We start from the raw sequence: 72,089 nt of genomic DNA on the forward strand, positions 1-72,089 counted from the left end.
CAATAAGGGTATACCTAAGGCAAATATCGCTAGATGGCATTAGTGTCGTGAGGTCCGTTTGACGTTAGAGCATTGACATCTATGTACAGTCGCCATCATATTTTTCGGAGCGGCTATGGTAGTCAAAAATATCGGAGCATGCACTGTATTCGCAACGCATTAAAGTTCATGCTCCAATATTTTTGATCACCTTGGCTGCTCCGAAATATCTGATGGCGACTGTACCTTACGGCACTAGACTGGCTGTTTGGAACAAAACGCGCGACGCTTCAATCATCCATATTACTTTGACACAACCCCTGTCATGGACGTCAACAAACTATAGTGAAAGGTTCACAAATTCCCGCTGTGAACAAATTTTGTGCGCCATTTTGGTGTAAGAAACATGCAGTCTATACATAGATGTCGATGCGTTAGAGTCTTACTTGCGATTGGCTCATTTAGTTATGTAACTAATCACAAACGTGATACAAATGGCAAAGTTGACAAATGGCCATCACGTTAATTTAAAAAAAATACATCGATAAAGTCGTTTTCAACTTATAGCGTGATCAAGAGAATTTGCGATTAATTTTTTCATACACATACGCTAGCATGATGGCTTAAAATCTTTCTTTTCTGAGACTTGAATTTAAATAAGTATAACATTTCTTTTATTTCAAGTGTTAAAAGTAAAAATAGGTTGCGTAGAAATTAAATTTTTAACAAAACCATTTTTGCCGACTAGCGATACTTATTATTGACTAGATGCGTTGTCATCCCATTTACATATCGATACCTACCAAACAAGTCAATGTAACTAATGAACATTTGAACCACGCGAATGCACATACTAAATATAAGCTTGTGAAGACAACTTACTTGAAAAATAAATGAATGAAAACTTCAAAATAAACAACTCCACGAATATAAACTCAAAGTCCGACTATTACATAGCGCGAGGTTTGTCAGAGGCTCTCCGAATAAGATGTCAGGTCTATACTTGGCAAGCCAATATCGAAATATGCTGACGGCGGTACCACCGTGCCAAGGGTTTTATTCTTGTTTCAACCTGCATCTTCTATTATGTAGCGGAAGGCTGCGTTCATTTGGAACAATTATTTTATGCAACGCGGCGTTTGGAATTTCATTTTATAGCATTTCCTTCTATTTTTGCTGCGTCAGAAAGGTAAAGAATGATGCATACTGAGGTTTTAGCGTCAGATACTTATGTAGTCGTGGTGGCTTAATAATAATAATAAACCATTTATTTCAGGCAACACTGCCCATACAATAAATACCTTAAAAACATAAAAAAACACAATATTTAAAACTAGTTAATTAATTAGGCCTATCAGTCTCACAAGGGGCCGGTAACGCACCTGTGATACCCCTCGTGTTGACAGGTGTCTATGGGCGGCGATGATTGCTTCCCATCAGGTGACCCGCATGCTCGTTTTCCCCTCTTATATAAAAAAAATTAGGTGACAAAACGGCGTGACCTCGTTGAGTCACCATCCCTAATGGTTTTATCTATGGCTTCTCAAGCAGAGGATAGTGGGTTCAAGTCCGGGCTCGCGCTTAAGAGTTTTTTGAAATTTAGCAGTAGGACGTAGGCAAGCCAAGATAATGATGGTGATAACTAATGTAAAAAACTAGCTTGCCCTCGTGACTTCGCCCGCGGTAAGACCTTCCTGAGGGAATTTTGTAAAATCCATCCTTATTTTTTTGTCATAAATGAAGAATTCACTCCATGCAAAATTTCAGTGTTCTAGATCCCAAAGTTTAGACTGGTTATTGATGAGTCAGACTGCCAAGATTTTTTTTATACAAAGTATTCACATAATAATTACGATAGGTAGGTATAATCAACAAAGCTTACACTAAAATATTTAATTAAGAGTAGCTAACTTATTTGTACTCGTTCTTACTTAACTTTAGAGTATTTTATCTGGAGTAAATAACTAGTAGAATAAATCACACGAGCTTAATAAGATAAGATGGACTTCAAGTAATTCTCAAACGGAAATTTCAATTTGTTCAGTCGTTGCGATAACGTGTCTTTCGCACAGCCTGCGTGACCGGCCATTAGATAGCATATTCCCCTCAACTCAATCACTAACCGCAAAAAAAGCAGTTATTCCGTAACAAATAAAGGCAGAACCATTAACAGTTGCCTCCTACATGACGGTGCGCAATAAAAACAGCTTTCTATCAATTCAAAATAAACCTCAATTTGCGATTTCCGTCTTCACAGCGATTCCCGTCAACTATCAACAAGTTCAATAAGCAATCAACATCGCACCGCGTGCCGCCATGTAATGAATAGCTGAACTAATTCTACGTTATGGACCTGAAAAGGCGGCGTAGTTATAGCACCGATACTTCTTGAGCTTCCCCGCCTCCCGCACCCTTTCTTTCCCTTGGTCTTCAAGGGGGGACGGTTTAAGCACCGCAGGTCGGAGTATAAAGGCTGCACGCACAGCTCACACTTTCATATGGACATCGTAAATCAAAACGTTCCGAAATTAAAACCAGGGTAGCATGGTCGTCTATTAGTTTGAAGTGCAGCCGGGCCAGCCGCGCCGGACAGGGACAGATTTCGCGGTCTTGTAAAGCTCGGAATTGAGACGCAGTTGGTAACACCTGTATATTGCTGCTGGCCTAGTCTTTGTTCGCGAAATTGTATATTTTAGCAGTAAAATACGAGCGACTAGTTGGAATGTATGTGCTCTCCAAGTTTTACTATTTCGACCAAAGTCATTTATTTATTAAACGAGAACCAATAGCTTATTCAAGAATTTACGAATATGGATAAAGTGACACAGAGCCATTTACAGGACCTCGCAGATAGTCACAGGAGGTCACAAAGGACAAGTTTAAGCCTAACTTAAACGAGCTGATTGATACGCACTGTATCACACACTAGGTACTCAAAAACATAATTTTTCAAATGACATTCTCACTCTATTTTAACAACAGTTCGAATTCATTTGAATCCTGTTATTTTACACTGTCTTGCACTATTTAGGATTCCAAAGAAGTATTCGTAAATAATTTAATTTTCATACATAATGAAACTACTGCATTGTACAAACACTGAGAATCGAGTTACAATTCGCAAATGCACGACACAGAGTGGTCCTATTCCTCAAAATGGATGGCTTTATTCAGTAGTCCACAGGTGCCCGATAAGCGCCCCCGAGATCACTCCTTCCACTCGCTTGATGGAATTACCGTCTTGGTTGCACGCTGCATAATATCCATTCGAGGGGTTTCGTATTCTAGATTCTGCTTGTGGAGAATAACTTACCTACAATGTAAATTGTAAATAAAATATGGATCATTTAATTTTTTTTTTAATTTTATTTAATATCTAACTGGGCAGATTGTAGCGTTGAATTATTTGCGCTAAATTAAAGCAGCAATGTTGTTCATTTTCTGTTCCATTTCACTTACGGCTCAATTAAAAAGTTTGAAGCGCCAATGGAAGATCAAATGGACACGGAACACGGGCTTCGGACTGCTAATTTAATTTCCACAGACTGTCAACATTCACTGAACTACACTACGTACTGAATAGCATCGTAAAATTAAGCTAAAAGTATTCACGTAAATACTGAACATTTGACTTTAAAATGCAAAAAAATATACAAAAATAAAATAAATATCTCCGGACAATTATAACACCATTTTACCTAGTCCTAAAGGAAGCAAAATTAGTGTTAAATTATAGCCAAGGGATAAGGGAAGCTTTAATAGATAGATACATACTTAGCAGTGGCGTAGCGTCAGATATTTCCGTGGTAAAGCCGAAGTAAAGATCGCCCACATCCTTCATAAATAATTTGCGTCCTGTTGTCGTATTTTGTCAATATTGGGCAAGCCGGTAGGAATGGGGTTCTATGGACGCTTCGCGACTGATACTTAGATACACCGAAGCTCCGAGAACAAACATTCGTATTTTTCATACAAATATCTATCCCGATCGGTGACTGAACACGAGACCTCAGCAGGGCTATACGAAATTCGAAGTTCGTATCGTACCGTCCCTCTCACTCTCGTATTAAATAATATAAGCGTCGGCGGGACAGTCCGATACGAACTTCGATTTTTTCTGCGAAAGCAAGCGGCAACGGACTTGCGCTAAGCACCCACCGACAGCCAAAGAGGACGAAAATTAAAAAAAAAACTCAATCCAAAATACCTACTTGCACATTATTTCCCGCCCAAAACCAAGCCAAGCGTCAGCCACTATTCAAAATACTTACACAAAAGGTTTGTGAACATGTTTGTCACTTAATCAATTACTTATATTTTATATGTCTTTATTAAATACACAATCAAAATAACATAAATTAGAAAAAAAGAACAGTCCGTTAGGGGTTTAAGTTATTAAAAGTAAAAAAAATTCAATCAGATGTTAATTAAGTAATTGTTAATGTTAATACAGAAAAAAAACTTACTTATTACTTATTAAAAGTATAATTTTATGGGGTACAAATCCACTAAAAGTTAGGAGTTGTGACCGTTTTAAGATTAATTTAAAAATATCTATTGCAATCTGAAATAATTAATGACAGATAGCTCTATTAATAATTTCTCAAACTTACAACATATTTACCTAACTTCAATAAAATTATATAGTGGAACAGCTTTAGCTAAATTAGATTGACCCCATGTCGACCATTTGATTAACAATAATAAAACGGCCCTTCGTGCCCTGGCTGACAACGTGATAGCAACAATCATGCAAGCAAAACGTAATTATTAAGACTGATACGAGGGTTCAATTATGAAACAAACTCTATCATACGTCATTAATAGTTAATAACAGATTTAACGAGCCATGCTGACTGTAACTGATATTATAAATGCGAAAGTTTGTGATTGTTTGTGATTGCGTGTGTGTGTGTGTGTGTGTGTGTGTGTGTGTGTTTGTGTGTATGTGTGTTTTATTTATTTACACTAAAACGGCTAGAACGATTTAAATGAGATTTGGTGCGTAGAACCTCTGGAGTTCTACTAACACATTGGCTATTTTTATTTCGATATTTCCACGGGAGGTCAAATAAATATAGAGCAATGAAAGTAGACATGGGTGTTGCAACGTTAATGAAGACCGGCCATTCTTTTTAAGTTTTTGGGAATCCTGGAGGGAATTTATGCGATATCCCAGATTTTTTTATTTAAAATACACGAGCTCATAATTAACACGAGTAAAGTCGCGTCGCGAGCAAAGGCTAATTAAACATAATTATTTGCTATGGGAACCGTAGTTTTCTTTCAAGAGCTCTTAATATTTTTATGCAGTCGCATGTATCATGATGGGCAGCTCATTCAATAAAGGTCTCTACCCATTATACCGTACCTACGCGTATGACCTACTATTTTTTGTATTGAAAAGTATGAGACTATGCCCACTACGTTTCCTAGCCAAACGTCGCCGTCGCGTGTCATGTATTCGCTTGACATTCAGTTCCTGACACGTTCCTATTACGGTCATGGCATGATACGGTGTAGTAGGTAGAGACCTTAATATTAATCACGGTCTACATACCGCAGCTAATATGTCTAATTATTAGCAATAGTGACATTATTTTAGCTTTTTTACACACACACGCCTGTATTCCCACATGGGGTAGGCAGACGTTACCGTTTTGGAGCCAATTTTAGCAATTTTAGGTTTTAAGTTTGACAAAAACGGTACAAAAAGTGACAGGTTGCTAGCCTGTCGCCTACGGTATACCTTAACCTATATCCTCAGTCGCCTCTTACGACATCCACGGAAGAAATGGAGAGGTGTTATTCGACACCACACGGCACGACATGACCTTATTTTTTTAAAAGAAACTGACCCCTATCTCACCTTCGGATATACCCAAAGGCATGGGTCAGGTCTGGTCAGGTCTGGTCAGGTAACAGTCTCTTCACTCCCCAAGTTTTCCTCCTTATAATCTATAAAAAAAAATCGGAATTCTAAAGGTCAAGTTTAATTATATTTGTCCCAGAATATCTAATTGATGCTTGAAAGTAAAAGCGAAGTTGTAGATTAATAGGAACAAAGGCGTCAATGTTAAGTGTTTTCATTTTTATCTACGACGAGTAAGTAAGTATTCTTTGCCAACTGTATTCTAAAGCCAACTGTAAGAGATCTCTTTACAAGACAAGGTTGCCTTTGCACATCAGTTTTGCCATTTAATATGTTAAATTACTGTGTTTATACATATCTTATAAAAAAATGACAGTGATTAAAAACGAATTAAAATCAATTCCTTTGCTAAATTCAAAGTAATTGTTTAACGAAGTATTCCACGAACTAAATCACTGAAATCCAATACACTGTTTGTTTTTCAACTTGTTCGACTATGGAATGGAATAAGTGGAAGAGCCGCTAAATAGTCTCGCTGGATTGGATTTCAAACATCGCGCTGTTTTTTTTATTATACACCGTTATCGGGAGTAACGTTTGGATGAATTGCAAATTTTAGAAAATGTGAACTCTTTCATTGGGATATCATGATGCGTAGTAACGTCTCCTGTGCCATGTTTCACGTTTATGTCGCATGTTGCGACGTACGCCTTTTGTAGGATAACGGTATATATTGCTTTTAGGGGCTGTTTCACCATCCATTGATTAGCGTTAACTGGCGGTTAAATGTGATGCAGTCTCTGTCTATTCGAACAAAACAAATAGAGACGGCATCACACCTAACCGCCAGTTAACACTAATCAATGGATGGTGAAACAGCCCCTTAAAATAATAAAGGGTCATTAGAATTCTTCTTCAGGCCAGAGAAACAGCAACACATAGAGACATAGCAAATGCAAATAAAATATTTAATTTCACTTCAACACAATTGAAGGGTGACTGTTTGGTTTGAAAGTGCAAATAAAGAGGATTAACAGGTAGGTAATATTCGACTTTGAGAAGTTTATTAGTTCATTTTCGTAAACGTTGTTTTACTTTACGGAACGGAAGACGTAGGCCTTCTATTTCCACTAGGTGGATCGACGATATCGCGAGACTGTGGCGGACACCAGGTAAGTACTGTTGGAAGTTACACACATCAATCATTGTCAGATAGGTAAGTGATGACCATTTTGTCATCATCATCATCCCAGCCTATATACGCCCCACTATGTTAGGCACAGGCCTCTTCTCATGATGAGGACTTAGGCCGGGACCATTTCGTATTTAGCTATAATTATAAGACAACTTAAAAACTTGTTTAATATTTCCTTTATGATATCTGAATATATAATAAACATAGAGACCTCTTGTCTATATTTTTTTAGGTATCTATTAGTATTCAGTATTAGAAGAGCCCTGCTCCTCAGTAAAATGTAAGCAGTAAGGGGCCATCTTACATTGGAAATGAGTTAGACGTAAAAAATTATATGAAAATACCAAAAAAAAATTGCGCAATAAATAATTTGCATACCTACATACGATACTTTTCGTAGGTTTTCCTGCAATCTATCCTGGTAAGACCCACGTCAAATATTGATCATTACAATTTAAAACTTAATGTCAGTTTAGAAAAGCTGATATTTGATTTGTGTATATTTTTGAGACTCCTACAGTACAGTAAAATATAGTGCTTGTTACAGCCTTAATTGAATAAAAATATTTTGACTTGACTTAGGTTAAACGGTAGATGGCGCTCTAATAGCAATATCGACACGTAATAGCACCCAGCACCTATGATTAATACCGGTCGAGCGGGTGACTCGTGCTCAATCGCCATCTGCCCTTATTAATTGCCCTGTCAACTGTAATCGTGTGTCCTTCAGTAGCGTCCCGTTCAGGGTATGTGCTTCGAGGGTACATCCTGCTGATAATTGGTATAACTAAATTTATGGTAAAGGTCAATATAAATGTATTGTCACTTATTATAAATCCGAAAGTTTGTGAGAATGTGTGTTTATGATTGATACTCCTTAACGCTAAAGCAGCTGGTAAGATTTGAGTGGAATTTAGAAATTATGTAGATATATGGACGTGTTCAATACACATAGCCAATTTACTTATAATACTACTACTATACTACACTTATTTATTTATACTAATACTATACTTATTTACTTTTAATGTGTATAATATAACATTGTAAATTTTCTATTAATAAATATATAGATATTTACTTATTGTTTATTTATTTAGTTATTATTAGTGTAACCTCAATGAAAACCACGATGTAATTCTTGCATTTTTGATTTTTTTTGTTTAGTAGTCTTGACCTATTAGGTACTTACTATTCGAGCACAGTGACCCGAAGTGAGTCTTGGCCTCCAACACCATACTACGCCATGCTTTACGGTCTTGAGCCAGCTCTTGCCTTTGACCCCGAGATGTATGCCAGGATATTGTTGAGTAGAATGCTCGGCCAGCTTCTGCGTTCCCTGATCGCTGCAATTTGTCCGTCTTTAAATCTAAGCTTCGTTTACCACCAGGCGTGATTGTGATCAAACGCAAGCCAAGCAAAAAATGTCTTTCCGTACCTCGGCCCTCCAGCCTTCCACCGGTACCTGGGACCACCAACCGGTCTACGTCCACGTTCCAAATAACTTTGAACTAAATGCTCCAAATTAATTGTGCTATAGCTAAACGCTCTATTTTGACTAATGCCTGTACAGAACAATCAACAGATGACAAGCAATTAATCGAATTAATTACCACCGTCGGCTGGGCCCGACGCAAATGGCCGAACCTCTAGTGAATCCTTATCACGCCCCAGTCTCCAGTGCATTCCACTAGACGGCATTTTGTTGCATTACTAGCATTTACCCGTCTCTTTGCCTCTTATCGAACATTAACACCCTGTTCATGTTCATATTTATATTCATTTAATGCGATCATGTTCATTACAACAATTACTGTAGACCTTAAAGCACTGCAATTTTCTTACATTCTAAATTGTTTATTAAATTTAAATTCTGTTTGACCATCCATTGATTAATTTTATTTGACGGATAAATGTGATGCCGTCTCTGTTTGTTTTGTTTGAATAGACGGAGATGGCATCACATTTATCCGTCAAAACGTTCAACTGAAATTCCAATAATTTACTAAATTCTCATGTGAATCCGCAATAATTAACAACGTGGTATTGAATGTAAGGACCCCGTGCAAAATATCACGTGTTTATACTTAGAGGTAAATATTTTGGGATAAGTATATTAAATAAATAAATAAATAAATATCACGGGACAATTCACACCAATTGACCAAGTCCCAAAGTAAGCTTAGCAAAACTTGTGTTATGGGTACTAAGCAACGGATAAATGTAATTATATAGATAGATACATACATAAATACATAAATTAAACACCCAAGACCCGGGAACAAAATACATTCGTATTTTTCATACAAATATCTGCCCCGACACGGGAATCGAACCCGGGACCTCAAGCTTCGTAGTCAGGTTCTCTAATCCACTAGGCCATCCGGTCGTCTAAATATTACCTGTGTGAATCCCGATTTCCCCAAAATACCACATAAACACCCTCACAATTTTCCCCTTCGATAATGTTACTAGAATTCTGCGGGAAACTAGCAACTGAACAGTGGTGATATTTAAATAGATGAACGCTGAAAAAAATTCTATGCATAAGTCAAGCAACATGTTTTATTCTTATTGTTTTAGATTTAACTAGAAAATATAAAGCTGCAGAGCCTAGACTGGCCTAAATCAGAAGGGAAAATTGTCTTAAATCTAATAAAGACCCTATATTCAAATGCACTCTAAAAATGGACGGATTTGCCTAACCACTGGAAAAGAAAAAAATTTAGTGAACTTCCGGCGTTAAGTGTGATAGAATATATCAGAAAACACGTTTCCCACCTTCTTTGTCGGGGGTAAAAATCGAAATCTTTACTTTTTAAGTAGGCCACTCGCTTTTAGACGTCTAATAATAGCCACGGAAAGACATCTGCTGAATAGAACTGCCGCAGGGTAATTCACAAAAAATTCTTACTTGAAGCAGAATACGGTATTCTATACTCTATCCAAGGAAAACGGCCGAGTCATTGATATTACATAATATGTTTGTAAGTTTACTTTGTAATCCATTCATCATTAATTTAGTTTTTAATTGTAAGTGCCATATAGGTAATCTCGAAGTACGGTCAAGGACTTTAATTCATGAGCCCCCATGGATCCTTTTTTTCGAATGGATGGCAAACGAGCAAGTGGGTCTACTGATGGTAAGAGATCACCACCGCCCATAAACACCTGCAACGCCAGGGGTATTGCAGATGCGCTGCCGACCTAGAGGCATAAGATGGGATACCTCAAGTGCCAGTAATTTCACCGGCTGTCTTACTCTCCACGCCGAAACACAACAGTGCAAGCACTGCTGCTTCACGGCAGGATTAGCGAACAAGATGGTGGTAGCAATCCGGGTGGACCTTGCACAAGGTCCTACCACCTGCTTTCACAGTAAACTTCATAGTGACATCGCATTAATTAAAAAGGAAAATCGTAATGACTTTCAGCCTTATTCATAAAAAGTTAGAGCCTCCTTGAAGGCTCCTTGAAGGCCCGATGCTAAAAAACATGATTCATAAACGTCTGTTAGCGCTAATCAGTCGATCAAGGCTCTGCTAAAGTTAGAGGACCGTAGACCCTCCTTTATCTCCCTGCTAAGTCACAAAATGGCCGCCACAACTTTGAACAGCTGACTTTGACAAGAGCAAAAAACCATACCGAAGACATTTATAGTGAAGGCAGGGCTACGCAAAGATTTAAAAAAAAAACTGGAAAAAATATTTTCAGGAATTTGTATTTAAAAATCCTCTAAATTAGCAACAATAAATTAACAATAAATATGAAAAAAAATTAGGATGATTAACATAATTATGGCTTTTTGCACAACGTAAACATGCGGATCGGAAATGGCGGGAAAACAAACATCACGCTTTTTGTTTTTTTCCTGCTAATTTGCTGTCACTGCTGTCATTTTTTTTTTTAATTATCGATTAGGCCATTTTTTGTTTTTGATTTGTCAAGGTGGCCAACATAACGCGTCTAATCCGTCTATCAGCAGCTCAACAACTAGCAGACTGCTAGCAAGCGTTTATGAATCGTACTTCTTGACAACCGTCTATTAAGCTTAATCAGTCTGCTAAGTAACAGACCGATCAAACCTCAATTAAGGTTTTTTTATGAATAAGGCTGTTTTACTTTGAAAGGTTCCATGGTGGCTCATGAGTCTTGATCGAACAAACTAAAAGCCGCGAACAAACGATACAAATGGCGACATTCACTGTAATAAGTTTGTGGTAAAAAAAAAATTTAATACAAGCTTTTTTTTCGCTGGCTGTACTTTTTAATTTTAAGTCAATCCAACTACTGGAAGTTTGTCTTGAAGATTTGATTACAGACAGCCAGAAAGACAACGGGACAGGTGAAGCTAAATAAAAGATTGTAAAAAGCGAAGTATTGCCAGATATTCACGTTAGTTCCATTTTTTGCCACGCTCATTAAGATCTTTGCCGCACTGTGCTGACGAATAAAACACAAACTTCAGTCTAGAGCGTGTGACAAAGCAAGTTTATAATACACCTACAATCTGCGATTCAAATCAACTTTATCATCCTCGAAGGCAACAAAGCGTGTGTACGAGAGTCCAAGTTTTCAGGCCCGCGCCACACCTGTGACTTCCCACAAATTGTAACCGGTTCCAACTCTCAAGTCGCCCGTCGCCAACTTGGTCTTCCACTTCATAATTAATTCTTTATTCGGAACTTAGACTTGCCCAGAACCGGGTCGCGTAAGCACTTAAATAGTCCAAATTGTGTCGAAGAAGCGCTCGTTTTAATGACGATGCTCATTTTTAATTAGTTCAGAAGAACTCTTTAATTGTTAATGGCCGCATTTTGAAGTTTGATTAGTTGTTGAAGTAAGCGGGGGCACATTTTGTTGCAAATAAAACATGGCAGAAGTTAGCCTGCGAGTTATAATGCTAAATCACTGTTTCTGAAGGACGAGTTTTTAACAACGGGTTCGCGATGTCGTTCATTATATATACATGTGACGTAACGTCCAATCCCTGCCATAATTATTTTACGTAATATGAGATTACTTTCAAATGGTAAGACATGTAACGCGACTTGATATTTAAAAATGAATCTGAAGATAGATCATTAATTTCTTATGTAGACAATAAACAAGCATGTGGGTTACGTGAAAATCATTTTTGCCGCACATGAGCACTCGCAACTCCGTGGGAATCACTGATACCTATATTCCCGATTTTTTCGACACAAATAATAAAGGTAAGTACTTATACATTTCGAGGGTACAGATAATATAATCCTAGCTGTACGTCGATCGTAAATAAAGTAGTTTAATTTACTCACACGGATCGAGCGCAATTGGATGTGGCAATAGGTACTATGTCAGTAACCCCCGACGCAAAAAGAGGGGTGTGAGTCTGCGTGTCTGTGTGTCCGTCTGTGGCACCGTAGCTCTTAAACGGGTGGACTGATTTGAATGCGGCTTTTTTATTTGAAAGCAGGGTTTCTAGCGATGTTTCTTAGATTTTATATGCTTAGAAATTACTATAGCAGTTCACAAATCGTGACTCGTTCTTACTCACCTCATTGAGTACTTTTTCAAAATGGTATAAGTAGACCACATGTATTTTCTTAGAAAAAGACAGTTAAGGAATTTCTATGACGTATTCATTTAGATTTCCATGTGTAGGTACTGTACAATATTAAAACTTTATGAAAGAAATATTTCCAACCGTAGTCTTCCGAAAACAATAAAATACTAACCGGCGCAGCGCCTAATCAAGCTTACCTAGAACAATTCCAACCGCAATACAGAAATATCCATCCAACCAAAAAACAATCCTGAAATTGCAGCGCGCGTTGCGGTATCGCCAGTTAGCGTATCCATACGCGTTTAAATTCAAAACGTAAACTATTTAGTCAACTCATGCAATATGCATTTGCCGAAATTCTGTCTCTGCCAGTCCATCAGCCAGAGTCCTTATCGACGACGGCTTATCATCAACAGGTCCACCGGCTCGTGCGCTGTTATCTCTCGCTACAAATACTCACTAACTTGCCAGGCTAAAAAGCTTCTAACACCATTACTAACACGAACTAACAGCAACCTAGAAGCTCCGCCATATAGCTCAAATTCCGAAACAGCTTCATAGCAGTCATATAAGCCCGGTTATGCCGCTATTGCGAATGTGTGACAGGGCCAGCTGCCTAATGCGCTCAATTCACGACAACGTAGACAGGTCTTTAGTGAATTAGAACGAAGTTTCATTGATAAAGTCATAAAGCAATCATAAAGTGTGTTGACTTATGTAAATGACTTGTTTTGAACATGAAAGGCCGTTTTACTGAAGTCAATTAAGGACAATACATAATTATATTAGCCTTACAGTAATTTTATCATCGAAATTTAATAGAAAATTTTGATGAACTTGATGCACGCGCTTTCGAAGTGTGGCTTTTAGCTTGATAATATACTTTTAGAGCATACATTTTCTTATGCGCTATCTACAAGTTTAAATTAATATCTATGTCCGCTAATTGATTTTAAGTATATTAACCGAGACATAGTGCTTACATACAATGTAAAATGTCCACCTTGTTACTGGTTTATGCTCATTTAATTGCCGTGCAGCATGGGACGTTCATTACAGCCAGTTTACGAGAGTGCTATTTGACAAATGGCTTCGCAATATTGCCTATATATTACACGAATACCAATAACATTCGATTATATTATAATGGTTTCTGATGTTCAATTTGACTTGGCTCTAAATCACGCCGCGCCTTGGACCAAACTATAACTTTTTCTAACAGCGGAGCTGAGCGTTCGATTGCATTAGATTTGAATTTATGAAACTAACCTGAACTGAGAGTACAATAATAATTTTATATGTCACTTGTACTTTGATAACTTTTTGTATCTATAGGTATTCGGAACATCTTTACGGCTAAACTTCTTCTAGTTCAACTATACCCTCTTTACAACCTTCTACTTAAATAATTTGTCGTGTTAGTTTGTGTCGTATCTCGGAAGTCAAATTTATTCTACTACCGGTGGTCGGATTAACTAGAAACTTGGTTTAGATAATATAGTTTACAAAAAGTAGGCACAGTTAATAAATCGCTTGTAGGTACCTATTAAAAATTTAATTTTGATAAAAACTTATTTTATCTGGTCCCTGATTTAATAAACATGCCATCCAGTTACTCGTACATCAGAAAAGTGTTTCAGGAAAACTTGAAATACTATTGTAAATGGGGCCACTTAATATCTTTGCACACCATAATTTAAGTGATATTAATGTCATACAATTGCAGCTCAAGATAACTGGCCATAACTCCGTCCACTTACCTGACAATGTAGGGGAATTGAGTAGTGGGGCGTTTCCAGAGATCGCTTTTAATTACGTCGTGCTCGTGTAGAAACTGCAACATAGCGGCTATGGTTGATTAAGAGCCGAACTGGGTAAAAAAAACTACGTCTTTATTACTAGAAGATTCTAAAGCCTATAGTAAAAAATTGTCGAATCGATAGAGTGGCGTGTACAGGAGTAAATACTGTTGATCCGTTTTTTGCGATATTTGTTTGTAATTATAATTTAATATTTGGACAGTCTTCGGAAAACGATTAGAACTTAGAGATCTATTATGCCTGTAAAAGAGTAAAGTGACTGACTACGACACCACAACGCACAGCCGATATTTGGCAGACATTCCTCGAGAACCATGAAGGTGCCCTAAGGAGAGATTTTTTTTAGAATAGAGCCGAAGCCGTGCTGGTTTGTTATAAGAACGAAAAGTAATTACTTAAATACAAAAATGAACAATTTGTACTATTTTTGTGGTATCAATTTTAGAATTTTTACGAAGTCTAATTTTTATTTGAGAGCCCAAGTGATAGTGGTTCTGTCGGATCAAACTCGAGGTCGATTCGAAACAAGGATCCCTTTAATAGTGGGATGGTTAATGATGCGTGCCTTCAAAGTAACCTTTCTTAGTCACTGTGTTTATAAGCCGCGATTATAAATAGGATTTCCTCCAGTCTATATCGAGCAGTATCAGTTGTCGCGTGCCTTTGAACCCGTGTCCTGGCTCACTAATCGACCTACTGTCAAACGCACTTGCTCCTTCCGACCGATCGTCCAAAATATCCCAACCCAACACAACCTTTCAACGACCATTGCCCACCTTATCACGAGGAAGTAGAATCCAACTAAGCCGCAATTCTATCCTTGCATCAGAAGTCAAGTCTTTTACGGGTTGTTTTATCGAATATAGACTTACTAACTTACGGTATAAGATTTAGTGGAGTATTTGGTAAGTTGGTCATGGGTCTCAAAATGAATGTAATGTCCACTACATTGCGTATCGATTTCAGTATCAAAGACGGTGGCTGTTGTAAAAGAATGTTACTAATTTTATTTTACTTTTGAGATCGGATTTTTAAAGGTATAAAGAATAGGCCCGTTTATTTGCAGAGAATATTAGACTTAAGATACTTACATATATGTAGCAGAGATGTAGCGTGAACGTTTTCATTTGGCAACCATGGTTTGTATGAATCCTTATTATACAATGGATAATATATAAATGAGTGTGTATAATAAGGGTTCCTCTTGAGGTTTTTCGTTTTGAGGTACGGAACCCTAAAAACACAATAGAGTTCTTATAGCACCATGTCACTGATAGGTATGAAGGTAACAAATAATTTATTAGCAAATAGTTAATTTTAGAATAATTAGTGAAAACTACCACTAAGTTTCTTGGCAGCAAGATGTTAAATTTACGCTTAAAAGCTAATAGTCACGCTTTATTTTAATAATGTACTTTACTGATTGTATAACCGGAAATGGATTTGACATTAATGTCGGACAGTAGGCAGTTTAATGACGTCATTCAGATATCAACAACAACTGATCACGACGTCCATCACTACCTTCGGAAATGGAATGCAATACATAGCATATACCTAGCATATACGTATGAGGTATTGCTCCCCGGTATATCATATTTTATTATAAGTACGAATATAGTAGGAACGCAAGGTGAGCAATAAATATAGCAAAGAGCGCGTAGGATACAATAAAAGTGAATTATTTCCGCAAAACATAAGCGCATTCTCATTTTTTTGCGGTGCAAATTTTACCTTCCTTCCTTTTGTGGACTTACATTTTGGGGGGCTCGAAACAGAGTATAAGTGCAATCCTAAATCCTGAATAATTTGGACAACATGTTTATCAAATGTAAAAAATAACATTTTCTTACTGCTAAAATGATGTAAGAATCTAAGTAGGTATAATTAATTATTAGCACTCAGGTGTTAGAATTGTCTTGTCTGCGATGTTTCCGCCACAATATAGCAGCCGTGGTCGTCAGTAGTGTTCGTTAGTTTAAGCCGCGCAAGTTTATCATCGAATTACTGCATTCGAAAAACTTAATTGACAATGATGAAAACATGCAAAATAAAAAGTATAATTCAAATAGTACCATGTAATTAATTTAATTTACAGTTTACCAATAGACTTTTTTTTTCGACCAATTTTTCATCATACTTTCCTCCAATTATTTTCCGTCTCTCTGAAACGCATTAGTTTAGCAAGGGTGTTACGAGACAGAAACTATTACAGACGCTATAGTTTCTTGTGACTGCACCTTAGGTATCCCACGGAACTTTGCTATTCTCGTCCCGGAGTATCGATTTTAGTACTGACTTGACGATCGTGTTAAGAAAGAATAAAAGAAAGATTTTCATTTTTTTTTTCATTCTCAAATGTCTCCGGCTCGGAGCTGAATAATATTTTACAGGAGTAGGAATAACGTGCGTATAGTGATAAGTATAAAATTTACTTAGGCTTTTATAAATTAACCTGTAGTTGCCCACTAAAACTTAGTATTGTGTACGGAACGGAACCCTGCACTGCTCGTGACCCGACACGCACTTGGCCGATTTTTACATTTCCACGCGCATTCAGGTGGCATCAGTAACTAGATCAAGAACAACGTCTCCGGAGAGCCAACTGCCATCAACGAGATTGGACGAGATGCTCTCGCGGGCTTTACAATAAGCTTTATACGTCTAAAAGTCGGTGTGTCATTTTAATAATCGCTGTTATACCCCCTTTGGGGATATACTGTTCTTGTGGCTTTATTAAACTTTGATTACTTCTATTATCTCTGTTCGTGTTTGTCTAGTCAACTTAATTGCTTGAATGCCATTTGGAAGATTCCTTGGAGTAAAAAGTTCGCTTCAATGTGTTTCGTTATAATCACTTTAGTCTCGTGCTGGAGAACCGCTGCACCGCACAGTAAAAAAAGTAACTTTTAAAGTTTTGACTACTAACAACGAGGTTTAAAATTAATATAACTTCATTAGTCTATAATCATTTTTTTAATATTTTTATAGTTAGTATTAAAGTTATTCAGGCATATTTGTATTGTATAATTGTATTGTATAATATTTCTACCACTGTTTCCATTTGCTTTATCTAAAGGGCTTGTTGTAGTCTGAATTGTGAAGATTTACAGAATAAAGTAGGTACAATTTGGACCGTCTAAGTCATAGTTTTCAAACCAATGAAGGTCATTCCTTATTTTTTATATCATAAAAACTTGATTTAGTATAAAATTGAATTACATTTGACTAGTTATTACTCGCGGCTTTGTCTGCGAATAACTTCTTTATCTTATCACATGTCCGCGGGAACTAACTATAACTTTCTGGGATAAAAACCATTCTATGTAAGTAATTTTCACGGTCTCACATTATTACCACACTAAATTTTATCACGATCGGTTGAGTATTTTAAGTGTCAAAGGGTAACAAACAAACATACTCACTTTTGCATTTAGTTATAATATTTATAACAATTTTAACACATTTTTTTTTTAATTTTTGACATATAAATTCTTTAGGGTCCAGTGTGATGAATACAACTTACAATACAATACAATAAAAATATTTTTTATTGCACACCACAAATCTGTACAAAAAATGTATCAAAATCAGGGTAGATAATAAGCGGTCCTTAAAAGCGATCTCTTCCAGACAACCATTTGGGCACACCCCGCCTATCATTATGTCACAAGTAGGTGGCGGAAACAGAAACAAAAAACAATAACAAACAAAAATCATTAACATTTAAATACTCGTACCTACTGACTGTACACAAAGTCCGTTTTATTTTTTACTAAATTTTTCACACTAATCTTACTGTTGATAGTATTTGCACTGTCTTCCCAATGTAATCTTTTGCAATGTAAATACATTCTGTACCAAATTTCAAATCAATCCGATCACTAGATGTGTATTAAATTAGACTTGCCAGATTTGAAGATAACTTAAGCACGTTTACACTCGCATGAAAAATGGTGCAAGTTGTATTACATTGGTAGGTCGTAAAAGAAACGACTTAGAAGTGGTCAATGTGTGGTCAATCGAGCGCAGCAATGTAATCCAACTTGCACGATTTTTCTCCCAGGGCTAAACTGGGATTGCAAGTTACACAAAAACATGTAAAACATTTCTATGGCGATTAAGAGTGTCTCGACCGTGTTGGTTGCAGCAGCTCAAAATTACACGCAATATCCTTTAGAATACATTAACATTCCTAGAATATCGTTTGAAGCGTTCACAGTGTATTGACTCGTGACAAACGGTCCAAGTTTGCACATTTATTTATAATTATTACTCTATGGTATTCGGCGACAATGCTCCGGCAATATTCATTAATATCACGAGATTTTGTATCGGCGTACCTTCAACATTAATTACGCTAAATATTATTTGAAAACGAAATTTATGACGTCACAATGAATGGTTATATTAATTGCGTGGCATGAAAATATTTCACTGAGAGTTATATGGGTATCTAAAAGGGTTATTTCCTGGCCATACTAGGTGCGTGGATATATGGCTTCTAGCACGGTGTGTGATTTTTGCTCTGAGTGTAATCGAGTCGCATAGAAGCACTTAAAGTGCTGACTGTGTGAGCTGGTGAAAAACATTTAAAAACAATAGAATGGTGTTGCTGGGTAATTTTACATTTTGCTATAAAATAATATACCTACCTACATTTTAAAAAATAGTAGTTTATATGACTGTTACATGATGAGAAGCATTAAAATACGAGCGTGAGTTTATGAAACGAGCCGACAGGGTTTTTCAAAGCGTAAGTTTGTACGCTGCTAAATCTTTACGCGTATTATTGTATTGTATTATAAACTATTTTTTGTACATAAAAAAACACATGAAATTAACAAATAATAAGGTGTACAAAGGCGAATGATTATCTCACTATTATTGTAAATGCGAAAGTTTGTAAGTCTGGTTCTTTGTTTGTCACCTCAACACGTCTAAACCGCTGAACCGATTTAAATGAAATTCGGTACACAGGATAGTTTGAGTCCCGGGGAAATTACATATTTTTATCCCGGAAAATTACATAGTTCCCGCGGGATAGCGATAAAAGAATTCTACGCAGACAGAGTTGCGGGCAACAACTGCAACAAGCATGAAAATATTTTGTGTCTTTCATTCCATTCTATAAAGATTCATAATGTTGGTACTGTTTCTGTTATGACAAAGCTTCACACGTTAGTCAATTACCATAATAATATCCAAAGACACACATATATGGCGTTCTGTAGCTTCGTTTTGATAACATGAAACTCAGGATAAGAGACAACAACATGATACAGTAACCAGTCAAGGAAAATAACGCTCTATTTGTAATCCTAAAATAGAGAGTTAGGTATGTCAATCACAGGTTTAGGCCCGGTTTCCACCGTGAGAGCAGCAGACTCATTAATGACTTATTTTAACGTACAACTATCGACTGTATGAAAGCACTTACACCGGACCTCTTTGAAGTTGGTCGATGTAAGTTAATCTAAGTCATTAATGAGTCCGGTCCGCTCGCAGTGTAAATTGGGCTATAAGAGTGGAGGATTTTGCGTATCGTAGTCAATAAGGAACTTACATGATGCGACCGATTTTTCCTAATCATATCTTCTTTGTGTCTCAAAAGGGTTAAAGGGTTCTGTACCTCTGAAAGCAGAAAGGTACCCTTATAGGATAGTTTAATTGTCCTTCTATCTGTGAATCTTCAGGCTCCAGGAATGCGTATCAAGTTGAAATTAAAATAACTTATGTCAAATACTCGCAGGTCTGCAATTTCTTGGAGTTGACAAATAATTAAGTTTTTAACTTCACGAGATCAAAAGAAACCTTTAAAAAGTATATACAGCGTGTATTTTTGATATTACATCAAACTGTAACTAGACAAAGATTTAAGTGCTGTGAACCGATATCAAAACAAATTTTTAATTTTGAATTAACTACCAGACAGTAATTATTTTTTGAAATATTTTCGAGCAGCAATGTAATGCGTACAATAATTTGATACGAGAGAGAAGCGTTCTGTGACAGCTGTCACGTCAACAAGTGCGATGTTTTGAACAAAAACAAAGTAGTATCACGTAGTAATACATTGCGTGCTAATTAATTTTATAAGGAAAATAATAAGTCCATTTTTTTTACTAAAATATAATAAAATTTGATAATTAGGGCCTTCACTAACTACCCTTAAAGTTTGAGGTAATATCAAAAATACATGCTGTATGTAATAAATGTTTGATTTTTTTTACGAAATCTTCAGTTGCAAGTCTGACTTACACCTGTCCCTTAATTTTTATAATGAGTGCTGCACAATTAAAGAAACGTTAATGGACTACTGATTTTAAAGTTACTTAGCTTAGGTCTCTATCAAAGAACCACAACAACCTTTACTTTTTAATTATAGTTCACAATGGAAATAATGTTTTGTTATTACGAAAAACGAATAAGACTGTTGCATTAAAAATATCTTGACGGAAAGAAAATACGTAGGTACTTATTTATGTCATCCAGTTGGAGCAGATTTAGCTACAGTAATGTTTTCTAACTATGCCATAACATGACGTTCACATAATAAACCACTTTAGTTTAAACACCATATAAGCACAGCACCTGTGTTGTGTATTGTGAGATAACGACTGACTACCTTCGAAAGCCCTTATCTCACCTTTGATCTTGCCACAAATACCAACTTTATTGCACACTACGCAAAGTTGTTATTAGATCTTTACGGCAGTTTTAAGATACGAGTTTGAGTAACTAAGTCGTTGATATTGCGATCAAAGTTTACATTATTGGTGCGTTGTAAACAACATCTGGATCTATTCGTATTGCTCAACTATTTAAAGGGAGCCTGTTTCTGGCGTTGAAATTAATTGAAACAGCTATTTGAGTTTGACTCGAGGATATCTATGTAGATTTTGGACTACCATGAAGCTTTCGCCATTTTGACCACTGTTTTCACATTGGTACGTATTGGTCAAGACAAAAGGAACAGACATTCATAAATAAAACTAGTATTAAAGTGTAGATAGCGTAAAAAAAATCATTTTCTTCTTCCACTGAAGCTATATTACTACGTAGTATGAAAAATTGCTAAGGCCATTTTATTGAGTTGAGCCTTTATTTCTTCAACCTATTAAGTCTCTTTAAATTTCCTCCATATCGTGTTACTTTTTGTCATTTTAAACCAAAATTTTATACGACTGTATATTTTGTTGATTATACTTGCATTATTATCAAAACTATATTACCGTACCATTTTAAGTTAACCTGATCTTCAAAAACGGTCGAATTTCGACTGGAATGATTTGAAATGAGACGATTTTTTTCCATAATTACATATGACATCGTAAGTTAAATTCAGTTTTGTAACAATTTTCTTAGTGCGAATATAGGTAAACTTATCGTCGCAACTTACTCTTAACGCTAGCGCCTATCACAATTCACAACTAACAAAATACAATTACAGATTACTCATTAACAAATAGGTATATCAAGTTAATGGGCACATAAACAGCAGCCTGTAGGGGTGCGACGACCATTTATCAACAAAAAGTGGTAATTTTGTCGAACACATTTCTCGCCCTGCCTGTTACGACTACCGCATTCGACTTGCTTTATAAATTTTACGACAAACCTAATGTTAAGTTGTTTGGTCGGCAGTTATGTAACATTACATTATCGTGATGGAAACTTTCATTTACGATGGTTAATTGTGTGATGTCGCGTAATGTATTAATACAAGTTTCTTCGGTTTAACGTCGTTGGGAAGTGCTGCTTCTGACTAACCATTCGACTTGACGAAGAAGTTATTACTATAACGTTTTAAGCTTTCGTGATTTTCACTCATAGTCAAAATACCACCAACGGGCCGTTTTAGGTAAGTATTCCATCAAGGTAGTGTACACGCCTTTGTCCAAAGTCGCGAGGCATATTATGACACCCAAGGATGTTGTTCCCTTCCAAACACCGGGTGTTTATAAGGTTGATTGTAGTTGTGGTAGTTCCTATATCGGATAGACTAAAAAAACAATAGCTGAGAGAGTCAAGGAACATATTGCAGCTGTTAAAAATCACCATGTAAATAAGTCAGCCATAGCCGAGCATTTGTTGGAGTCAGGAACAAACCACTGGATCGAGCTTCACAATCCCAAAATTCTGTCCACGGAACGTCATTTTTACTTGAATCAAGAATGGTACGTGAAGCAGTTGAAATAAAAAAGCATAAAAATTTCAACCGGGACGATGGATATAAGCTTTCGTCATCGTGGAATCCTGTTATTAATAAGTGTCGGTGTCGGGATGAATGTTCGGAGGGACGATCGGACGTTGTTAGTGTTGTGTCGGTGTGATGGGATGACAAATAAAAACTGGCCAAGAGCGTGTCGGACACGCCCAAAATAGGGTTGCGTAGCCATTACGAAAAAAAAAGTAATATTTTTCTAAGGATTTCGTATTTTATACGGAATCTTCCAAGTTCAGGTATATTTTATACCTAGGCTGTTATTTACTCTTAAACTACTAATAATTCTCAAGCAAACTTAGCCGTTATAGTTTTCCTTGAAAGTTTGATATAAGTAATTACTACCATTCTACATTTTTTCAAATTTTTCCTCCCACCGGCTTAGATTTTAGAGAGGGGGGGGCTCGATTTTAATGAAAATTTTCACTTTAAAGTTGAATATTTTGCAAACAAATCACTGAATCGAAAAATCGTTTTAGCAACCCCCTAATAATTTTAAAAGACCTATCCAACAATACCCTACATTACAAGGTTGGATGAGAAAATAAAAATCACCCCCACTTTACGTCTTACACTAAAAAAAAAAAAAATTTTGGAATTTTTACTGTACCATTTGGTCGGCATACTTTACATACATATTCGTGCAAAATTACAGCTTTCTAGCATTGATAGTCCCTGAGCAAAGCCGCGTACGGACAGACAGACGACATGGCGAAACTATAGGGGTTCCGTTTTTGCCACTTTGGCTCCGGAACCCTAAAAACCAACGATTCCACACTATGAGATCTAATAAAACCAAAACAAGTTCGTGTCGGGTAGGTGTCGGGCCAGATGTGTAGGGAACCCATGCGGCAAAAATTAAACGTAAAGGTTTGATTGACTATTTATTACTCGTTATATAACTAAATACTCCTCTCACCCACTCAAAGGTTAATCCCACATATATCATAAATGTAAATGTTTGTATGTAAGTATGTATGTATGTAAACTCTTTATTGCATAAAAAAATAAATATACAAATACACAGAGAAGAGAACAAAGGAGGAGTATGTGTGTTTGTTTGTTACCTTATGTCTAAACCGCTGAACCGAGATGAAATTCGGTATACAGATACTTTGAGTCCCGGGAAAGGACATAGCATAGTTTTAATCCCAGAAAATTGCATCGTTACCACGGGATAGCGATAAACGTATTCTACGCGGACGGAGTCCCGGGCAACAGCTAGTTGGTCTCTATATCTTTAAAATTCCCTTTCTTCAAGTACCTCAACGTTTGGCAATTGTTTATTTCTTTATTTTAGTACTAAAAGGGTTTACGTACATATAGGTACTTTAAGTCTCGCTTAAAGACTCCGCTGCCAATTAATATCTTTAAAGTCAATAATTTAGGGCGAGTAGAGTGCGACATGGAAGGAAACAATGCGCATATTAATCAGACAATCTCAATGGCGGTTCTAATTAGGTCTGACAGTGACAGAGCTGAACGAACGGGGAACAGTGTTTGCGTGTTGCAGGCCGCATTCATTGTTTTCACGGCATTGTCCCGGCTGCTTTGTCCTCTGTACACACTGTTTATTACTATTGACTATCTAGTTGAATATTTAATTTAAAACACGTTTATTTCAAGAACGTTCTGGAAGTTTTCGTCCAACTTCATTGGGTAGTACTGGAAAAAAATCCCTTCCCCAATTCCCCATCACCATCATCATCTATACATAGCTCACTGGCATATTCTCAGTTTCGGAATGAGGGCTTGGACTGTATGTCTCACATGGATCCAAAGCGGATTGAACATCACATTCACAATCGAATTGCTTGGCACTGTGCAGGCTTCAAATGTGAAGTCAAACTAAGCCAACCACCTGCTGAAATATTCTAGATTTTTTAAACTCCTTGTAAGTATATCTGTTTAAATTAGTTGTACCTATTTAATACAAAATTAAAAAGAGAAATGTCAAAATAGTGTACGTAATGCCCGTTAATACGACTACTTTAACAAAGGTGCGTATACGCAATAAACTTTTGAAGATGATCTGTTGTATGTTAGTAGTAACGTGTCCGTACAGATAAGTCGACGTTCGAAAAATAACTTAAGTCCCATATCAATTCTGTGCACTACTACACATACAATGGTCATCTTCTTAAGTTTTTAGGGTTCTGTACCCAAAGGGTGCCAACGGAACCCTATTACTCAGACTCCGCTGTCTGTCTGTCTGTTTGTCTCCTTCACAGGGCTCTATCTCTTGAGCCGTAATAGTTAGGACACTTGAAATTTTCACAAATTATGTATTATATAACTGTGGCCGCTATAACAACAAATACTAAATATTTACAACAAACTACATTATTTTGCCGTTTTTTCTGCTAATGTCTAATGTTGTGTAGACAATGGTACGGACCCCTTCGTGCACGAGTCCGACTCGCACTTGGCCGTTTTTTTACGTATACCTAATAGAATAGAGAAAAACCAACCAAAATGAAAGCAAAGTCGAATGCAACTATAATCTACAAACATGGTACTGAATACCCCGTAGGTTTATATTCGAGCTGATTCTGATCCGAATCAGCAATGTAACTGATAGGGACAATGCGCTTTTGACGTCACGCCTAACTTCCACAGTGGGCGACCAAATCCATCACCTGTTTGCCGCAGACGCGAATAAAACTGGTGTTAGGCACATTTCTGTAGAGTGATATTAATTATAGCTTTTATGTTTTGGTTCAGGTTCGGTGACTATTTGACACGGTATGAAGTTATACTACTTTATCATTAGATTTTTTTACGGTTTCATACCTCAATCGACAAAAACGGAACCCTTATGAAGGTAGATGTTTTGTAACAGTTGATTTTTTTTATTATGGAATGTTTTTTTTTATTTGTATGTTTCTCAAAACAAATGACCCTACCTACTCAAATTTGTCATTTTGCCGGGCTTTTTTTGTTGCGTGTCTCTCAGCTAAATGATTATTTTTGGATATGTAAAAAAATAAGTCATAATAATACAACTAATTAAAAAAAATCTAAAGCTATCTAGGGTTTATAAAGCATAAAAGTATTCACCTTTATATTTCCTGAAATCCGTTTAGAATTCGTGTTAAAATGCTACTTCACTGCATGCCATTTCACACTTCGGATAAAGAAAAAACTAAAGTTCACATCTTTTTTTCGTTCGACGTGCTAATGGACGGAATAGACGAAACTTCGTACAGATATAAAATCAATCCTAGGGCTGGTTGAAACTTTTAAAAATAAGCAATCAATAAATACAAGCTTTTCGCTAACTGCACTTACAGTCATCATCATCCTATCTGTAAGTACTTATATTTACATTTTCACGCAAACATACGTATGTTTGATTTAACAATCACAAGCAGCTAAATTATAGCGTCATTGTCACATTAATAGTATTATTTATTGCGTCAATAGATCGTATTTCTTTCGCTTATCAGCGAATCAACAGCTAGCGCGATATGACACATAATCACCCCGTATACATAATTCACGGAGCATCCACAATAGACCTTCGGCATAGACTACAGCATTACGCATATTAATCAGCCTATTTCAATGGTTCTAATTAGGCCTGACACTGACAGAGTTACACTAAGCGGTGAACATTATACACATACCACTTTCACTTTGCATTTGAAAATTAGGATATCAACCTACAAGCAACCTTCCCGCTCGGGCTTAGAACATGTATGGTTTCAGCAGGTGAATTGTTTGTTTGTGTGTTTCTAAGGCACCTCCATGCGGTGCGCTGCCTATAAATTTGACCGTCGGGTGTTCTCAGGTGTCAACAATTTTAGGGCTTAAGAAAGGGTTAAAGATCATGGGATCCTGGGTGATATAACTCATATCAGAGCGAAATGTTACAGTGTCAATCTTCCTCACTGATATAAAAAAGGAAGTTTCCAATTTTACTTCTTTTATTTACATATGTCCAAACCGATGTTACGTTTTTTTGGCGTTTTATAGTGTTTAGAAAGAATTAATCACAGTCACTTCAAAGTTCAATATCTCAAAAACGGCTAAACCGATTTTGATAAAACATATTATTTCTGCAATCGGCACCATAACTTTATCCGTTGGGTAGTGGATATTACGCTCATGCGTGGCCATTGAAATTCACCAAGTTAAGATACCTGACACTATTTTAATGTCTTAAGCATAGCGCTGGATTCGCGGTTGCGGTTTAAAGAATAACACTCTTATAACACAACTGATGTCGTACATCGATAAGGATAAATTAATAAATTTACGAGTATAAAGATTCTAAAAGAAAGAAAATTTCATTCAGTACAAAATTTAATTTAATTTAAGGCATTGAATGTCGAAAAGGAAACAAAAATAAGGTTGGCTTTATTTTTAACCCCTTAAAATCAGTAGTTCGTAAACTTACTCCAAGTTTAACATAAATCCTTTTCCTTACTTAAGCATCCGAGTACAGTTAAGTTTATATGTAACGCTTCTAAAAAAGGTATGTTAGCATTTAAACGTACTATTGCCGCTGCATTCGGTGAAGTACCACAGGTTTCACATACAACTTTGAACACAAAACTATAGTGAAGTGTCACGAGTACAATCATAGTAAAATATAACAGATAATTTACATCTTTAATTTAATTTAGCTCGACAAGTTTCGTTCTAATTCGTCGTCCATACTCTAGGAGCGCACGCCACGGCGCGTGGAGTGTGCTCCTTGACTAGAGGAATAACTGCGACTACGAATTAGTCCAAAACATGTTGAACTAAACTCGATTGAAGACGTGAGTTATCCCTTTTAGTTAATTCACTAGGTGTTTATTACAATAAGATCGTTTTCTATGGATAACGTGTCAAATATTACTGACTTTTGATATCACGCTATAAGAGCTAATGTAACACGGGCCTTAATATAAAAGACTCTACCATAATGATATTAATGATTTTGAAACTCATATCTTTAGTCTACCGCAATAACTCAATATCTACTACAGGTGGTAGATTTTTTGACATTCACAAGTGCTCCTTATAGCCTTAATTGCATAATAGTACTTTATGCATCAGTAAAAAAGTTGGGTTGGGTTCAAAAAAGTTGAGTGGCGTGAGTTACGACGTGAGCTTTAGCGAACATCGAAAGAAAAAGACGCCACGAGCTTTTTTTGACTTACTTATACAACGTTGCATATAATACTTTACTTACTAATTAAAATACAAAATTAGAGAAAATGTAAACTTTAAATGTTTTTCATACTTTAGTAATAACCCTCCTTCTTCGCAGTCGGGTAAAAAGTATGGCAAAGGCAAAAAGAAAGTAAACAACAATAAACAAGTGAGTAATATGAAAATGAAAAAAATTGTCTAAGATAAATTTTACATGTCAAATTATTAAGTATTTAAATTCATTAATACAATTTATTATACAGTTTAAAATGCAGCCGAAGCCATTCAAATTAACATAAAAAGGTATATCGACTGATTTATTTGTAAATAAACGCATTATTGAAAAGGTACAATTGCAGTACTTATACTAAACTATCCTAAAAATAACTTAACTATTATAATATACAATTCCCCCAAGTCTTGTCCCTGCAGAAGAGTGACCATTTTGTTTTTGATTAACGTTTACGTACCTGTGACGATGTTAAAAATACGCGTTACTTAAATGTTGGCAGGCTATGGATTATGTTCGGAAAGTTTTTATTCTGTATAAAACCATATAAAATATGTAACTGGCCTGTCCGAACGTACGAATTAAGAAAAAAAAGTAAGTGGTTGCAGTATCGTTTTAGCAACATTACGATACAGTGCTGTTATGGGAAATAGACAATATAGACTTTTCCAGAATCTTGTTATGTATGTTGTTATATTACTGTTCGTGATTAAGTAAATCACTGATTACAATATTCCTAGGAGTAGAAAAAGATATTTCGACTTTGACTTTGACTGAAAAGATTATCTTATACTTCATCATTATAAAAAGTTTTATTTAGGTATTCCATCCATTGGGACATCTTTGCAAACAAGCTTATCTTAAGAGATTATGACACAATGGATTGTGAGAGGAATTTAGTACAGTCAAGTGCAAAAATAAGTATCTATTCGAACCACTCAAAAATATGTTACTACGGCCTTATTGCATCGGAATGAGTGTCTGTGGTACTTATTTTTGAAACTTTGAATATGTTCATATTTTTACACTTGACTGTATACTGCAGTCCTCACATTAACATAAAATTCAGAATGAATTTAATCCCAGATCTAGAACCAATAGTGGCGCACGAGTAGCCGCATGCAACAGCGTGAGTTGCGGTCGCAGCCGCGATAAAAAATGAAATATTCGCGGCGACGGACACCGCCCTCTTATTTTAACGCCACACAAATTTGTGCGTTTTCCCGCACTGGCTGTATTAAAGTGTTAATCTACGTTCAAACGTTTTGCGGGCATTTTAGCACTCTTTTGCAACAGCTATGTACTGAAATTCTATTTCTCGTTTATCACTAGTATAAGCGGATATCTTTCGTCCCTAGGGGTCTCTGCGTCAGAGTTAGATGGTTCAAGCATCATATTATAAAGTATATACATATACAGTCACCATCAAAAACTACGGAGCAGAAGAAAATATCTGAAACCCGCTTACGTGATTAACGATACGGAGGGACGTGTTCAGATGTTTATGGGGCACCTAGAAAGTTCCTATATTTATGATAGCGACTGTACTAACCTAACTTTTATAATTTTCCAAAAGTAGAAGTCATACATGACTTTGCCCCGTTACAACGTCTCGGTCCATTAAGAATTTTGCAAAATTCATCGTCATTCTTGTCTACACTACATCGTAAAGGAAACCTCTATGATTTTTTTTTTAATTTCTAGCTCGAAAATTTTGATTTATTTAAGCGTTAATGAGGCAGTCAGTCAGGAGTTTTTTGCTGATGTTTTCAGTGGACAATATTTCTAGAACGATGGCTTGTCTTTTTAAAATGACGATCGTGGTGTTATAGTTCTGTTTCCAGTTCTAAAATATTTGACCGAGAATATTATTCAAAAAATGCAGACTATAGTTTACGAAAAGACATGAAAGAAAGTATCTGAAAACTTTGTATAACTTTTGAGGTCAACGTATCACATCATTAAAATGATTGTACATTTATCAAGTCGAAATTCATTATAATGTAATAGCTTTAACTGAGATAAACTGGTGGGGTAATAACGTAGAAGTAGCATACTGGTTACGCGAATAGAATTATTATTATAATGAGCGTAATGTTTAAAATTGGGTCACAAGTTCAACCAGCTTAAAATATTTCCGCGTTCAGGCATTTTCGAGTTGCCTATCGACAAACTTTGTCCCAAACTCTCCTCGCCCTAGCTTAGGTTAAGCTTAATCCTTATACGCGGGAGTTTGAATTTTGAAAAAAGATCTTTTTCCAACGTTTTCTGAAGTGGTTATAATCGTTTATTTTTGGCTAATGACCCACTGGGGGAGCGGGGCTTCCTGTGAGATACCCGCGGGGCAAAAGGTTAGCTTTTTGGTTCGCGTAACGCCAGCAGTTAAAAAGCTGCGAAATAAAATGGACACTTTAATGGACGGTTGATATGCTGATTTATATTAGTCTCCGTAATTGTAGTCATATTTCCGCATTTCATTTGGCCCTGTTCTATATTTGCGTAGGTATTTCATTCGAAACTTAGTGACTGTAAAGAGGTGCTAGAGTGTACAGACAACACAATACGGTGCGAAGGTTCTAGAGTGGCATCAACGAACTTGAATACGTAGACCGACAGGACTCCTACTAGGTAATGATGATGATTTAAATAAATCAAACAAAATTATTCTTGTTTCCAAATGTTATTTTAAATAATTAGAAAACACAAAACAACATGCGACCACCCAGCCCAAATGACACACTAGAAGCGCCACAAAGGAATGGCAATATGGTTTCAGCGTCTGCTCACCTACCCGGCGACGCGTTTGACAACAACTGCCCGCCTCGTACCACGAAACTTGTTGTACGCGATGACAAGCAATGTCCGTCATACAGTTCCCGAAAGTTAAAACGACATTCGCTATTTCGAGACGTCATCACAACGTACAGTAAAACTTTGGAAAATCGGTTTATAAATAATGAATTAAAAAAAAACCATTTTAACCTTCTGGTATACCAATTATTTCTTCAGCGTACCTAAACACAACATTCACAATAAAGAAACGCGGTACAAAAGGGGTCGTAAGTTTTGCTTATCGCGTCGACCGTTAGCCGAACAATTGATTCTTGCCACTCCCAGTCGCAGATTCGCCAGATAAAACCCCACTTTTGAATATTATCGTATTTTACTGTGTCAATTGCAAGTACTATTAACCTGGGATTATGCGGATGCTTGTGACTGCAGTGGATTGTAAATACAAAAGATGTATGAACTGAAGGTAGAATTGGTTGACTGAGAAAATGCTTTGCCTGTTGACAGTATCACGTATAAAATAAATGCTAAGATCGTAATAATAATATTATTTATAAAATATTTGTTTTTTGTTACCCATGTGATTGTTCAACTAAAAGTTAGATTTAAAAAAAACGGTCAACAGCATGTTGGGCCATGCTCAGTGTAGGGTTCCCTAGTTCCCGACTGTAACAATAGGCGGTCTTAATATACGACTTTTATAGTTAGATATGTACTAGTATGTATTTTGATGGTTTTTTCAGAGGTACTTTACTATACGAACCGATTTCAATAAAAAAAAATATTTCAAAGAAGATACTTTTAGCGTGATCTTATAGGTACTTTAAAAAAAATGCGCGCAGTAGTGGCGGTTAAAATACAATCTTAGCTTAGATTTTTTTTTTCAAAAATGAAAACTGCTCTGAAAACTGAAGCTTGACTTCCGTGATTTTTTTCATATTTTTTTGACGTGCGGTTCAAAAGTTAGAGGGGGGGAGACACATTTTTTGAACTTTCGAAGTGAATATCTCCGAAAATATTCACTTTATCAAAAAAAGGTTTCTGCAAACCCGTATTCATTGTCAAATACCTATCCAATGATAGCTCACAATATAGGGTGGAAGTGAAAAAAAAACATCCCCACTTTACGTGTATGAGAGGTAGGTACCCTAATTTTTTATTTTATTTTATGATTTAAATTCGGGTTTTGTTCCGCGGAATCATAAAATTGGTAATGACCGCGATAGTCTATTTTATTTAGTTTACCACTGTCGGCGAGACTGATATATATTCATGCCAAATTACAGCTTTCTAGTACTAACGGTGTCTGAGCTTAGCCGTGGACAGACAGACGGACAGACATGGCGAAACTATAAGGATTCCAAGTTGACTACGGAACCCTAAAAACAGCATTTTTTTAATTCATTTTAGGTACTCGGGTGAGATTCTAAGCGGCTCTTCCTGCAGGCGTCCAAGGAGTCCTACCAACTACCTACTTAGACCACCGGAGCACCGGACCAACTTGATGAACCATTATTCTTCTTCTTTTTTCAAAATATGGCATAAATATGGCCAATAGTGGCATCTGGTGGCATCTATTGTTACTATCATTAGTCACGAAACTAACATAATAAATAAGTACAGTCTTGAAAAACGGACGGAACGGACATCTTGCGGTTTAACTTAAATTTAGTGTTTCTAAAACTTATTATTGATTGAAGAAATTAAACGTGGTAGAAACACATTTATCCACAAGCCTGTGTACATTAATGAATGTCCGTCACTGCAAGAAACTTTAAACCATTCACGTTTGTGTTGCATAAAGGCTTTTGTCGGATTAAAACGTGATGATATTTGCGACGCGAAAAGTTTTTGGTGGACAACAAATAAAATTTAAATTTTTAATTCTCCATGATTAATCTGTAGTAATATTTTATCTGCAATACTTAAATGATTATATTTCAGAGCCATCTTTGCAAAGCTTCATAATTTAATTATTGTAAACCCGAGCTCCATTTATTTCAGGCATTGGCTTGTAACAGCTACATAATGGTTACAGCGATCCCCTCAAATCTCCACGTTTTCCATTATAAAACTAGATTACAACCACGCTGGCACTTGACATTCGCAAGTTTTAATTGCCACACTCCTCGACACTTTTGCGGTAAAAGTGGGCACGACCCGTCACGGCTATGACAACTTCTCGCAAAAACTACCAAGCCACATTTAGTGGTAGTTTTCACCGCGTCATAGGTAGTTTTCACATACGAATGCATAAGTAGGTGATATTATGGCTTTAATTGTTGTAATTTCCGGCAGCGTTACGGTTTAGTGGGTGATTTGAATAAAGTTATGTTTTGTTTGGCGAAGGACGCAAATTTCCTACGGTTAATATAAAGCGGTTTTTCGGTAGCATAGTCTTACTATAATAGTTAATGCAAAATACCTCGACTTCGCATGGGTGTAGGTAGGTACTAATGATTTAAAATGAACTTCACCTTCAATTCTGGCATTCTTTTTTCTTCTGTTTTCCGTCCCACTAACTCACCTGCTTTACAACATGGAGGTTTTAAACCATTTTTTTACTTTTCCTTACAATTTTTCAAACATTTTCTCTTACACATACCTTGTCCTAGCAGTACAAACAAAACAAAGAAAGAATTAGCCAAATAAATTCGACAATCGATTTTTATTTATGTATATAAATCGATTTATGATATACCTAGTTACCCACTTGCTAGGTTTTCGCATATTTTATACGTTATTGTTTTACCTATCAGCGCAGCAACCTTACCATAATATACCAAATTAACGAAACGTATCCTTACTACATTATCTACCTCGAACTAACTTGATCGCTGCAATTATTTTCCCCGCATGTTACATGATGCTGGCAAAATTAATTTAATGTTAGTTAAACTGGTATCATGGCGTATAATATTGCTTATTGTTAACCGGTTTGTTATTAATTAACAGTATTAGTAACTCTTAGCATTAAACCTATGATGTTCTCAGAAGATGTTGTACATCTATTCTTACTATCTTTGTTATAATATAACACCTTTATATCTAATAGGTACCTTAAAGGTACTTATTAATTTATTACCGGGATCTCAGAAATGGTGGTAACGATTTTGATGAAATTTCCTATGTGGGGGTTTCGGGAGGCGAATAATATATCTAGGTTTATCTTATCTATGGGAAAAACACGTGTTTCTGAGTTTTAGCCCAGGGAAGTGCAATCCGTCGCCCAGGTGCTTTCATTTCATACAAGTTGTCGATTTAACATAAGTATAACAGTTTTGAACTTTATACATTTTATGATGGGACATTGCGAAGACTTTATATTGAAAATAATAGGACGTTACTTAAATCTGCATTAATTTCCCCCGACTGTACACTACAATGAAAACCTCTGGACGCCCAATGAAACTGATATTATTTATATTTAAAAAAAAAACTTAATTTTTTCCTATTTCCGGTCCTTACAATTTTAAATTTCTAATCATCATTTTGAAAAACGAATCAATTCCTTGTGATTGTCTTGTAATGTCCCATTTTAAACATGACGAAAACCTTATACATTTTATCTTCAACACTTTAAAAAGTCCAGGAGACAGCACAAAAAAGCTCGAACTGTTAAGCTGTGTGTGTTATATCAACTTGAAAATATCGAGCAATTATATCACTCCCAGCGTGGGAAACAAAAGAATCCAGGCTACACCTCTATAGGTAGGAAATAAAAGTTGAACACTTCAAAGCGTCGATATAGCATGTAACTGCGAGGTCCGAGGCACGCATTTTAAAAAATGGCCGAGCTTATGTTCACGAGCGAAAGAACGGTGGGAGGAAGGAGGTGCAAAGAGGAACACGCCGGGGTAAACTGGGGCACGGGGGGGGCGTAGTTTATGGACCGAACTGATACCGGGGACCCAGGAAAGTGCCCCAAGCTTACGCTCAGGATTTGTGTGTGTGTGAGGTATTTACATGAATAAATACGCAAGGAACGAAATAAGTGCTAAATAAAACATCCAACTAATTTTATTCAGTGCAAGAAGGTACTAAGTAGAATAAATAATTGTAGCAGTAAATTTCCTAGGCGATTAAATGGTATAAATACCGCTGTTTAAATATTACGTTACCCTGAGAACGTGAGCCTTTTCTAGCAACAAATTAATCACCCTGACACCTACGTAAGCGATAGGTTTCCGCTGAAACTTGAAACTGTTTCATTCGGTCAGTCGAGCTATTTGTCCGTTAAATTGACTGTTGGCCATACTTAGCGAACGATAATGTTCTCGGGCGTCGGCGGGGCGCGGGGCAGTTCGGAGGCGCGGGGGGCGGGGTAAGGGCGTCGGGTCCTGCGGCAGACATGACTTATTACGACCACCGGGATACAACCCTATTCGAGCCCTAATGACGACGCTCGTAGGAGCCTTAATTTCGACGACCCACGATTTTTATTTACGCCTCCAAGTGGCCCGCAATTTGGGCCGTCTCCACTTTATTGTCAGTATGTATCGTTCGCGATTAATTTGCCGTTTTTGTTCGTGCTTGTTGCTGATTGATGGCTTTGTTTCCTTGTTTTGCGTTGTTATGGAAAAAAGGCAAAGTGACGACTCATTGTAAAATGCTGTTGCGTATCGACTTCGTGATTTTGAAGTTGCGATAAATATGTACTATTATTTACCATTTTCATAATACTTGACGCAATGAACGTTAGAAATTTTATATGTTTTTATTATGAAGTACTTTATACTGATCTATATTTTAAAATTAATAGGTCATATCCAATTAATATAACAAAATGCGTGCTTTTTTTATTTGCAACTCCCCTCAACAATAAGTATGTACAAGTAGTCTGCTGTGTGATTAAAAATACTATTAAAAATATTTTTGTCAATTTGGATGGTTTTGGACACATTTGACATAGACGGACAGGTGGACATGTGAGTGACAGAAGCGTTGTCAATTGACATATATTGACAATACAATAATGTGGGACCATACCATCGAGCTGATCTGGTGATAGAGTCGGAAGCTAGACACTGAAATTCCAAGACTGGATAATGTAACCAAGGCTTAAATTGGGCTGCTTGGAGTTTAAGGGTGTATTTTACCAAAGGTAGGAAATTTCCACGATCTGATGATATAGCAATTACACATGCAGCTACCATTAAAGCATGTTTTTTGTTTTAAAATTATAATGATTCATGTTTTATTTTCAGCGTACTAATAACAATATATCTCTTTTAATATAACATACATAATGAACATTGTGGTCAGCCGTTTTATTTTTCACAATTTCGATACCAAATCACGACTTCCCAAACGGCACACCGTCTAACAAGCCATTCGAAGTCATACATTACGGCCGGCTGCGCCATAAAAACAACCATCATAATCTGTAACCAATTCAATTTTTCTGCTGACCTAAATTTAAAGGTCAAAGAAATGTTATCCGAATGGGCGTTTTTGGTGTATTCCTTTGTACACTAAAGCCCTTAAAGGGCAGACAATAGGGGAGGCATATTGCCATTCTTCGTTATTTGAGCTCCATAACCGACAGCGTTTATGAGTCGACTGGTTTACGTGAAAGGTTAAATCGAAGAGGACTGCAGTTAAATCGGCAAAGGCCCGGTGAAATTGTTTTAGTATGTTTTGTATGACCGTTAAGTAGGCAACTTGTGAGGGATGTAGGTAAAACCTGCAGGTTTCGGGGGAAATCGGAAGGATTCGTATAGTAGAAAATGACAATTGTCTTTTTGACTTAATAGTAATCAACCACGCGACGAGTGCACTCGTTGTGTTTTCATTGATTTATTTAAGGTTTCAAAAAAGTGTTGATTGTAAATATTTTAATACCTAAGGTTCAAGACCGAGTTATAGAAGCAACGGGGATTTTGAAAAGTACATTAAAAAAAATTAAACGAAGGAGACCAACAAAATTCATGTGACAAACCCAAAAGAAGTAGACACAGTATAACAGCTCTATACATAATAATAGGAACTTCAAAACAAAAAAAATAGTGTGTGAAGGCGGGGTGTTCTCTATAAATTAACGATGGAAGAATTTGAAAATGCTGATTTTGTTTTATATTAATCATGACAAAATGTCGTATTGTATTAAAATTAGAAAAAGATAAATAGGCGTAATATTATTACAGTAAGGTTTATTTTGTACTGATGGTTTTTCTTTACATAACTTTTTACGGTAACTTCGAAAAGTTTCGCAACTTGTCACGATTGCGTGTCATAGTCAATACCCGAAGTATATGCTCCTAAAATCTGAGGTTTTTTTTAGGAGCTCACATACATACATAGTGTAGAAAACTGATAGAGCTTTAGTCTTCATGGCGAGTTCGCTAAACGAATCTCAATTATATTCTGGATGGAGGCAACGGGGACAACAAAACAGACAATGGGTTTTCCAGGGAGCACGATGTAAATTTTGTACAATGAAGATTAAAATATGCCACTGACTATCTGGAAAAATGACCGTAATCCCATGAGACAGTGGTAAATATTTTGCACAGACAAAGTCGAGGGTAATAGCTAGAAATATTTATGCGGTGAACTAATGGCCCAAACACTACGTATCGATAATTCTGGCTTACTAAAGTCAAATATACCTCAAAATGGCTACCCGGTGAAAAGCCTGTAATCCTTTCTATGTACGTTGCAGAAAACCAGAGAAATAGATGCAGCCTTTGAATTAAAACCGGCTTATGAATGAAAAGGTTCCCAAACAGTTTTTCACACGCTTTTGTTTACTTTACTATATAACCAAATAACAATAAAGTCAAATCTTGGAAGCCCAATTTTATCAACTTTAAACTGATTTAGCTTTTGCTTAACTCGCAATGTTCTAACAATACATATGTACAGTCGGTTCCCTAACTTATGTATCCACTTTGTCATACTATTTGCATAGAAAAGTGGATACTTATGTTAGGACACCGGCTGTACATTCATACACAGATATAGATTACACTAGATAACGCAAACACCTCAATCTGTATAAAACCAACCGTGTCACTTTTTTATATCTACTGTGACGTCTCAAGAGCGAATTAGCGATGTGAATTCCCCGATGTCCGCGTAAAATCGATTCAAATGCGCCGCCCGCCCGCGCTGTGGGGCTCGAGTCAGTCACTAGTCATGATTAGTCAGTTAGCGGTCAATCTTTGTATGGGGCCAGCCCCGACGTTTGGTCGTTGTTCGGACCAGTGGCGGATTTATGTTTTTTAGGAGTGTAGGCCACTTTATATCCGCCGCCCTATGTAACTTTCTAAAATAATAATTTTCTCGTTGAATGCCGCCCCTAGGCCGCGGCCTATTGACAAATCCAGGACTGGTTCGGACACGCGAAGTAGATGCATTTGCGTAATCTAGTGTAAGCTATATCTATGCATTCATAGATATTTTAATCACCCTTGCCGCGGATCGGCAAGCCCAGCCCAGACGTGCACCAAGATGGACCGATGACCTGGTTAAAGCCACAGGCTTACGGTGAATGCAGGCCGGTTCCAACCAAAGCAACTGGAGGTCTATTGGGGAGGTCTATGTCCAATAGTGGACGTCCTACAGCTGATATGATGATGATGATGAGACATTTTAAGTTTACATCAATTCTTCCAACGTACATAGGTTGTGTCATTGATTTGCGTGAAATTACATAATTAACTTTTGTGTAAATTTTTGACGACACAATTTGTATGCCACGCAAAAATATAAACTTTAATAGATTGTTCTTTATACGTAGGACTGATTGATATTTGCAAATCGTTTTTTTTAATGGCTAATTTTGTTCAAATACTTTCGTCGTCGTTTTCGTATTCCAACAATCATTCCAACGGTTGCCAGAGAGTGGTACCCAACCAATAAAGCTCTTACTTTACCAAGCGGTCAGTAGCACATGATATATGGTGCTCCATTTGCACTAACCGACGGCATTTTTCCTGTATAAATGAGGCCTTACGTCTTATACAGGTGGGTACTCTGTTTCTGTCAGTAATGCCTATAACATACGATGGTATTATACGGTTCCTTATAATTAGGATCAAAATCTCCATTCTACCGATGTCCAGATTATTTAAAAGATTTTCTTTCGTATATTGTCAGCTAATTTTTACACAGGGCCTTGCAAGCACGCGTAATTATCCAACCAATTCTGGAATTTTGCAAAAAATCCCTTGGGATTTTCCACGACATCGTGGATTTCATTAGCGTTGCACAATAAATAAACGGCCGCACCAAATTATATCAGTAACATCAGGTTAAGAGGTTGAACCTTTGTGTTATTCTAGACATCCAGCTTTAGAAGTTATGAAACTTACGCCGTCCGCGTAGAATTCGGTTTTCACTATCCCGCGGGAACTATGTAATGTTCCGGGATAAAAACTATCCTATGTCCTTCCCCGGGACGCAAACTATACCTGTACCTGTATACCGAACCGAACCTGTATACCGAACTTCATCTGAATCGGTTCAGCGGCTTAGACATGATGAAGTAACAAACAAATAAACAAACAAGCAGACTTACAAACTTATGCATTTATAATATTAGTAGGATATAATAGTACAGATGTAATAAATAATGTATTGCCATCGTATTTTGCCAGAAAAGTTCGCATTTATCTTGCTATCTCAACTAGCTTACTGAAGTTTACTGGAGCTAATTGAGGAAGCAAGATAAACGAACTTAACCGTCAAAATACGATGGAAAAACATTATTCAATAGATCTGTATGAACTAATCGGCCTGGACGTTTAATGTGAAGGAGTATCAAACAAACATTCGTGCTCACCCATACACGCACACACAAACTTTCGCATTTATAATATTAGTAGTGTGGTTTGATGACCAGATGGCCTAGACAGTGGTTAGAGAACCTGGTATTGGTTCATAAGTGTGCATCTATCTACATGTAACTATAAGTATGTAATTCCGCAGTCTAGTAGGTACTAGACTAATTCGGAATTGTAATGAGTAGGTACTCATTACACAAGCTTTGGCTTTCTTTTAGACTAAGTCAATCGGTGTCAAGTCGCCCATGATATTTTACTTAAATAATAGCAGAAAAGATTGTTATCAATACCTAATTTAATTTATTAAAAAACAAAGTTGATCTCAAATACAGTAAATAAAATCCCAAACTACACGCGTTACATGGACGACATGTGACTATAAAGTATAAAGCAAGTATAATTATGTTTACCCTCTTGGCTCGCAGTATATAGACTTTGTTATACCAGATAAGCCGATTTTAATGATGCGTACATATATAAACAGTCCGTATATATCCTAAACATTTTTCAACTGTTGTGCATTGCACAAATCTAGTTCTTGGATTATACCTCAAACAATGCCCTGAAAGTTGCTAAGAAGATAGATCAAGACAAAGTAGTGAGCAAAATCGCAGTGAGACAAAGTAACTTTTGATATATTTTTTTTAATTCTAGACAGTGCTGGGTCTACTCACTGAATTCCAATACTTGAACTTCACTTTAATCTGTCACTTTCACTTCAACACGAAAAAAGCGAGAGATAGGATCAAATGTGTTTATTACAATCTTAAATTAAATTTATAGTAAGTATCAAAAATAAGTATAACAGTAGTAAATTACATGAAAACGAAATACTTCCAAATTGTCAAAGTTTTCCCGCTCTTTTAATAAAGTATGCAACCTCGTTGCACGAAAGCCGCTACTCTTGTTTTTTTTTCATTTTTTTATTAAGTTCCGTATTCTACCTACCTCTTAGAGTTGGAATTAAAATTGTCAAATTGAATGATTTTGCCACTGAGATCAGTAGTAAATCAGTAGTAAGTCAGTCAGTCAATAGAAATCCTAATAAAATCATATTTAATACTAAACATTTATAATAAACTGTACGTTTATTGTTCAACCTTTTTAATTACCCAAAGATGAGGCTTTTTGCAGTTTTAAAAAATATGACATATTTTATAAGTAGTTCAAATGAGATTTTTGTATTCGTACCTACTGGACACTTTTTCGTTCCGAATTCAAAACCTCTACTTGCCGGAGACTGTCATCGTGTGCCGGAGATCATTGTCTGGCATTGTCTTCTTAACTATGGCCCAAACCCTCTTGTTCTGAGAGGAGGCCTGTGCCCAGCAGTGGGACGTATATAGGCTGGGATGATGTTGTTTGTTTTGTAAATGGTTATATCTATGTGGTATTATTCTAAACTTATGTCCTCGCTGCTGAGGTGAAAAGTTGTATGTATCACACGAGACCAAAGTTTTTTGCATCTCGTGTGTTTGAATCCCACGCTGCTCTCAGGATTATAACCTAGAATTACTCGCTACGCTCGTGATTCAATTATATAATCCTTCGCTTGCTCGGGATTCAAATTCAACACTCGCAGCAAAAAACAACTTTGCATTCTTGTTGCACAAATAACTAGTATAGGTTGGCTTTGTAGTCCGTCCATTTGTCAAGATTCTTTTTCTAAGAAAGTCGTTCGGGTATAAAGCTGATTATAAATATCAAATACTCAGGTGTTCTGCCAATTATATCAACAACGTTATGTTTGTATGCCGATATACGAGTAGGTGCTAAAAATATCTAATGTAATAAATCAATAAAATAATAATTTCAGTAACTACCACTACGATCATTTTGTGGACAGGTAAAAACATTCATTTTGAAGACAGTAGCAAAGCTTATGTTGATTTCTTGTTGATTACCAGAATTTTTTTGGAAGGAAATAAAAGTAAAGAAAAGAAAAGTTATTGACGTCGAATCTGTCGAAGATAATATAGTTAATAACCATTGTCTTAAAATTATTTAGTAGAATTTAGTGACTAGTAGGTACGAGTGCTTCAATTGCAATAGGATCCGTTAATACGTCATTAGAATAAATTTGCATTGTTAATAATTACTTGTATGTATATTAATACATCAACCCGATTAATCATGTATATTATACTATAGAGTATAAAATAACACAAATTTGATTATTTTCGCAGATAAAGTCTAATGATACTTAATAAACAGAACAGAACAGACAGAAGAGGCTTTGTAAATTAATCAAGTTCGGTATAATTTGGATACTGAACCCTTAAAAACTAAGTAAATGTTAATTATTTGATTTCCGCGTAGTAAAGACTATTTGGATTTATTTAAATTACAAAGCGTAACCGAAGACGGGAATATAATGAACTACAGCCGCTTCATGCATTGTTAAAACAATGTTTATCTGGAAATACGGAACGCTACGTTGGAAAGATTGCTCATTTACATTGTTCGTTTGCCCCAAATTTCTGGAATAATACACCTGCATGACGCAAAATCTGTTCATTCTGAGGGTTCTATAGACACTCCTCTCTTTTTGGGTTTTTCAGAAGCCCTTTTGTTCTTAATTAGTAAGTTGCTTAGGTATTAGTTATACAAACGACATCAGTTTACCGTCACTTCATGAAACAAAGCACTTTCCTATCACAATTATTGGCCCATAATCGTAGCCCTGTGTATTGTATCTGCTCTTTCACCTTAACACGATTGGACGAATTTGGATAAAACGTTATTATAAATTTTATAAAGATGTGTGGAATAATAGACATTATGCTACTTTTTATGCTGATATTCCCACGGGATCGTAAAGAACAGAACAGATGCCGTATATGTATATGTCGCATTCAAATGACAGATTTCGTGAGTGATCGCGCGTGTCAGAAGCGTTAGGCAATCCGTAGATTTCTGGCCAGTCTCATGTCATCTGTGATGATATTGGAATTGACATATAATTCAGAAGCAATGAAGTGTTTATACATTAGGGGGTTTTTAATTCATAAATTTTATGTGACAGATAGATGTGATGCCGTCTCTATTAATTCGGACAAGATAAACAGGGACAGCATTACAGATATCTGTCTCTGTCACACAAGATATATCAATGAAATAGAGGGTGGTTAGAGTAATACATATTTGTTGTTCTGGATTGTTTATTATAATGGTGTTCCAAATGTGTGTATAAAACCAATTTAGAAACGAACAAATGTATCAAAAAAATAGCTGCGTTGCCCCGCTGTATAGCTAAAGATATATGCTATACCAGATAAGAAGGAACCCAACGAAATAAAGGATAGAAAGCTTTGCCTCGCACCCAAGGCCGGAAGTTTTAACAGCTGCAACAAGAAATGTTCATTGTCACGTTTATTGCCTAAAGGATCTATCTACAGTTGTGATCGATTTATATTATTGGACTTCAAAAGGTTGTTGCTAGTTGCCTCCTTCTCATGCTGAACAATCTTGCGTGATATTCCACTAATATTATAAATGCAAAAGTCTGTAAGTCTGATTGTTTGTTGGTTAGTTGGTTTGTTACTTCATCACGTCTAAAATGCTGAACCGATTTAGATGAAATTCGGTATACAGATAGTTTGAGTCCAGGGGAAGGACAAAGGATAGTTTTTATCCCGGAAAATTGCATAGTTCCCGCGGGATAGCGATAAATGAATTCTACGCCGACAAAGTCGCGGGCAACAGGCTAGCTTTGAATACAAGCGGTTCGCTGTCTCCTTTTTCCTTTTAGATGGTTATTGTAGACAGATAGAATAAAACTTTAAATTTTTCCGAGTTTTCTTATTGGTTGTTCTATTTTGACATTAAGTTCAACATTATACGCGTTCCTGAGAAAAGGGTATTGCTTGATAGACGGACAGACGGACAGTGAAGTAATCCTAGAAGGGTTTCGTTTTTTCTTTTGAGGTACGAAATCCTAAAAAAATAAGCTGATAAAAGTGTTAATAATTAATAATAACGAACTAGGCACTTAATGACATAACCTACTTCCAACCGTTTTCAAGCCATATCTAAAAATACACCTAAATAGCGCTTAACTCACAAATACTTCAGAAGTTAGTCGCGAGATTGTTATTAAATACAATTTCAACCGGCTCAGCTCTGCAGCGGGGATTAAAGTCAAAAGCCGTAATTGATCTGGAAAAAAATAAGCGCAGGAGTTGGGATAGCTTTATACTAAGACAATTTTAAACTCAAATTAAGTAGTATTAAACGATTTTATTAAAAAATTGATTTGTACACACATCCCAGCCTATACACGTCCCACTGCTGGGCACAGGCCTCCTCTCAGAACAAGAGGGCGATTTGAGGGGGCGAGGGGGATTTGTACGTTTTAATAATAATAATAATAAAATTTATTTCAGAAAACATAGTTGCATAAAAAATACAAAAAAAGATAAAACTATTACTACAAAAATGTGTTGCTTTGTACTTTGTCATACGCTTCGTACATAACTTTCGTAGCGAAAGGGTCGATTACGTATGCATTTTTTCGAATGAAAATATGAATACCTACCTTCAAAGAACGCCTCGAACATCACATGGATGTTTTTATACCTTATACATAGATTTTTAGCAATTCTTTTGACAGTGTAAGGCGTAATTTAGATGTAAAATGTCCAAATGTCATTGGGTTAAATTATCGTACCGTCAAAAATACAATAGTTTGAAAAAACGTGTAATTATGTAAGAATATTACAAAACAGACTGTTAATACAATTAGCCTAAATTTTTTTTTTTTTCTACGTACTCGTATTATTTTTTGCCCTTATGATATTCAAGTAAATTGACGTGGTATTCGTAATACATTTGGACAATACTAAATTTCAATCTATGCTCTTTGGCATTTTTGCCAACATCCCCTGCACAGTCAAATTGACTGAAATAAACAATCGTATCTAAATTCAGAAAGGCCAGCTATATTTGTTATTTAGTTGTTATTCGCAGGTATCGTCCAAACAGCAGGCGGAACAGCCAACCACAAATCTCCATTAAGTGAGGCGCAAAGAAACGCGTGCGTCGCGTAGCAATGCTTTAATTGCTAGTGCTTATCGCCACCATTACTCCCGGCGGGGGCCATTGCCAAACCTGTGATAAAATAACGAGGGAGCATTTAAAAAGACCCGCCAAGTGCGAGTCGAACTCGACCTTTCGATTGTTATCATCCTCGGCTCAACTGACCGGGTGGTCTATTGCGTTGTTCTCCGTTCTCGAAAATGTTTAAGATCAAAAAAACAATGCGAATGTACACGTTTTTTAAATTTTAATTTTTGAATTTTAATTTTTAGGGTATCTAGAAGAAACCCTTATACATAGTTTGCTTGTGTCCGTCTGTCTGTCTATGGTTGTATGGATATGGTTTTAGAGACAATTTATCAATTTAAAGATTCATTTGCGAGCTTTAGAAGCTGATTTAGCTTGTCCCGGAATAGACATTAAGGCATGCCATCCACACATGCCATCATACATAATACAATGACCCAATAATTAACGGGGTTTGACAAAAACAAATAAATGATGTCCGTGAAAACTAATTTTCTAATCGCGAATTCATGTTTGATTTAGTTTTTTTATCATTTCGAAGGTCTTGGAAATGGCGTACTCACTTCAAACAGCGCATACGTCACTGCTCGCGCGTAAATAATCATTTACCCCGTATATACCTTTATACCTAGTACGTCGAAAAACGCTAAGCGCCAAGCGAGCCAGTTTGTTTTGGTAACGGTTTAATTTGTCTATCGTATTCCTTTTATTGGGGTGCATTTAATACCCCGGCAATTAGTCGTCTTCAGATGCTGTTAAGTTGGTATGCGATACATTGTATTTTGAATGGAAAAGATCTCTTTAATGTTTGACCAAAGAAATGTAAGTACAGTCACGATCGTTAATTTGGGCCCCACTTAAGATCTATCATTTTGTATGACAATTCAAAGGACTTTTTCACGAAATGGGTCCCAAATTTAACGATCGTGGCCGTACAGGGAGTAAGATCGAAAGAGAAATTGTTACCACTCAATCTATAAAATGGAGCATCAAACTAAAGGGATTTTAAAAAACCGGCCAATAGCGTGTCGGGTACGCCGAAGATAGGATTCCGTAGCCATTACAAAAAATTCAAGTAATATTTTTCTAAGGATTTCGTATTTTGTACGGAATCTTCAATTTTAGGTATATTTTATACCTTAGGCTGTTATTTACTTTTAATTTACTAATAATTCTCAAGACAACTGAGCCGTTATAGTTTTCCTTGTAAATTTGATATACTTACTAACATCCTGAATTTTAGAAATAATTTAGTTTAGAAATATTTTTTTACAATAACTTTAAAACTGCTCAACTGATTAAGTTGAAAATATTTTTTCTAGAAAGTTTTTATTAAGCTTAACTGCCGTGATTTTTTCATATTTTTTAGACGTGCGGTTTAAAAGTTAGAGGAACACATTTTTTTGATCTTTTGGAGTGAATATCTCCGAAAATGTTCACTTTATCAAAAATGGTTTTGTTAACCCCTATTCATTTTCAAATAAGTACTTGTCCAACGATACCCCACAACATAGGGTGGAAGTGAAAAAAAATCATCCCCACTTTACGTACTCGTATATGAGAGGTCAGAATCATAAAATTAGTAATGACCGCGGTAGTCTAATTTTATTTAAGTCTATTTTTTTATTTTACCACTTTGTCGGCGTAACTGATATGTACATACTATATTCATGCCGAATTACAGCCTTCTAGTACTAACAGTCTCTGAGCTTAGCCGCGGACAGACAGATAGACAGACAGACGGACAGACATGGTGAAACTATAAGGGTTCCTAGTTGACTACGGAACCCTAAAAAACACAACTTGGTTTAAAGTATGGTGTAATCAATCGTCCTTTCGATTCTGGGCAAACTAAAAAAGAAACAAATTTGGAGTTGAAATAAAAAATACAAAAAGACTCCAAAAACCAATCATACCTTGTATAGTTCTGCTGTCCCATGGATAATATTTTACTTAAATACATTAAGACTTCTGTATTTGTTTGAAACCTAATTTAACACTAGCCTCTACCCGTGGAGTCTCTCGCGTAAACCGTAGCTCTGGGAGTAATAACTCATAATGATATTTCCCAATGAAATCATTTTTCGTTCTAAACCTGTTTAGTTTTTTATATTTTCAAACTCTTTTTTCCGTCAAGGACATTTCGTTCTTTTTTTAGAGACATACGGCCTAAAGGTCCTTGCATTGTGCATAAAAACTAGTGCTCTCACTCCCCACACACACGCGTACGCGAACTCCTTATTTCTTCAGCTTCACAGTCGATACGCGGGCTTTATTGCGAAACTTTTCGAAGCATTCCTCTTTTATTACCCCAATTTTGTAGGACTAAGCCCACCGAGCTGAGGGGCCGCGCGCGGTCTTTATTATTTAGATTTCGATTGTTTGTGCTTACAGAAAAATATACGGTAAGGCGTCATATATATTCAGCGGTAGCTGATTCGGAATCAATTGCGGATTTATGACGCGAGAGCATCGGTGCTTTATTTGGAGGCTAAAGTATACCGGATTAAGGAGAGATGAAGCGCCTGGGTATTGTCTCGAATCAGTCAAATTTTAGTAGGTAATGGCGGTATGGCGTAAAAGCCACGGTGGCCTAGTAGTTTGACCTATGCCTGATGAAGCAAACGATCATGGACTCAAATCCGGACTCACGCCTCTGAGTTTTTCTAAATTTATGAGCGAAATTTCATTTTAAGTTTACCACGGTGAAGGAAAACAATTGTGACCGTCACAAGCCCGCGATGCAAATCAATCCGCACTGGGCTTACGTAGGAACTACAGCCCAAGCCCTCTCATTCTGAGAGGAGGTCTGTGCCTTGCACTGAGATGTATAGAAGCTGAGATGATGATGATGATGATTGGCATACTTTTGCTGTGCTTGATAGCTGTCGTGACATCACTGACAAATACGGCTAATATGGTGTAGGTACACGTACACAAAAGCCGTGGTGGCCTAGTGGTTTGACCTATCGCCTCTCAAGCAGAGGGTCGTGGGTTCAAACCCCGGCTCGCACCTCTGAGTTTTTCGAAATTCATGTGCGGAATTACATTTGAAGTTTACCACGAGCTTTGCGGTGAAGGAAAACATCGTGAGGAAACCTGCACAAACCTGCGAAGCAATTCAATGGTGCGTGTGAAGTTCCCAATCCGCACTGGGCCCGCGTGGGAACAAGCCCTCTTGTTCTGAGAGGAGGCCTGTGCCCAGCAGTGGGACGTATATAGGCTGGGATGATGATGGTGATGATGACACGTACACAAACTGCGAGGCGTTGCATCCGGAGTTATTCCTAACTCACGCTTCTCTTGCTCTCCCTTTCCTTACTTCGGGTTGCTTAACGAAAATGTCCGTAGCACATTACTGGCAAATCATAATAAAATACTGCCTAAAGTATAATCGCTACTCGCACTTTCGCATTAATAGGATAATTTCTAATTTCTACTGCATTTTCTACTACAAGCTTTCTCCTAGAACTAGTCTATTCTGAACCAATTCCCTCCATCGGGTTCACTTCACAGTACCGTGCGAACAAGGAAAGCAGGTACTTAATGTATTCACTCCTATGTACAACCGGGTCAGGTTAATTTTAATTCGACCGATACAGAATTACTCTCACACTTCGAATGGCGCTAACCGTACAGGGGAGCAATTAGTGTAACAGTAGATAATTTCTCACTAAGCAAATTTGCCAACTTTGGAGTTTTGCTGAATTCCGTTTTGTTTTTGCCAGGTTTTTGATTTATGCATAAATTAGGCAAAATGGTGAATTGGGATGTTAATGTTTCATTCATCTGTTTATTGAATGGCGAAAATATGGTTTATGTATAATATACTAGCAAAATGAAGCTGCAGATATTTCGTTAATGATTTTAACTCTACTTTAGGCTTTGTTCACTGCTCATTTTTGATGTTATTGTGCGTACATATACGTAGTGTGTGTATAATCGCATATTCATATGAAGGAAAGAAAGAAAATACATTTTTCACTTCTCATGCTCGTAAAGTTCATGTTTATGCTGGATCTAGGCGACATAAAATGACTTTTTATGCACTAGTGCATAAAGTAAAATCTTCTTCTAAGACCAAGGTAATCAGGTGTCAACAGCCACAAACAAAAAAATTCTACATATTTTTTAATATAATTTCTAATTTATTTAAACCAAAAATCAATCAAAATAAATCTATAAAACTAAAAAATATAATTATATAGTAATGTATGAAAAATAAAATTTACGTAGTGAGTGAACAATTGTTTCCACTGTTGCTATTTCATTTCCTAGCAAACTAAGTGAAAAGCAGAGTGTAAAACTCGAGCATTAAACCCATTTTCCCTCGACGTGTCTATCCACCCTCGCCGTGCCGGCTCGGGTGGCTACATGAACGTCTTGGGTAAAATGGCTCGTTTTATGCTCTTGTTGTACAATCTACTATATTTAACGCCATAAAACAAACATAGAACAAATAAAGACATACATGACGCTAAATAGGTTCCCACTCAGCATAATGCCACGGCAAGCCGTGGCGCTGATTTTCAGTGAAGACCTTATCTAAAAACAAACTTAAAATAAAAATTAAAAAAATATATTCAACTGTATGGCAACACCGGCTTAAACAGTTCAATCGTGTGCAGTTGAATTGTTTTAAGTCACCGCCAAAAGTATAATTTGCATACATACTGACGTGATATTTGACTTGCCCATGTGGTATTGAAAGAGTAAGAAAAAAATATGTAAATTAAATATGAAAGGAATAAAAATTTCAACAGCTGGAATTTCGTACAGAGCAGAGCTATCTGAATATTAGGTCCATTTCAAACTTACAGAGTTAATAAATAATTCAAAAAATCAATAAATAGTCCTCAAATTATCCATCACTTAAGAAATTGACCCCTGAACTCTGTAGCCATCTGGTAACCATTTTCTCGCAATAGTGGTAAGTAGCAGCAACAGTAATAGAGCAGAACAGTTCCTACCACAGTGGGATTCAGTCGGACATCGAATCCCGGACCGAGCATATTAGATTAGGGATATCGGTCCGCACGAACTATTTAGCTACCTGGATACGATGTGATGTATTGTGCTACGACGTGTGGAATGAGCTTTAGAGTCCGACAACTAAGATTACAAATAACATATCGGAGCTACTTCCTTCTTAACTGTCACATTTTTGACGTGAAGTCAAGATTATTCTTTTAACGGTTTTTTTAATAAATGTAGTCACGTCAAGTCTCACTGTTCTTTGGACATAAGGTGATTAAAATATGGGCATTCTGAAGACATCTTTAAATATCGGAAAGTAAATTTTCTCAAAAAGTAAAAATTGTAACCTCAAAATAATTCCGCAGCGGGTTATCAACCATTTATTATTGTGACTGATCAAACAGACGCTCCGCAAAATATTTTATGCTTTATGAAAATGATGGTTAATTTATTTACAGAAGCCTTATCCTCTTATCCAACCACATTGTCCAAGCAGGTATGTGACATTCCCTTCATCGGCGATGGCGAGACATTGACATGGGTTGTGAAATCACCCCCGACGCCTTGATTATGATAAACGACTTATGAAATTAAAACGGTCGTACAACAAGTTGCCATTCAAATTGGGACCCTTTGTTGGAATCCATTCCCTTGACAAATCGCTGCTCCACTGTTTACTGACCGGCTGAAGAAATTGTTTCTTCGAATGCTATTTCTGAGACAATATGATGACACGTCAATCGGTAGCGTGCGGTCGTTCAATTTTAATCGAGCTCCCTCTGAATTTACAATGTGTATCGATCGAGACAGAATGCTTATTGGAACACTACCTCATGTTACACATCGGTGTAGAATATTCACGGCCTCTTTAATTTAAGAACGAAAAGAATATTGTGATACTTAGTTATTTATGTGACTGATACATAATGAAAGTCATTAAAATACGAGTGAGGTTTTATACAACGAGCGATAGCAAGCGAATATCTCACGAGTATTTTTATGCCTAATTTTGCACAGTCGCATACATAATTTCGTCTACATGCATATCATAAGTTTTCTAAAATATGTTCAGATATACCTGCATTTTAGAGTTAGTGGTTCTTGTTTATACTTAGGTAGGCATTTTTTTAGAAAAATATGGCGCTGTCAATTGGAGGACAATTTTGCCAGTGTCTTGTAGGTTTTGCCGTTGTACGGTAAAAACATTCTAGAAAACGAAATATGAGACGTAACGGTGGATGAACGATGACAGCGCGAAATCCATTTTAAAACCTCAGTTTCAATAAATGACAGACAGACTTGAGTCGATTTTGATTCTCAAATCTATCGTTATATTCGCAATTCAACAAAATGAATAGAACAATAAATTTATTATTGAATGAAATTACAAATCGACTAATTCGATTATCGCAACCAAACATGATTTTTGTTTTTTTAAGATGTTCGAAATTTGAATGTAATTAAAGTTTCGCTTACTGGCACTATAATGTAAACATTAAGATACAACCAAAGATAGAAGTTTCTTAATGTAGGTCATTTGCTTATCGTCTCTGAACATATTATAGGGAAGTTATGATATGGATGTAGATAAAATCAATAAACTACTAACTACTCTTTAGACTACAATTTTCACATGGCCATTACTCAGTTGCGCGCAAACGGCCTGCTCGTAAACGTCACAAAATAATTTTACGACGTCTTACCCCGTGAACATAACGTACCTTTATTAAATGCAGCTTACCTATGAACTCGCCAATTTATTGGCAGCAAGAATATGTCTAAAAGCGTCGAAAGATTGCAATAACGTCGTAAAAGTCGATAGATATCCGCAGCAAGCGATAGCTGACGTCGTTTCGATAACTTTGACATTCGCTATCTCTCCCGCGCCCGCGCCCGCCCCCGCCTCCGCCTGGCCTCGACAAATTTTCGACCGAAGCGGACTGTAGTTTGTTTTCTTTGTGTCATTTCCTTATCGCTCTTCCAAAATACGTTTCATGACTGTTACGTCAGCCGAAACATACTTCAGGTGAAATGTGTAGTTGGAATCGGGAGTTTTGATAGTTTGCTACGAAAATAAGTGATTACTAATGGGTACTTAGAAGATATCTAAATTGGTCTAGTTTTTGCTAAGATTAATATCGTATTGAAAAAAAAATTGCTTAAATCCTTCTTTATAAATGAATGAATGTTTTTTTTTTTTTCAAATAAACAAAAAATATATTGGTTATCCATAGGCACATTATTGTCATCTTTTTTAGTAACATAAACACAAACTACTCACGATACTTCTGATACTTGCATGGGAATTATACTTTAGTCAGTGTAATGCATCCGGGAAATTTCTTCGTCGAAAAACACGGGAGCGCGAGCGCGGCAACAATATAGCGCGATTATTTATAACAATCTCTTTGCAAATACCTACCGCAATTGCTTGTCGCCAGTAACCGCAATATTACCAGAAATATTTTATGTTGCTACGAGCCCATTGCACTCGTCCCGTGGAAATTTACACTGCTTTATATGATTTTAAAATATATTTTTGACCTAAATTAAATTTGCTTAAATTTATTTTATAACATTTTAATTGTGCGCCGGATTCGAATGTTGCCTCGCAACGTTATTGCCACTGAACCGATTTATAATTTACACTTCCGCAAAACACTGGTTTTCGCCGGTTGTGTTTTGTTCGCAAAAATGTAGCACTCGCTGATTTTGCATATTTTGTTCGAAATTCTGAAGCGATAGAATAAAATTATCAATAGTATTGGCAGTGCAGTTTTTAATATTTATGACGCAGATAGTTGGACAAAACGCTTTGTCATCTGGTTTCATTTACTATGCGGCCTTTGCTAACGAAGCACAATTAAAAAAGGGACTTCACGTAAGAAAGAGGTAATGTTAAAAATATTTTTGATATTAAAGATTTTTGGCTGACTATACTGGCACTGTACTAAATTTCGAGCTAAAAGTTTTAATATATTCGACTTAAAAGATTTGATCTTAACAAACATACATACAAACATTCTAAGTAACATGCATATAAATCATGTAAAAAAAATATGCAAGAAAACACTCAAAAACGTATACCCGTCGATCTATACCCAAAAACCAACCAGAGTTTTTTTATAATTTCCAAAATAGGTACACTTCTTAGTACTACTACTTTATTGCTATGCCAACAAACTAATAATTAAGTTTGTTGTGAGAATAACTTACGCCCGCGGCTTCGCCACGCTGAGGTAATTTCTAAAAACCCATCCTTATCTCTTCTTGTCTACAACATAGAAAAAACCTCAATGTAATTTTTCAGTTCTCTAGAGAGTTTTTCTCGTGACATATTTTTTACAATATTAAGATAATACTTGTAATACTAGTAATGTAGTATTTTTTGTATTATTCGTATATACTTACAGCTAATTAATTTTTATTTTAATCAAGATATTGACTAATTATTTTCTGTTTTAATTCACTTAAACGAGTCAATAATATAATTGATTAACGATTTGTAAGTAAGTAATTGTAATTTCCGAGTGTACTCGAAGGCAAATCATTATTCACTATTTCTCTGCAGAAAAGACGCAGTTATAAAGCCATGTTTACAAAATGTCATAAATCGCTGCGGCACCGTATTTCTCCGCAAGTGTCAAGACGTTGAGGCTAGTCTCACGTGTGCATACGCCCTGCCGTGCAGTGAAACAACATCTATTTGATTCTTATCTCAACCCCTCTTACAACCCCCTGAAATATAGGTAAGTTAGAGCTCTGTAAAGAGAAATTACTTAGTTTTGGTGACAATATTGTAGCTCTTTTTCGAATGCTTTTTTTTGTCCTACTGTATTTGTATTTTGGTATTTTGGTAATATACGAGTATTGTTATAAAACCAACTGAAATCTGACTCACTTGTGGAACTTTTTGGAAGAAAATATCGTGGTCACTTCGCGTGTCTAACAAGGAAAACATGACATTTAACATAAACGTCCCAGTGCTCGACACACTAATGCCCAATAGACGACACCCTGCTGTCATCTGTATTGCTCATTAGCAATAGAGATGACAGCAGGGTGTCGTCTATCATTCTATGTCTATGTCACTACATAAGATTGAAGATGCCAACTATTGGGACAGTGACGGATACTCGTACGTTTACCTTACTGTGGAAAAGCCATTTTATAATATTTTAATAAAAGTGTCAGAATTAAAACGAAACGTTTATTCCTTTTAACGATTACTGAAACTATTTAAACAGTACGAATGAGATTGAACTGAATAATACTTTATCGGAACTCCCTAAAAATTCGATAATGCCTATAAAACAGGTAGGACGTTTAAAGCAAATAGTTGACTGAAAACTCCCCGGGGAGAGCTGTGCAGCGATTTCGGACAGGAAAAAGCAGGCTTCAGGTGTTATTTCCAATATTTTCTCAATAAAAATGACATGTAGACGTATCATTTGGGCTCCACAGAAAACCAGCGTTACTGCACATAATGTGCGGCAACACATGCTGAGTGGAGACCCTTTTTGGTAGTCGCGTCCCCAAGTAACATAGTTTTAGTGCTAGTTTTAGTCTTAGTTTTAGGTGGTACTTATGGAGCCAAAATAAATCTTTCTTTCTTTCTTTCATCGCTGCATTAACGCATTCACTGCCACCGACGCACATATGCGTTTTCGGAACTTCGCCCAGTGCCGTTGTCGTAGTTATTCATACATTTTGAGCGCACATGTGCGCCGGTGGCACCTGTGGAAGTCAGGTGGCAGTGAATGCGTTAAATATACTTATATGATGAAGGTGAGAATTGGGTCAATCACGGGTCAATTTTGTGTAAAAAAACATCTCACTTCCATAAGTCATCCCGGCAACTTGAATCCTTGAATAAATATATTTTATTTATAGAAGTCGTCTTGCAAAATGTTTCCAAAATCATAGCGTACAATAAAAGTTTTATTGGTTATTGTCCCGCGGGATGGCAAGTCCTCCTGGGACCGCGTCGAAACCGGATTATATTGCCGGCTTAAACAAATATTTTAAGAAAAATAATTTATACTCGGACTTTCATTAAATTGGGTTTGTCTGAATAGCTCTCAAGTAGTGACTAAATAAGTACTTACCTACCGGATAGGAGTTCTAGGTGAACCGATGATTAGAAAGAACCAGATAGAGGGCATAGGCGCTCCTAAGTGAACCGAAAATTAGAAAAAGTCTCGTTAGTACCTACTGCTATGCATTGAAATCAAAACCGTACAAATATTGTAAATGCGACAGTTTGAGAATGTGTACGTGAGAGCGTGTGTGTGTTAATTACTCCATCACGGTAAAATAACTGTTTGGATTTTGATGAAATTTTGTATGCAGATAGTTGGATGTCTGGAATAACATGTACATAAAAGCTACTTCTAATTATGATATTCACACGGAAATCCCGAAATTTCAACCACTAAGTTCAGAGGCATGAAATTTGGCACGACTGTTTTTTATGTGCAACGCGTTCATATTCATATTCATATTCATTTATTGAGTTTCTCCGAGTACGACGATTCTACGCGTAGTTCTGAGGCCTACTTATATACTTATACTGAATATTTAATAGGATTCGATACAAAACAAAGTGGCATGCATCTCTATCCAACACCAGTTTTAATCTATGCAGCGAATCTAAGAACCAATCCCGCTCACCAGATATCCGTAGCAACTGAATTGAATTCATTATTCCAAACAGAAAGAACACAACGTGAGCAACTTCGAATTAAGTGCCGTAGTTTTAAATTGTTACCGTGGCAAGTAATAGCGATGCCGGGGAATAGCATCGATTTCTATATTTCTCGCAGCGCTAAAGAAATCGAATCTAAATCCATCGAATACAAATAAAAGTAGAACTGTGAAAGTTCTACCGTGCAATTAAACCGCGCTTTACTGCTACAATCCCTTAAATAGAGAAGTTTTAAAGGAGTCCTTTTTGTTCGTACTTACTCTTTTATTTGTTGCTCGGACCGGGAATAACGTGGCAGACGATTGTACTACCTGACCACCGTGCGACGTCCGACCTCAAATGGCACGGATGCACTTTGTTTCTTTTCGGATAGTGTGCGAGGATTCACGGTATTTTGGGATCATTTGCATAACTATTCACGAGGCAAGTCTGTGCCAGCGCAGCCATTTTATTTAAATAGTGAAAAGGTGATTAAAATATTAACGGTGGGGATAAAACAAAAGAGCTTTGTGTAGGATACGGTAGCGCTTGCAACGTAAGCACAGATCGTCATTTGTTCGCGAATCAGCGAAAATAATACAGAGAAGTATATATCGTACCTTTAAAATTAAACTGAAACAATTCGAAATATTAACTTTAAATATGACACAATCTGGTTGAATTTTAAAACGAGAAAATTTAGAATTATTTTAGTTTAATTTTAAAGGTGCGATATAGTCGAGGGCTTCAATATCTATAGGTACATGAATAATACCTTTTTTATCCCGATATTGCCACGGGATTAATGTAAAATTTCAAATGTTTAGCCACTAAGTGTAGAGACATGAAATTTAGTTACGGGTGTTGGTCATACGCAACGTAAATGAAGACCAACATAATTTTAGATTTTTTTTAAGGGAATTTAACAAAATCCCGGAATTTCAATTCGAGTGCCTTATAATGGTTAACGCGAGTGAAGCCGCGGAAAAAAGTTAGCATGGAACAGCTGTACATACAGATGTTTTTGACGTCTTGGTACCGTACATATATATTTATATTTATGATCTTGACTGTACATATAACGCTAAGTAAGATATTATTTCAGAACTAAATATTTCGATAAACGGATAAATTTTTACTACGTTCAATTTAGAAAAAGATTGGATGGACAAAAACATGTAACAGTTTTTTTTTTACTAAATGTCTCGATTGATTTCTCAGGATAAATAATGATATGAAAAATTAGAACTACTTAGAATAAAATGAAAATGAAATGTTTTTTTTTTCAACAAAAGGTTTCGCTTCCCAATTACAGAAGTAAACAGAAGCAAAGTTTACATTATGTACGCTTACTTTGCATTTTCTTCATAAAGAAAGCAACCATTCACAATCACAACAGATAGCCCATTGTCCTAACTCGTGGCTGCGTTTCATTAACATACAAACTATTTTGGTCCTCTATACAAACATTGAACAAGGACGGAATATTAGGAAACCTTTCCCGGAAAGGGGGTGTCACTGTAGCCACGTAATAATAACAAGTTTGCATCCACAATTATAATAAGTCCAATTTGAGTATCTGAATGCGAGTAAAAGAGACGACGGCACTTCCTTGCTATTGTTATACAACTGTGTAACAATGCGAAGTACTCTCGGTTCCACCGTTTACTGCGACTGTACTTACGCACTTTTGCTTTCGCGTCAGCTTTTGTATGACTGCCGTAATAATATGTATTTATATTCTTGAATGATGCTTGAGGCTGCATGAGGACTGTTATTTAAGAAAATTTGGGAGACGATACAAAGACTTTTAAGGTAATAACGTATTACGGTAAAGCTGCGAAGCTGTTCAAGATGGCGTATTTTCCATGGTATCAAAATGGACGAATATAATAAAGTAAAAATCTTACCCATGCTATAATATAAATGCTACCCATAAATGCTACCCATACAACACATACAGTACATACAAACTAAAACAAATTTAAACTTGCACTGCGACTCACACACACACACACACACACACACACACACACAGACACACACACACACACACACACACGCACACGCACGCACTTGTGTTCAAATGACTGCAAAATTGTAATAGTGGCACTGAGCAAAACGCACATACGCGTTGACGGCAGTGAACGCATATCAAGGAAAATAAAACAGGACATATTTTGCTTTCAACAGAGACAAAAGCGCTTTTTAACATACCTACCTACAATTACTTGGAAACCCTAATCCACCAGTGAATATCACATCGGATTGAAGTGCGCTCAAGCCCTCGCCAGGCATTGTTGCAACTCGAACAAAGGCGAGGGCCCTTCGCGGGGCGAGGCCGCTGGCCCTCCCAGGCCCTCTGAGGCCCTCTGAGGCCCTCGGCACCCGCGACACTCTTTGTCATAGCACGTTTTTAGGCCGACTCGCCTCGTGAGTGTCCTCTCAAATATAATAGCCGGGTATTACGCACTGATCAAAGACTAATCGACTGAGAATGGTAATGAATATTATACGCGGAAATTGATTGGTGGCAGAGTTTTTGAGTAGCACGTGTAATATATGATAATCTACCGGGTGTGGCCTTCAATGGGAGCAAACAATTAAAACATGGATCGTACTCGTCAAACTGAACGACTTTAGTTCAGTGACTTTTAAAAATAAGTAGTTTTTTATTTCTGTTACACTATAAAGTTTATTCGAAGAACGATGTAAAGCAAAATGTTTGATGTTTGTAGCGAGCGTGACAGGCGACATCAATGAGGGCTATCGCGTATGAATTCGCCGCTAGAGGCGCTAGTGTAGCGTGAGGTCTACGAAATGTCAAATCTCATAGTTTTTGGGTGAGCTACGCGGGTTTATTTATAATTAGAATAATTTTGTGAATATTTTGCAATATCTGAAATTAATTATGGCAAATATGCGTTCCGGGGCAATGAATGTCTGTGTTTTGAGACAGTTTTGTCTTTCGGAAACCTTTGTCCTCCCTTATTTCCGAACAAAACGGGGACTATGCAACACTGTGGCATGCTCGATATTTTTATAGTACGGTTTTAAGGTGTATTAAATATGATTTTAATCTAAACTTTGTTTTCACGCCCGTAATAACAGACTTTGAAAGTCATACTTAAAAACCTCACGCAACAGTGCGCCATCTAGTGAGACAAAAAACGATAGCCCTCATTGGACTAGGGCGCCACCCAAATACTCCATTATTTTTAAAAGTCGCTGAACTAATGTCGATCAGTCCGACGATACGATCTATATTTTAATTATTTGCTCCTGTTACAGGCTACACCCGGTATATACCTAAGTAGCTACTTCAGTATTGCAATAAACAAATCTTTATTGTAATAAAATACATAAAAACAACAGTTTACATTGAGAGATCGATTTTAACACGAATTTTTTTTTTTCAATTAGGGTTTTCTGACAGTTAAATTTCACTAGATGCCGTTGTCATGAGGTCCGTTTCTACGTTACATTACAGTCTTGCTTATCATTGGCTAATTTAGTTAACTACAAAAACCTACAATTTAGCGGTTTTTAAATGTACCATAAATATAATTTAGTTGTAAACTGCATTCAAAAAATATTATATTGCCATTTATTAAGTTTATAAACGTCAAAGCATGGCACGCTACACGCCACGTTTTTATAATGTCAGTTTCAAAATATTCAACGTCAGCCAACATTTTACTAAACCATTTGCACTAACAATAAAGTCTACGTTCATTAACCAAAACTCGCATGGCGATCAATGCACGTTTAATTTTTTTTTAAACAAACTGGCTAGAAATGCGCGAAATCGCGATATGTCGGCCAGTGAAACTAAAGTCAGATTCGAAAAACAGACTTTGTTTTCATCTAAACGAGTACATAAGCACCAATATCTGACACAAAAAATATACCGTCGAACATAGAACCTCCTTCTTTTTTGAAGTCGGCTAACAAAGCGTGCATAAATATCTGGTACGATTCTATTTCTAGGGCCCGTAGGACGGGTCAGATATATACCTTCCGCCGCCTAACTTTGCCTAAAAGTTCATTGCCCCGACTAGTACCACAAAAACTATAAAGGTACTAGATAAAAACCCGGTTTCGCTCGGGTAAAATGTAGTCATAATAATATGTTTGAAAAAAAAAATCCAATGTAAAGACTGTCGTACTTATCGAAAAATCTGACGTATATTCCCAGCCTTAATATTATCACAAACGTACTTTTACAGCTAACCTACGTATCGGTATTTCACTGGTAGATATTTCTCCTAAATCTTATTTGCCCAAATAACTATGATGATCGACGAATTGTACCGTGTGTATGGCCCTTAAGAGGTCACAATGGAGAACGAAATGCAAACCTGTGACACCTGTGACGTGATGACGTGACACTAACGCCACTTTGATGTGATGACTTTGACATGTTTACTTCGCAACGCCACTTACTTAGTAACTTATTCAAGTTTATATTGAAAATACTCGATAATCCGAATTTTCCGCCTACAAGTTGTCGACTCGGATTGACTAATTTTTTACGCTCTTTAATTTGATGTGCATTTCGTTCGAGTCTACCGTAGACCGGTACGAAATTATTAATATAGATAATTCCAATAATTGAATAGGCACTATACCGTTAAGCGATTCGAACACAATCCGGGAGTAACGTAAAGACGTCACATAAAAAATGTATCTCAAAAATGCGTCAAAACTGAGTATTAATTAAGTAATTAACTTTTAGGCAGATTTATATGGCGCGTGCTATAGGTATTTTTGCACGCTCGGCTGTGGCAGGTATTAATGCAAGTGACTGTACCTACATCAACATGTCTATTATGTATATTTAATTCGGAAAACTCAGAAATGACTCAAACGATTTCGATAAAATTTGCTATATGTGGGGGTTTTCGGGAGCGACCAATCGATTTAGCTTGGTCTTCTCTATGGGAAAACGCGACCTTGAGCTTTAACCCGAACTAAATTCGTTTCACTTTTGTTGTTGTAGCAACAGTACGAAATAGAGTCGCTTTTTAAAGAAATTACCTATTAAATAACGAAAGAAAAATCTAATTATAATGTAAATTATAATTATGTCCGCTGAGGGACAGGTCGCTAGTTATGTATTAATTACAGCTTTCTATTTATAACGGCTCTTGAGTTGTTCTGTGACAGACGAAAAGCGTAGCGACATTAGTAGGATTCCGTTTGTCACCCTTCCGCTACGGAACCCCAAAAATAACCACAAGTTAACCTGTCAGCGACACTTGTACCGTTTCTTAGGAATATTTGTGCCAGTCCAAAGTGCCAAAAAGTTAGGAATGCCAGGTAAGTTTGAGTGGTGCTAGAGCCGAGTGGCCGCGGCGCGCGAACTATGTCTTTGTCTGGCACATGTTTAGCCCGCAACGTGTTATGTGGCAATGCACATTATTTAAAGGGCGCGAATTGTGCATTGCTGGGGATTTGACGCGATACTTGAATTATACGGAAAGGTAAACTATACAAATAAATAAGCTTGTGTGAAAATTGGCATTATAAAAATATGGAGTTTTTTTTTTCACATTTGAGTTGGTTCGATTCTCAGGCAAAACAAGACATTTTTAGAAAATCTCTGCCACTTACCTTAGAAGCTTTTATTTAACTTGCAATGTATATTTTTACAGGTGAATATCTTGCAACTGAACATTGATCCGCTTCCAGTGGTCAGATTGACTTCAAATTTATCATACTTATGTAAAACTGGTGACAATACAATAATCTGACAATGATTCGTCTCCGCAGGAGGGAACTCCTCAGTAGCTAATAGCACAGACAGGAAATTTTGCAAGATTGTTCAACTTCAATAACAATGTGTTCGTATGATAGACACCACCTGATGCTGCAGCCAGGATCGTCTGCTCATGAGGGAACTCTACAAAGGTTGATAGCACAGATACAAAACTATATATCAGTACGTTCAATTTTGATCTCACACACGACTTAATGAGAGACTAAAATATTAAACAAAAAAAATTAAAATAAAAGTAAAAAATATATATAAAAACAAGCTTTTACTTATCCTTTAAAAAAATGAAAATAAGATAAACATAAGGTACAGCAAACCAATCAACTCATTACATTACAGAATTTATACGATTTAAAAATTTGGCGCGAGATTTACGAAAAAGGTATAATGTAGGGACACAAGTACGTAAACTCTACACAAGTGAGTTGTCACTAACATCCCTTTCTCAAGCTCCTTTATCGTTTAAAATTACGTCTGCTTCAGACTTTTAATGTGATTGTATAAACCCTTTCGTTGCAATTCTTCAATCAAAAGCATAGTTTATTTTGAAAGTTTGCTGCTCAAGACTAGCTACATAAGTCAAATTGACTCTCTTATCAGCAGAGTACCCACGTACCGTCGGCACTGGACAAAGAATCTTAATTATTTCCAGCAGAGCTAGCGCCCGTAATTTGTACAAGCACTTAGAGCTAGACAGTTTAGTCCCTGTCTTAGTACTGATTATTTTATTGTACAGTCAGCGACAACTTAACGTCGTGGATGTTTGAAAAAGTACGCTCGCAAACACCTTGGGAAATGTAAGCAAAATTATTCTTTAGTTTCTGGTGTCTGGCAGAAAAAAGGGCATATTGTTTTTCTGTAAATATCTTGGTATTCTTTTATTTATAGTCAGCACAAAACAAATTTGTTATCTGAAAATAATCAACATAAAAACATACATTTTTGTCACAATCCTTTACCTCTTTCAATGATTTATCAAAAAAACGGCCGTTTTTGGCCATCTTAAGACCGTTTTTGGCCAGTTGACATGTGAAGTAATACATAAAAAGTTATAGTATTAAAACAATATGTTAAGTGAGTTTTTTAAATTTTAGTTTTATAATGTTTTATTACTACAAATTTATCTCAAACGTATATTGAAACAATAAATGGCCATAAACGGTACAGTGGTCACAAACGGTAGTTCTGCCCTACTTATTGTTTTTTTTTCTCTCAAATTTAAATGTGATTAAATGGTCATAGGGTAACTTTCACCCTTTGAAACCAAAAAAAAGTCCAAATAATTTCACAATTAATGTAGTTTTAAAGTAACAGAAGAAACTGAATTGAAATCCTTTCTATATTTTTTTTAAGCCACAGCAGCAGTAAATTCTCCATTATGCGTTCAAAAACCAGAGATAATGATCAGCATTACGACATTGGATTCTATTATGAACACGGCAGTATCGTAATGAACATTTACCACACCGGAGCGGTGGCGCAGGCGCATGAGCTATCAATATGGTTCTGGTTGCAATGCAGTTCTCAATGGTTCTTGAACCCATGATAGAGGATTTAATATATGAATGTAGATAAAGTAATGTATGCAACTGTACGTAATTAGGCCTTAAAACGTAACAGTTGCATAAACTACTATTTCCTTCACACGAAAATACAGTTGTACTAATGATCGTATGTAATGTCAAAAGGGATAGTACGAATATTACCAAGAAAATATTGCAGCATGCGTACGTGATACAAGTGCTACGCCGCGTAGCTTACGGCGGGTGCTACGGCGTAGCCTGTGGACTTCGTGGACATCATAATTTTAGAGACAAGTTTTCCCCACATAATATATTTTTTTTTTTATTTGACTGGATGGTAAACGAGCAAGTGGGTCTCCTGATGGTAAGAGATCACCACCGCCCATAGACACCTGCAATACCAGGGAGATTGCAGATGCGTTGCCAACCTAGAGGCCTAAGATGGGATACCTCAAGTGCCAGTAATTTCACCGGCTGTCTTACTCTCCACACCGAAACACAACAGTGCAAGCACTGCTGCTTCACGGCAGGATTAGCGAGCAAGATGGTGGTTGAAATCCGGGCGGACCTTGCACAAGGTCCTACCACCTGCAAAAATTAAAATTATTACGGGATAGTTATAATTGTTACGGGATGTAGACCGATTACCATTAATGAGCTTCCGATACGCATGCAGCATGCATGATGATGCATGATAAATAGTTGCATGAGTCATGATCGCGGGCAGACTGAGGAATTTGTACACATTTATCCCATCACAAATATATCTAGTATAAAAATTCACGAATTGTTAAAACTTTTTTCAGCACCTTTTTATATTACGTAAGTAAGCGAAAGTAAATATATAATTTTTTGCCTTAGAAATTGTAATAATATTATCACATAAGAAAAGAAAACATTCATAAAAATATTTTACTACTATTGCTATTACCTGTGCGAAGTTCCCAATCCGCACTGGGCCCGCGTGGGAACTATGGCCCAAGCCCTCTTGTTCTGAGAGGAGGCCTGTGCCCAGCAGTGGGACGTATATAGGCTAAAACGACGACGACGACGACTATTACCTACCAATACATCCAAACTTTTATGTATAAAATAGTAAGATATCTACTAACCTAACTTTTACGCAAGCACAGCCAGAAGATAAACTAGAAACTTTTCCATTTATAAACCAATGCCCGAGATAAATTCCGTAGTTTTTATTTACTTTGAGATTAATTCCTTCAAAAATTACGAAAACTCCAACCTCCATTTCCCCGAATGGTGTTACTATGAACGATAAATAACAACGTAATCATTTCAAACTATCGCAAAAATACTGTACGATATCAATTTTGCTCAGAACTGCAGCGACTTGTGAAGTTAGTAGCCTAGTTTCTTCCACACAACTCGATTTAGCGTTATTGAACAATAACCAAAGAACAAAGAAACTATTGTTTCTGGATCTCATATGTATTATCTTAACTAATATTATCAAGAGAGATAGTTTGTACTTGTATGTACTTGGTAAACTGATACCATTTCGCTCTGGATATTTTATCGTGGGCTTTCGCGTTTGTTTGTATCGGGCTGAAAACCAGCACTGGAAATTATCTCCACCATATGCGCTGAGTTTGTACGGGGTCACGCCGTTTTGTCACCAAATTAGTTTTAAATACCTATTATTGATTATGAATATCGTCGCTCGGCAGGCAAAAGTACTAAAGCGACACTTTGGGCTAAAATGAGTTATGCATATCACCAGAATCAGCGAATTTTTCTGCATCGAACTGTCTAGGTTTCAAAGCGATTGAAGCAAAATTTAACTTTTTTTTGGCGCTTTAGTCTTTCAAAAAACGCTTAAATTTGGGAAGCAAATTACTTAATGCAGCATCACTTTCATTATTTTCATTTTAGTACTGTTACCTTTTTGCCATTTTTCGATTTACCGTCGTTCAGTCTTTTGCCATTTTTCTAGTTTGCAAATGTTGGACGTTTAGTATTTTGTGCAAAAAAAAAGAAAATACCTTTGTCACTTCAGTAATTATGCCCTCCCCGAGTTGAAGTTTTATACACCTTTAGTCGTTTGGTTGTATTGATAAGAATTCATTTATAAGAATTTAGCTATTTGTTCTTAAAAACTAAAACATACGTTTGGCATTTTAGCCATTTTAACATATACAAAAACATACATTCAAATAGGATTAGCAAAAAAACTTCACGAAATATTATAGATTTGGTGAAATTAGTCATTACTCTTGACCTTTATCGTGTATTAAAAAAGTGTTTCGTATATATACGTAGTAAAATATCATTGCAATTCGATGTTTGGTATATAGAAACATCATATTTTCTTAAGATTTATAACTTTATTCATAAATTATAATGATTATTATTCCTTAAAACTTTAAGTTCTTTTTATGTTGCCAAAGGATAAAAGAAAATAGTATGTATGTATGTAAACCATTAATTGTACAAAAGAAAAGAAACACAACACAATTGACAAACTTTGAGATACTTGTACAAAGGCGGACTTATCCCTTTAAGGGATCTCTCCCAGGCAACCTCAATAGTAAATCTATTTCAAAATTTTGTAGTTATAATTTTATCGCTACGGTTCTGTTTGCATCGAATAAAGATGATGTTCGGCCCTAAGTATTTGTAATTTAGAGTTAGAAGTTTTAATTTGATTTTATTAATGTTACATAAATAGCTTAAGTTTAGTCCAGAAGGCCCCCTCGAGTTGTCCCTGGCGCAAAGGTAGCCATAAAACTGGCCGCATTACCACGTTTAATGGCGATAGACAATCTTTGCACCAGGGAACGAATCCGCGCGGGCGTGAGCGTGAGACCCCCTTTCCGTAATTCGACGTCCCACTTCCCGAATGTAAACAATCGCCTCAAACGCAAGAGGAACAAAATAATAGTGCCGAATAATTCTGCCGTTTTTTGACCGCAAAATCCACCGCGGATTGCCGCGGACTATTCAGCTGAGGTGCGAGGCGGCGAAAGTACTAACGCACGTAACGTCCGACAGCAAACACTTCCCGTTCTGACATGGCACTAAAGTTAAGCCATCTGGCCTTTTGCTGTCGGTTCGACAGAGGACCGGAGGCTCCAGAACGCAGAGGATGTTGGCGGATATTAAAGCCCTCTTCAGTATGTCAAAGAGAGCGTAGTAGCGCGGAAATTTTCCTGAACACCGACAAGAACTCAACGCGTGAAATGGCCAGGGTGCGTACCGGTGGCTAGGTATAACAACTTTAGATATATTATTGGTAGATATAACTTTCAGTGGGTATAATGAATTATTGGTATAATCTGGAATACGTAATACTATTATAATAATAATGTGTTATGCCAAAAAAGTAGGTTAGGTTAGAATTGCAACTCCAACGATTTCATAAAGAAAACTAAATTATATCTACACATTATACTACTAAATACTTATAGCATAATATTGTGAAATTATGTGTTATTTGTTATACCGATCATCTTAAGCCCTGATGGCCATTTGCTTCCACCATGGAGCCGCAGATGCATTTATGAGGCACACAAACATCGCAGCCCAGGCGGAGAGCTACTGCCACCCACAATGAGTCGTTGTCCAGAAGTATTTCCAAATAAGGAGCAAGCAAAGCCCATAACCACGCTCCCGCTTTGATTTTTGATACCGACTTCAGCCTGGCTAAATCCACCCTAGTGGCACACCCACCCACAATTGCCAGAGCGTCTCTAGTCCCCACGTCATCCCAAACTCGTTATATCAGCGGAGCCCGAGGCAGCGACGCTATTAGGTGTCGAGCCGTCCACCTCGCCAGTGCACCATGCACAAACGGAATGGTAACCCGAAAGAGACAAGGCCACTATAATAACTCCATGTGCTGATGCGAGGAAGACTGGCAAGCCCACATTCTCCACACGCCGCAAACTGAGACCAAACTTGAACATGGGACTTGGTTGAATTTAGTAGTGACGGGCAGGCTTCCTCCAGGTCGCATTCTGTCCTTAAGACTATAGAGTCCAAAGTATATGAGGCCGGTGTGTGGGGGGCCGTTCGCCTGATGACTCGGTAGCACCTCCGGGTCTTGAGACGCTTGTGTTCGAAGCATCCTCCCGCGCCCCGCACGTTAAATTTCCCTCGGGAGCCGGATCGGTCCATTCAAGCCTTGCCGGTAAACTTGGAGGATGTGGTGCGAGCACTAGGGTCATTCCATAATGGGTCAGCCGTGGGCTTAGACGGAATTCGACCAGCTCATTTTCAGCTGGGTTTTGGAACACTGAGGTCACGATCCACAACACGCCCTTTCGTCACCTTTCGCAGGTGGGTGCGCAGTAGGGAGATCAGCTTGGACCGCTTACCTTCAGTCTTACTATTCATGAAGCACTGTCGTCTCGAAAATCACCTCTTAATATTTGGTATTTACTCGTAGATGATGGCACCTAAGGAGCCTAAGGTCGTAAAGCAGGACTCGGCTTTCCTTATCCCCCCCCCCCTTGAGAGGTATAGGACTGAAGGCGAATATGGGACAGATTTAACCCCGCCTGTTCTCCTTCTTTAACTTCTTTAAGGTCTTTCTTCCTGGTCTCAAAGGGCTTTTTACACGAGACCTTTACCCTTTTGGGTTCTTCTATTTTCCAAGAGGCCATTTCTAGTGCACTAGAGACCAGGAAGCGTCTATCTTGCTCGCCCAGGAACGTTTGAAGAGTATTAATACCCATCTCATCTTGACTCTGTTACGAATGTGTTTCGCAGTTCCAAAAATAACCTATTTTTTGAAAACCACTCCAATGGTTGTGTTCGGGTAAAACTTCTTCTTTTGACGTCACGTTGAGAGATACAAAGGAGACTGTATTGAACGTGTCCCTTGCGGATGAGCAATGGGTCCAAGCGTCCTTGCCCATATGTAACGGTGGTCTCGGTTTGCGGCGTACGGTGGATGTGGGCTTGCCAGCGTTCCTCGGATCGGCACATGGAGTTGGTGGCCTTATCTCCTAAATTTTTAAATCTCATAAAGGTTACCAATACCATATGTGGATGATGCACTGGCGAGCCGAATGAGACTGGCGTCACTGCACGGAGCTCCGCAGATACAATGAGTTTGGGATGACGAGGGGGCTAGGGACGCTCTAGCACGGCCTGTGGGTGTAACCACTGGGGTGGGTTTGGCCAGGCTGAAGTCGGCATCAAAAGTCAAAGCGGGAACGTGGTTATAGGCGTTGCCTGTTCCTTATTTGGGAACAGTCTTGGACAACGACTCATTGCGGGTGGCAGTAGCTCTCCGCCTGGGCTGCGATGTTTGTGTGCCTCATAACTGCAGCTGCGGCTCCATGGTGGAACCGAATGGCCATCAGGGTGTGTTATGACCAGTATAACAACTTTAGATATACTTTCACTAGAATAAAAGATATTTGGCATAAATACCAGTAATTCATTATACCCCACTGAACGTTATATCGAACATAGGTTATATCACATATATTATACCATCAATCAGGCCTACACGTCTGTTCCAGACGAATTTTGGCGTGTTGCCTGTGCACAACGTCTTTGGTGGCTGACTAGACCGATGCGAGAGCGACATGTCCGTCCACATCTCTGACAAGCGAAGTCTGCGGATGTTGATGCAGAACGGCCTTGGTGTCGTTTCTGTCTCTTTTCAATAAGTGCATTGAGCCAGACAAGCCTTCATCGCAATACTTGCGGCCCTCCAACACACGTCTGCACCAATCAGTGCATTTTTCCGCAAGCTTTTCTCAGTCTAGGTGGTCAATTTTGAAGACGGCCATATCTCACTTAGCGCAGTCCTTAAATCTCAGCAAAGGTCTCACGACGTTTCATTTGGCATTATACCATATTACTGTTAGGGGCTGTTTCACCATCCATTGATTAGCGTTAACCGACGGTTAAATGTGATGCTGTCTCCGTCTATTGAGTCTATTCGAACAAAACAAATAGAGACGGCATCACACCTAACCACCAGTTAACAGTAATCAATGGATGGTGAAACAGCCCCTTAGTATATTAATAGTTTGGTACAACAAGTACAACAAGTCCATGATACCGGAATAGTTAGATCATGAGAATATAACAAATGTTGTTGTACCAATAGTGCATTATATTTCTTAATCGTTATATAGACCAATGATATATCTAAAGTTGCTATAGCAACCATGACGCATGAGTTTGTTATTCAGGTTTCTTACTTATTAGGTACTAATAAGTACTATAATGTTGAATGAATGATTTATTTGAATAACATAGAAAAAAAATGTTCTGAAGTTTTAGTTAAAATGCTAATTAAAGTTATTACCTACAGAATAAATTAAGGTATTTTACGTATTGTTTCATCCTTAAACCTAAGCGTATGCTGTGTATATACACCAAAAATAGTAGGACATAATAATGATCAAAATACCTCAAAAAATAATAGTGAAAAAAACCTTTTGTGCATTTTGTTAGAAATCAGATGGTGCCTTTGTGATTAATTACCTTATAATATTAATAAAAGTCTAGTGTTAGTAACAGTTAACGTTAAGTTATTGAAATTTTAGCATTGATGATTAATATTTATTATAATTAATTAATATTATTTATATAATTTCTGTTCAGTAGGTACTTTGGAATATTTTTTCCCTTGCAATTTGGTAAATCAGCATTATGAACAGTTTGATAAGAAATAAAATGTGTGTTGTTAGTAAAAACATGCTAAATTTATTGAGACATAAAATCACATAAGTTAATTTGAAATATGACGTTTGAGGTAAATTTTCACGTTTAGTCTTTTTGCCTGATTGCATTTGCTCGATGACTAGGGACAATTTACTAAAGCGACACTTATCTCCTAAACCAGTGGATTTTGCTATGAATTATTAAAACCTTATTATAGTCTATTAAATTATGTGTCATATATTCCTGGAAATTTTAAAATTGGTTGTCTGGTTAAAAAGTTATGATTTTTTTTCGTAAAAAAAAAACTTTAAATCGCTCTCCTGTAAAGTTGACGAAGTGTCGCTTTAGTACTTTTGCCTGCCGAGCGACGATATGTATGTTAGTCTGCGCTAGTTAGTTTTATGCGCCAAGTTTCCCCAAATAAATAAATTAATTATTATTATTATTAAAATATCTTACTTCTGTAATTTTAAATTAATCATATCATGTCTCAGTTTGTATTTTCGATATGATTTCACGGGATACCCGTAAAAGTAACAAACTTGGAGTTGAAATAAAAAATACAAAAAGACTCCAAAAAAAATCCAATCATAATTTAATTGCTTAGTAGCGACATCTCTTGTCTGTGTAAGCGGTTGGTTCCGAAAGAGTGTGACGTCTCTCGATGAGAGCGGAACATAGATGTCGCTAGTGCTGCTGCATAAGTAGCGTAGTAGAAATAAGCAACCTGAGATATGTATGCATAGGAAAAATTCGTGTCTAGATTCCTGTTCAGCGGTGGTGTAGGGGTTATAGCACGCAGCATGGATTGCTGAGGACCTGGGTTCGATTCCCAGCGCTGGTCTATTTTTCTGGTTTTTCTGTGCATCCATGTCTCAGTTTGTATTTTCGATAATCATATCAAATTGCGGCATAAGTAAACAATTGCGATTATACCCGGTATCTAATCAACAATACTAGTTTTAATTCTGAAAAACACCAAACATTCGTCTGAATTAACTTACAAATCAACCCTGTCAACAGGAACGGCGTGAAACTCGAAACAATCTCACCCACCCGTAAAAAACTTTACTAAAGCCGAGAAAATTTTACAAATCAGATACACAGCAACAAATTGAACGGGTTAGACAGTGCTCCATAAGTAAGGTAAAATCGCAAAACTCGTTCAAGTGAAAATCTAAAAACCAAACATGTCGAACGTGCGCAACTAAAGGATGTTTTGCAAAAGTTTCGCGACATTTATTGCAGTAACTCGGGGGGCGCACCCGGGCGCAGTAGCGTACCGATCCCTGGGCCAACTCGCTGAATAAGATATTTTATTATATATCCTTTTTTACTTTGTAAAAATCACTTTATTCACACACAAAATACAATGGTGTGCAAAGTTTACGACTAAGGACGTCGCGTTTTGAGCCACGCTATCGCGTTTTTGGGCAAATTTATTACTAGCTTCTGTTGCGAAAAGCTAGAAGCAAGAAAAGTACCTATCAAACAATAGTCAATAACAATACGAATTCTAGCCATGAAATATTACTTTCGCAATAAGATTCAAAAATAGTTTTTTTAAAGAGCTTTTTTTGCTGACTTGACTTCCTGTAACACGCCGAAGTGGCCTAGTAAATTGACCAATGGCCATCAAGCAGAGGATCGTGGGTTTAAACATCGGTTTTCATTTCTGGGTTATTCGAAATCCATTTGCGAAATTACGTTTAAAATTTACTACGAGCTTTTAGTTTTGAAGCATAACACAGTGAGGAATCCTGCAAAAACCTGCGAAGCAATTCAATGGTGTGTGTGAAGTTGTCAATCCCCACTGGGCCCGCGTGGGAACTATGACCCAATCCCTCTCATTCTGAGAGGAGGCATATGCCCAACTATGGGACGGTGGTTCAAATCAAAGGGAATTGACCGCTGATTAACATTGGCTATCGTTAAAGTACGTTACAACTATAATGTAATGACTAATAAGCAACCAAAAAATTAACTTAACCGGAATGATATGACGGCATATTTGACATTAATTGTTCCACTAAGATATTTGTTTATGAAACAATGCCTACCTTAAACTGCCAATACCAGCAGTCAGCCAAAGCGACGTTAATTAAACATAGAGTTCAAGGAATCTCTACAAACAGGCCATTACCTAAATGCAGTCTAATTCGCACATTAAGCCAGGTAACAAGCCGAGCCAGATCCAGTTGGAATCGCAGTTGGCCGCCGGCTGGCCACGCGTTTCCAAGACAGGCTACAGTGACCGCAACTATAGTTGCACTATTTCCAATGAACGTGGAACCTTTTCACGTAGGCTCATTTGAAATAGTGCCACCATACCATTAATCCTACTAATGTTATGCGAAGGTATGTAAGTTTGTCTGTTTGTTTCAAAAAAAAAATCAAAAAAATCAAAATGTCTTTATTGCGGTTATGGGTAATAAAGTTGATAGACAGCAATACATAAAGAAGCGTCATATCCTGCCTGCTAGAGGCGTACAATATTCTTGCACACTACTTAAATATAATAAGATAAAATATTTCAAATTCAGTAAAACACATTAGAAAAATAAAATAATCAATATTTTAAAAAATCTAGTAAATTCACGAAAACTACAAATTAAATGTCAATAAAATATTAAAATTACTCAACTAGTCCATTAACAGTATCATACATAAAAAAAACAGTTAAACTATAAAAACAATTGGCAACTAACCAATTGAACAAATTCTTCTTAAAAGTTAAAAGAGGTAGTATTTTCATGTCGAGTGGTAAATGATTATATATTTTAGCACACATGCATATAGCACTGCTTGCTAACAGCGCCGATTTGGCCCTGATTTGGTACCTCTTCGCGTCTAAACCGCTGATTAATCTGTCATCTCCCAGGGTAACAGGATCAAAGGAATTTTAGCACAAATTTGTGCCTCTGGGAGAGGACAGGTTAAGACAAAATTTGGTATACAGATAGTTTGAGTCTCGGGGAAGGACATAGTTTTTATTCCGGAAAATTGCATAGTTCCCGCGGAGTGGCGATAAACGAAT

This window comes from Choristoneura fumiferana, chromosome 5 (assembly GCF_025370935.1).
Source record: "Choristoneura fumiferana chromosome 5, NRCan_CFum_1, whole genome shotgun sequence".
NCBI classification, from domain to species: Eukaryota; Metazoa; Arthropoda; class Insecta; order Lepidoptera; family Tortricidae; genus Choristoneura; species Choristoneura fumiferana.